This window comes from Helianthus annuus, chromosome 9 (assembly GCF_002127325.2).
Source record: "Helianthus annuus cultivar XRQ/B chromosome 9, HanXRQr2.0-SUNRISE, whole genome shotgun sequence".
In the NCBI taxonomy this organism is placed as follows: Eukaryota; Viridiplantae; Streptophyta; class Magnoliopsida; order Asterales; family Asteraceae; genus Helianthus; species Helianthus annuus.
The window spans coordinates 182541510-182612161 of record NC_035441.2 but is presented as its reverse complement, the minus strand read 5'-3'; the positions used below and the strand labels follow the sequence as shown (position 1 = coordinate 182612161).

The 70652-nt window shown below is 35.6% G+C and overlaps 7 protein-coding genes and 1 long non-coding RNA gene across 18 annotated transcripts; 2 read left to right on the top strand and 6 right to left on the bottom strand.

The window, feature by feature from the left end:
* Window positions 1–19830: 19830 nt before the first annotated feature.
* Window positions 19831–20573, bottom strand: LOC110875093. The gene is made up of 2 exons (XM_022123326.2): window positions 20429–20573; window positions 19831–20265 (listed from the first exon to the last, which is right to left on the bottom strand). The coding sequence occupies exons 1-2, from the start codon at window positions 20479–20481 to the stop codon at window positions 20031–20033; spliced, it is 288 nt and encodes a 95-aa protein (XP_021979018.1). The 5' UTR covers window positions 20482–20573; the 3' UTR covers window positions 19831–20030.
* A 1765-nt stretch (window positions 20574–22338) lies between these two features.
* LOC110880017 (ACT domain-containing protein ACR11) lies at window positions 22339–25769 on the bottom strand. Of its 2 annotated transcripts, none has more exons than XM_022128565.2 (10): window positions 25547–25769; window positions 25211–25265; window positions 24982–25110; window positions 24278–24372; window positions 24091–24175; window positions 23935–23994; window positions 23755–23810; window positions 23556–23661; window positions 22742–22810; window positions 22339–22636 (listed from the first exon to the last, which is right to left on the bottom strand). In XM_022128565.2, exons 1-10 carry the CDS (start codon window positions 25663–25665, stop codon window positions 22574–22576), a joined length of 837 nt encoding a protein of 278 aa, XP_021984257.1. In that variant the 5' UTR covers window positions 25666–25769; the 3' UTR covers window positions 22339–22573. The 2 variants fall into 2 exon arrangements, with proteins under 2 accessions (XP_021984257.1, XP_021984258.1); XM_022128566.2 differs by having other exon boundaries at window positions 24982–25107; window positions 25547–25768.
* A 1215-nt stretch (window positions 25770–26984) lies between these two features.
* On the bottom strand, window positions 26985–32622 carry LOC110880018 (chaperone protein ClpD, chloroplastic-like). Its single transcript, XM_022128567.2, has 12 exons — window positions 31707–32622; window positions 31463–31611; window positions 31156–31385; window positions 30960–31068; window positions 30633–30763; window positions 30215–30316; window positions 29859–30140; window positions 29099–29184; window positions 28725–29019; window positions 28395–28628; window positions 28077–28313; window positions 26985–27512 (listed from the first exon to the last, which is right to left on the bottom strand). The coding sequence occupies exons 1-12, from the start codon at window positions 32390–32392 to the stop codon at window positions 27201–27203; spliced, it is 2853 nt and encodes a 950-aa protein (XP_021984259.2). The 5' UTR covers window positions 32393–32622; the 3' UTR covers window positions 26985–27200.
* A 2087-nt stretch (window positions 32623–34709) lies between these two features.
* LOC110880019 (protein LTO1 homolog) lies at window positions 34710–37550 on the bottom strand. 3 transcript variants are annotated; one of them, XM_022128569.2, is made up of 2 exons: window positions 37225–37550; window positions 34710–35206 (listed from the first exon to the last, which is right to left on the bottom strand). In XM_022128569.2, the coding sequence occupies exon 2, from the start codon at window positions 35196–35198 to the stop codon at window positions 34776–34778; it is 423 nt and encodes a 140-aa protein (XP_021984261.1). In that variant the 5' UTR covers window positions 35199–35206; window positions 37225–37550; the 3' UTR covers window positions 34710–34775. The 3 variants fall into 3 exon arrangements, with proteins under 3 accessions (XP_021984261.1, XP_035833854.1, XP_021984260.1); XM_035977961.1 differs by having other exon boundaries at window positions 34710–35202; window positions 37287–37550; XM_022128568.2 differs by having other exon boundaries at window positions 37287–37547.
* A 1945-nt stretch (window positions 37551–39495) lies between these two features.
* On the bottom strand, window positions 39496–41803 carry LOC110880020 (inositol polyphosphate multikinase alpha). 2 transcript variants are annotated; one of them, XM_022128571.2, is made up of 2 exons: window positions 41652–41803; window positions 39496–40540 (listed from the first exon to the last, which is right to left on the bottom strand). In XM_022128571.2, exon 2 carries the CDS (start codon window positions 40536–40538, stop codon window positions 39645–39647), a length of 894 nt encoding a protein of 297 aa, XP_021984263.1. In that variant the 5' UTR covers window positions 40539–40540; window positions 41652–41803; the 3' UTR covers window positions 39496–39644. The 2 variants fall into 2 exon arrangements, with proteins under 2 accessions (XP_021984263.1, XP_021984264.1); XM_022128572.2 differs by having other exon boundaries at window positions 41463–41721.
* Window positions 41804–46302: 4499 nt separating this feature from the next.
* Window positions 46303–54371, top strand: LOC110880022 (ribonuclease TUDOR 1). The gene is made up of 17 exons (XM_022128573.2): window positions 46303–46500; window positions 47605–47764; window positions 47852–47926; window positions 48015–48128; window positions 48210–48305; window positions 48398–48604; window positions 48684–48896; window positions 49103–49210; window positions 49919–50086; window positions 50176–50373; window positions 51053–51415; window positions 51516–51746; window positions 51826–52014; window positions 52095–52172; window positions 52263–52457; window positions 52560–52937; window positions 53830–54371. Exons 2-17 carry the CDS (start codon window positions 47615–47617, stop codon window positions 54022–54024), a joined length of 2958 nt encoding a protein of 985 aa, XP_021984265.1. The 5' UTR covers window positions 46303–46500; window positions 47605–47614; the 3' UTR covers window positions 54025–54371.
* A 3813-nt stretch (window positions 54372–58184) lies between these two features.
* Window positions 58185–62248, top strand: LOC110880024. 7 transcript variants are annotated; one of them, XR_002559161.2, is made up of 6 exons: window positions 58187–58613; window positions 59632–60722; window positions 61007–61176; window positions 61353–61487; window positions 61911–62001; window positions 62126–62248. It is a non-coding gene; the product is annotated as an uncharacterized LOC110880024 (long non-coding RNA). The 7 variants fall into 7 exon arrangements; XR_002559159.2 differs by having other exon boundaries at window positions 58185–58613; window positions 61353–62001; XR_002559160.2 differs by having other exon boundaries at window positions 58185–58613; window positions 61325–62001.
* Window positions 62249–66874: 4626 nt separating this feature from the next.
* On the bottom strand, window positions 66875–69426 carry LOC110880023. The gene is made up of 4 exons (XM_022128574.2): window positions 69261–69426; window positions 69087–69160; window positions 68307–68591; window positions 66875–68220 (listed from the first exon to the last, which is right to left on the bottom strand). The coding sequence occupies exons 1-4, from the start codon at window positions 69417–69419 to the stop codon at window positions 68130–68132; spliced, it is 609 nt and encodes a 202-aa protein (XP_021984266.1). The 5' UTR covers window positions 69420–69426; the 3' UTR covers window positions 66875–68129.
* Between the last annotated feature and the right edge of the window lie 1226 nt (window positions 69427–70652).

Genomic DNA, 70652 nt, shown 5'->3' with positions numbered 1-70652 from the left:
ATTTAAAAGGAATGGTTTTGATTTATTTCATACATATTAAAACAAAACTCATAACATACATTTCATAATCTCAAATACAATCACATATTGCCCTAAACGGGTCTTTCAAATAGTACATACCTCCATAGAGGTTTAAAATAAGTGACAAGTCCACGCAGGGACTGATATAAGATAGGTGTCCATGCAAGGACTAAAAGATAAGTCCACGTAGGGACTGAAATACGATAAATGTCCACGCAGGGACTTATTTCAAAGTAGAAATTACATTAGTACAACTATTAAGGGCTAGTGGTCACGTTTCTTCTTTTTGCCCTTTAATAGGTTCGCTAAGCCCTTGAGAAATCCTCGGTGGCTCTTTTTCTCTTCCTCGAACTCTCTCTCCACACGATCTAGTCGATGGAGTATCTCTTCCTGTTCAGGAGGAGAGAAACGTGGTTGTGACGCTTGTTGCGGAACTGGAGGTCTGGGAGGTATTGGATACCCATGAGCTGAGTAGTCCGGAGCTCCCATGTTTCCATGTGCTCCGTCAGGATAGCGTGCATTATATCTAGCCGACACCACATATGGGTCGCGCTCATAATTGTAGTTGTATTGTGCTTGTGACGGTTCGAACGGGTTGTAAGCCGTTGGACCCGTGTAAGCAGGTATGGGTTGGTCATACCCAAATGGTGGCGAATTTGGTGCAGCTGGTGCGGAGTTCGCCTCCTGTATAGGACTTGAAGGTCCTTCTTCTTGTAGCGGCGGATAGTGGCTACTACTAGAGTGTCGAGGGGTGCTGAAGTGGATACCCCCTCCTCCTCGTGTGGACATACGAGCATTCGTCCTCCTACGCCTCGGCGGATCAGGCATTACTGGTTGCGCCGGTGGCGGAGGTGGTGGCGTAACTGCCTCAAAGCGTGAATCCTCAGAGGGATCCTGTGGATGTCGCGGTTGTTGTGATGTCTGGTGAGGTGGTGTGTAGTACCACTCATGTCGGTGAAACAACGCTTGAAAGCTATCTGGTCCCTGATATGGTGTGCGATGGAAGGATGACCCATCAGAGACTTCTATCGGATGCGTGGGCGTACCACGAGCAGGTTCAGTTGGATCAGTATCTTCATCCATATGATCTTCGGAGAAGTGATCTTGTGGCCCTAATGGAACAAAGCCTAAAGGTTCCTGTATGTAGTCAGCTGGATTAAACTGACCTATGAAGTATGGGGTAGGGTCGTCGTAATTTCGGTGCGATACCGAACGTTGTAGAGGTATGAAGGAAGGTTGTGGGTTGTTGGGATTATTCTCTGAGTTTGGCCCAAAGGAGTGCCGGTATGATGGCGTCGAGCTGTGCGAGGTGGAATGCCTCGCGGGTTCGTAAAGGTCTCTTCGTCGTTGTGGTTCTTCGCTCCTTGTCATTGAAGAAGGTCTTGTACCTGACGGTCCAGCTTCGTGATCGTGATGCGTCACGATATCTCCTCTGCCTCTTCTTCCCCTTCCTCTTCCTCGGAATATAACAGGTGGCATTTTCCCTGCTTTATAAAACTTTAAATACCATTAATAAAAGAAAAAGACAAAATTAGAATAACAATTCGAATTTGTCCTAAGTTCTTGTCTAGACTCAAGTATGTGCAATTGTGTCATTGAGATTAAACACATTAGGATAGTGTTTAATTCGCTCAACGTTGGCTCTGATACCAACCTGTCACTCCCCTATTTCCACGTGTATCACCGGTGGGCCCGGTGGGGGATTACCGTGACGTAGTTGGCAACAATATAGTCAAACCACACAATTATATAAATGCACAGCGGAAGCTTAAAGATAAATATATACTTCAACCTCTGGTTGTAATATCAAATGTATTACAGAAGTCGAATGTATCCACAGCGGATCAAAATAATAAAATATTGTTCATTCAGATTCGACATCGAGTTTGCGAGACTATTCGTGATGCTTAGGAAGCTAATTACCAGCCAATTCCGTATAGTACCTGCACTTAATCTTTTGGGGAAAAATACGTCAGTTTACACTGGTAAATACGTTCAACTGACACATTTGAAAATGTTTATTAAAATTGATTTGAATGCACAAGGCACAAACTCTTTTATAACTTGGGAAAATTATTAAAATCTTGTGAACGTATTACATGTTCTTTTATGCGTTCAGTAGCCCGGGTCGTGCCGGGTTAAAGATTAATAGACACACCACATTGCGTAAAACCGTAGTATAGAAACCAACGGCTACGTCTTTTAATTAAATGTCGACAATATATACCGGGTGTACGCCTACACCGGGATGTCGATGGTCGTGGCCATTTCGTAAAATGATGCCAAGGATATCTGGGACAACGGTCATTAACCCCCCAAAGGCTTTTAAGAAACAAAACTGTTTAAATGAGCCGATCATAATATTTAATTAACCACCTAAGCGATGGAAGGTATGATGCTCAATCAAGCGGTAAATATTATACCGTATCCCAAGCCCGTATAGGGGAAATAAGTTAAAAGTATTTACCTTTGCAAGTATATTTCCTTAATTTGATTAAATCACCGATAGCTTTTACTGGGCTCCTAATCTGGAACGAAGGTTTTAATTAACCTCTTAGAATCCTAACGAGTCTTTATAATGGCCGTAGCCTAGACCGGTTGGTTCCGACATGTGAATACGGTTTAATCGCGCGAAAAGGCGAAAACCGAGAATGGAGTGTGATTCTGACCCAACAAGTTCAGAGACTTGTTTTATATAGGTCTAAGGTTCACACTCTGGATTTTGGGGTCCAAATAATATAATTTGACCCGTATCGGCTAATTTATGAAAACTAGTTTCATAAGCCGAACCGTGCGCGCAATAGGCGAAACGGTTAACCATGAGAGTCCTACGCTTATTTCCTAGGTCAATATGCCTTAAAGAGGTTGTGGTATCAGTAGGATACCTTCCGTGATGCCCGTAACGAGTTTAAGTTAATACTACGCCCCGTAGGGGCTTTTCGGTCATTTTAAAGACTTTAAAAGGGCTTTTCGAGTTCTACAGGAAATCTGAGTTTCCCGAACAGTTTATAAAGTCTAAAATACTTTATTTATTATTTAAAATCAGTAGCAACTGGAATCGGGTCAAAAGACCATGTAGAACTCAAGTTTTAGCCGAAAAGGGCATATTCGGTATTTACCGAACCGTAGCCATAACCGCAGGTTATGAGCAAGGTAAAAATTACTAAAAATCTTTAAAATTCCCAAAATATTATTTTACAACAGTGGGTAAAAGTTTTGGTGACGAAATCTTGGTTTAGATATGCGTTATGCTAATTGCGCCGTTTATTACAAAAGTTTCTTATAAGTGCGCTATTTAGCATAACTCTCATTCTAGACCTCGGATTGACGTGAAACTTTAAGGACATGCTTATAATTTAGTAAGCAAGGTTCTGGTCCATTACGTGTCCGAAATACTCGTTTTATTTTCAAAAGGCCGTTACGGTCAACTTTTAGGCGATTAACGGAAATGCGTAAAAGACTCGGACAATTCATGAACCGATCACAGAGGTCTATACCATCATGTAACCTGGTCCTAAGAGAGTCCTAAGGCATATCTATACCTCACTAAAACGGGTCAGAACTGAAGTCAAAGCAAAAGTCAAACTTTTGCGACATTCGGCTCCGAACCGGGTCAATATAGCAAATGGTCGATTCAAACGAGCGTAAACAAGTTTATATACTTAATATCATGTTTTATGAGTGCCAAAACAGGTTTCATAGCATATACATTACAGATTATGTATAAACGGCAAAATAGCTTTCTATTGACTTTTTAAGTGCACGTTTGACTCGACATTTGACATAGTTAGAGTGATGATCAGAGGGAACCCTTTTAGGGGTTTATTACCCACATAAACACCAACTCAAAACTACTTTTGATCCGACAATTCACTGGACCATTTGTGAATTATCGTTAAGACAACCATTAGTTACGACGGTTGAGTTTTTAAGCTAAATCTATGGAAATATAAGACCAAAATGGATTTGAACGACTTACAGAAGTTGTATCTTGCTTAGAGAGCAGAGAAGAAATGCTTGAGAGCTTTAGATGACCAGTAGTTGAGTTGTTTGAGTTGTGATGAAGTTATGAGCATAATGTGGCTATTTATAGTGCAACAAAGCCTTCAAGATCATCACACAACACCCTACACTGATCATGGATGATGGGCAGGTGTCCCATAGAGCTATGGGTCGAGTAGGGGGCGCCCATGCCTCTCTTATTGCATGTTTGATCGTTCATGAGCTCAAAAGGCAAGAAAATACAAACTTTCTGCATCTGGGCGTCCCACGCGGCCCGCATGGAGAATCCATGCTGCTTTTACGCGGGTCGCCTGAGATTCAAATTTCAGGCGAGTAAAAGAGGTGGCTCGCGGCCCGCCTCAACTTAAGCCTAATCCTTACGCGGGTCGCGAGAGGTTAAAATTTCAGGTTTTTAAAATCTTTTGTAATGATTACGAAATCCTGATAATTAATAACGAAATCTTTCGTAATGATTTACCTGACCTTTCGGGTTTGAAGGGGTAACTTTGCGGTTTGGCCCTCGATTAATTACAACTAAGGACCTCGTGTTATTTACCCGCGTTATTAAATCCCCGGTTTGTTTATTAATTATTCAGAAAGCCTTAACTTTCATTATTGACGCTTTTAACCCTTCTCCTACGAATTCGATCGTAACTTTCTTGTTTCATAACGAAACTTCGCGAAATTTAGATATTACATTCTAGTGAGTGTATAATACCGTTACAAAGCCTTGGGAACGTTAAAGGGCCACTCAGAGGTATAATTAAACATGTTGACACAGTTAACCCCTGCAGCTTGTAATCTCTCACTTTCTTCCGCGTTTCGCTTCCGTACGATCCATGATTTATTCGTTTGAAGGCATAAGCACCATTTAGGGTTACTGTACGGTATATTTACCCTTTGTTGACATTTATAACCCTCGAATTTACATATTTTCAAGGTTTGTCAAAATTAGTCCTTTATTTAATATCAATGCCATGTGTAAATGAATGACACGTGTTAACACATTATTGGACACAAAAATTCGAGGTGTTACATTATGGTTTGATGTGTATGCATACTTAGTCTTGTTCATTGGTTGATTATTTACTACACATGTTTCCTTCTTGAATGTCTTTCAGTTATAGGTTCATGTTAGATCAACTATTGTGTGTTTTTTTATTATTATTATGGTTGATTGGCCAAAATACCATAAGAGTACAATTATGATTTGAATAGGATTAAGTGTTCTGCGAATCTTGATAGTTGGGAGATGAGAGGTTGTCAGTTTGTCTTTAGTGTTAGATACTTTGTGAGAAGATCCCATTAGTTTCCCTTTCCTTACTTGCTTGTCGAGTCTGATCAGGATTCCATAGTTACCTATGACTTTCGTGCTGTAAGGTAGATTGTGTAAAGGGTACTTTATGTGACAGATAGACATAAGTGTTCTTTTTTTTTGAAACATGCATGAATTTTAAAAACACGAATGACGTAGGCTAGGCCCAAGGACATGGGCAGAGGCCCAAGGACATGGGCTAGGCCTAATAACTCACACATTATACGTTAACTAGGGTATGGTTTAGCTAGGGAATGAACTGTTAGATCATGTGAGACAATGCTCTCTCTTAAGCACCATTAATCCTTTTAAGGACCATGGAACAAAAGGGGTAGATCTATCGGGTACGGGCGAGCCCCACTCTTGGGTCCTTGTGAGACCACTTAGAGTGCTTTTGTGTCCCTGTCGAAGTTAAGCGGCACTTAAAATCATCTACCGGGTTGAGTGCTTCCTATGTCGTCACATATATTAATGTCCTTGCAAAACATTAATGATCCGTTCATAGACGCTTACATACCAGTTTTTGACACTTGGATTTTCAAATGTTTTATTTTAGATTCATTTGATAAAAACTCACAAATACGTGATTTATGAACTTGGGTAACGTTTTTCAACTTATGTATAAGTAAGAGGACGGGTTGGTCCTACTTACAAAGGCTCTTTTGGGCTCGGCCCATTCTCTCTCGTGCAATGCACAAAGACTCTCGTGGGCTAGACTCACAGTTTTCATATATCATGCCGAGAAAATGATTTCACTATATTTTCTCAACAACTTTTAAACCGTTTATCAAAAAGATTTATTTTAAAACTTTTTCAAAACAAAATAAACTATGAACTCGCTCAACTTTATTTTGACTTTTTCGCATGTTCTTTCTTAGGTAAAATTTTTCAAACTACGGAACAGTGGGAATAGGAGAACCCATGGGATTTCGAGTACTTAGCGGGCGTTCATTTATAGAAGTCTTAGCAAACAAATAGTTCCATTGTGCAGTGAAGATACCAGTCCAGTCACGCTAGCTCTGATATTTCGGGGTGTGACAGATTAGTATCAGAGCTGTAGGTTTCAGCGAATTAGGTTTCTGTAGAAATACCTAGGCTCTAACCACACTTTCCTCTGGGGACTTAGATTATTAAAACTTGAACACATACAGAACGCCTAGTAATCGAATATGGGCTCCACCCGTTGCCGAAAACAATGAGTAAACATTTTGGTTTTAAAAATACACAAGTGTTGTGTTGGATACACGGTACATGAAACAATTACATACAGTAAATAAAACTTTGAGAGTTTTGATAACATGCATTTATGACCTTTGGAAAACTTATGTCGAAACTCATTAAAGGTCCTCACTTAGAAACCGTGACTAACAACTAGGGCAAACGTCATTATCTATATTGTCTATGCTATTTTAATTACCCGAGCAGGTAACCTACGTGGAATGAAACGCTATTGCGCAACTATACGTGAAACTTAAACTATACGTCAGCGGACGTCGAAGTACATCACACACGACATTCGAGGCAAGGCCTTGGGAAAACACGATTGGACATGACAACAACAATGTCAATCCCGTCCGTGGGAGAACTACGGATCGAAATGCGGCAATTTGTCTCACAATTATACAAGCGACACGAATCACGCTGAGGTACGCTTAAACAAGATTTTACAACAATCGATACTTAGTCTGGAGAGACTCACAATTGCTGGCGCTGCAACGGAAGTCACATGTCTTCACATTCCCCTACTTCATTATGGCGATTACGCTATGTTCGACATTCCATAGAAATGTCACCTAACAACCGATCATCACACGAAGTTCCAGGTAAAGTTCTTAAATTTCTTTTATTGAAATTCTGACTTTTGCATATAGTGAGTAGATTTTCCCACTTCTACTCCCCCTAATGGTCATTGCATCACGAAGATTTTCCTTCATAACAGCGAACACTCAATTGTTTCATTTCTTGTCGAATTCATACGTTACGCATGCCTTGTTTGTTGCGCATGTGGTTAGTTTGATTCGTAAAGACCATCAGGGGCTTCACTCTAAATTGTTGCTTTATCAACGTTCAGATATTGTTTCGCTATGTTTGAGTTTTACATTGTAATTTGGATCACTGCATTATTGCAAAGTGTTGACTACTTGGTATCGAGTCAACATATTTCATGGAAAACTCCCTTCCTTTTTGGAATTACATACATGGTTTTTTTGTGATAACAATGTCAAAACTTTCTTGTTAATACATGCATTCATTGTTGGAATGTGTCTAAACCAAGTTCAATTGTTTGAACTTGCTCGTAATATACATTCAATTCAAGGTCCCATGTGATGGATTGACGCCATCCTATTCGAAATAATCCCAACAAGCGCTTCATTTGTTTTGAACCATAACAGGCTTGTTTGGTCTTCGACTTCATTGAATCGTTTCTCTGATCACGATCACCTTGTGGTGGTGCTTTTCACAAATTCGAAGCTTGCGCTAACCTCATTTGTACACATCATGTACGGATTTAATTATTTATTTATTTGTTTATTTATATTAAATCCACTTTGTTGATTTATCATACCAAATCAGTCTTAATACAATCGTGTGTTAAGATAATAGTACACGAATTCATGTTATATTCTGGTGTACCTTTTAACGGTGATACCTGTTCGATCACCGCTAGTATTGAATTATTTCATTCATTACGATACCTCGTGGCGTCGGTATAAACTTGTAGCTTGTGCTAATCATGATCAATCATTTCATGCAAAACTACATACGCTCTTTGTTTGACTAATCATTTAAATAGTCTTAGTACAACTATGTATTAAGACAATGATACACGAGGTTCGGTTGTATTTCATTTCGGTGTATCCTTGCAACTCAATAATGTCAACACGTTGATTTTATTCACTTATTGGTTCGAAAGTTGACGATTCATTTTCATGTATCTATTTCAAATGAATTTGTTGATTCTGTATTTCATTTAAACAACAACCAACGCAAGTTTCCGTTGGTAGTGAATTCTATTGTTTCAAAAATTGATTTGCATATATGAATGTTCATTTGGAATTTGATTGGGCGAAATTTCTCTTTTGTTGAACCGTGTAAACTTAGTCACATTGGTGATAGTATCACTACACTTCATTCACTCGACATCGATTTCTAGAACAAACTTATTGAGCCGTTAGGTTCTTATTGATGCAAAATGTCCTTGCATTCACGTAATTTGAACAACTCTTGATTCAATCAAGTTGTCATTCACTTTGGAATTTTTTGGACTTACCTGCGACATGACACAACTTTGAGGATATAACATAGTCTAAATTTCGAGGACGAAATTTCTGTAACAGGGGGAAAATGTGACAACCGGTAATTTACGCCTCTTAGTTACGCGATTAACAAACGTTTAAGGCGATAATGGATAGTGTTTAAGGCACGAATTAACTTAATTAGGCTATTGGAATGCCTAGGAACGTTTATTTGACGTTACAGGGCGCGTATGACGATTTTCGGAAAAACTGTGTAACGATAAACGATAACGAACTGATGCCGTACAAAATACTGACAACGCCGACAAATACGAATTTTATATGCATGATTTAAACATGAATGAATTAAAGTAGTTTATTTGGACTAGAAACAATAATGTAACGTGAATGAATTAAAGTAGTTTATTTGGACCAGAAGATATAATTGGATTAAAAAAAAAAACTTGAAACGCGATGGTATCCACCCATTTGCAAAACAGCCTTTCAATGTCGTCCATCAATTATTGTTTTACAAGAGAACAACTCCAACTTCAATACCTATATCTCCTAAACTATTTGTCTCCTTATTTAGACAATTATAAATTTTGAATTATCTCCTTATTTAGACAATTATAACTTTTGAATTAAAGTTTTCAATGCTTATAGTGTGATGTCAAGGTGTATCCCTTCTATTTAAAAGGTGGGAGGTTAAACATGTGGGAGATTCAAATTTTACAAAGTTTATGTATAAGAGTATTACATGAATAGTTTGTTGTTAAAAAAATCTTTTTAGCTAATACTAATATAGAAAGGTTGAGTAGGAGTTGGGTAGAAAGTGTATTTTTCCTAGAAAGTCTAGGAAGCAATGAGAATTGGACATGTGGCATTGAGTTATTTTAATTAAAAGGGCAACTATGTAATTTCACATTTTAATTTTATTTTTGGAATTTATTTTTCATTAACTAACATTCCATGATTTTCGGAATTTTTGTTGTTTTCGAATTCAAATCTGGTAGTCAATGTGTTTATCTGGAAAACTATCAGCATGTTCTTGGTGATGTGTTTTACCAGTCAGAGAGGTTGAAGTCAGTGTGTTTTAACACTCTGAAGTCAACATATAATCAGGTTCTTGGTGATGTGTTTTAATGATTTACCAGTAAGAGAGGTTGAAGTCAGTGTGTTTTAACACTCTGAAGTCAGTGTGTTTTAACACTCTGAAGTCAACATGTTCTTGGTGATGTGTTTTACCAGTCAGAGAGGTTGAAGTCAGTGTGTTTTAACATTCTGAAGTCAGTGTGTTTTAACACTCTGAAGTCAGTGTGTTAACACCCGTAATCGCTTTGTAAAACACGTAGTACAATGACAGCTTGATCTTACGTATATAGAACAAGGAAATTCTCTTATCTTCATCTATGATTTTAGGTATATTTGGTATGATTTTGGGGGTTTCCAAATGTGGGTTTTAGAGAGAGAGGGGGAAATTCGCGTGAAAATAGGAGTTGTGATTGCCTGACAGTTTTTTTGATTGATTTAAAATCCGGTCATTGACAAAATTGCCCCTACTCATTTAAAACAATCAATTAATTAAACTCAAATATTACAAGATTGCCATTGATTTAATCTCAACCCTTAAACACACTCATTGGATGGACCAGATTGCTTCCTAGACTTTCTAGGAAAAACACACTTTCCGCAGGATCCCCACTCTAAAAAGGTTAATATGGAGATCACAATTGTTATATGTGCAAATAAAATAATAAAACAAAGCAAATTAAATTAAATTTAAATTGTTATAATTAATAAAGGATATGGTGTGGTAATAAGGTGAATCTTCACTGTCCAAAAGATGGAATATTTAAATTCTAAAAAGTTCATATACAAAAGTACCTAGGAGTAGTTAGTTTGCCTTAAACAAACAACTTAGTTAAAATAAATTTCACAGAAGGTGTATTATATAAGATTAGATGTGGAGTTTTTTTTTCTATAGTAGTGTTGAGGAAAAACTATTTATCATTTTCGTGTTCCTTAAAACTTTTTATCAAGTTTTTCATTGTCTCATTTATTTATTGGATTAAAAAAATAAAAAGGCACATTTGCTCCCACGTTTCAGTTGGCTCACTTATCTTTGTTCTTTTATTGTATACTGGCGGTAAGACCCGTGTGCAAACACGGGTTGTTTCTTAGAAAACCATGCATACCCTTTAATAAAAATAAAAGAATCTAACTACCCTTGAACGAAATTATTTTTGTTGAGCTACAAAAAGTTCCAAACGACCTACAATTCTGCTGATCAAAGCTTTATATAAAGCTTGCAAATAGCAAGCTGCACCCTCAAAAATAAACTTAAAAACCTAATAGTGTGTAATCTACCATATGTTCATGAAAATAGACATCTTAACCTAACTTTAGTTAGGCATTCATCTACATTCTGATAAAAGCAAAGCCCAAATTCAACCTTGTAAACGTTGGAAACAAAATAAGTCTTAACAAACCAAATGAAGAAAAGCTATATTCTTTTTTAACAACAAAAGGAAACCAACTTTATTCACCACCAGTCACCAAAAACAACAAAACAAAGTACAGAATGAAATTACAAAGGAGATAGTTCATGCTTCTCCTTTTTGAATTGCTACACCATGACTTGAAGGACTGCTGCAGCTAAATACCCAAAAATTACTATTTCAAGCAGGCCATTTCTGCGAATAGGATTCAACCGCAACTGTGATAAGCGTAACAGTCTCCCGGATAAAATTTACCTCCAATGACTTTGTTGTATCTTTAAAAACCAAACACTTTAGAATAAACTGATTAGACCTGTGCATACCATATTTAAGACGTGCTTCAGATTGTCTGGCAGACCCATACTTTCTTCTGTGAAGTCTGGTTTGTAGGTCTGCTTTTTCGATTTCAATTGCAGCCGTGTCTTCAAGATAGTGGCTTTAGGTATGTGCTCACAATGAGAGGAAAGTAGAAAAGAAGAAAAGTCAAAAGGTTAGACAAAAATAGAGATGAACTGAGTATCAAAGACTCAGATATTGAGTCTTTGATAATGAATTTGGCTGAACGCCTCTTCAATCTGTGTTATTACTGCATGAAACTTGCCTGCAGTTTTCTCAATTTGAAGCGCATGTAATAAAGAGTAACAGACTAACTTATAAACCAACGTTTTAAATGTAGCCCTCTAATTGCAAATACTATCTTCATTATTTAATTGCAAATACTTAACCTTGTCAATATGAATATGTTTTTATTATTCTTTATGAAGAAAAAGTGGATATAAGTGGATTGTACTACATTAAAATATTGGATTTGAAACCAACATCGCTTTCAACCACTGTTTTAACCCAACAGTGGTTTCAAACAACCGTTTTAACCCAACAGTGGTTTCAAACCTCTGTTCAGGCTTAAACCAACCGGAGGGATTTAAACCTCTGTTCAGGCTTAAACACTATGGATCCTTAGCAGCCCTTTGAACATCTGCTCAGGCTTAAACCAACAGAGGGATTTAAACCTCTGTTGACTTAACAAACATCTGTTCAGGGTTAAACAGATGTTTGGCCTTCTATATCAGTGCCGTGTCTCTAACAGGGCTTTGCCCTTTGAACAAACTTTTCTTCTTTTTAAACAGTGCTTTCATGTCTTTAATAGATCCTTGAAGTCTTCAAATAGATGCTATAATAGTCTTCACCAGATCTAATAGTGTTGAAGATTTCAAAGATCTGTTAAAGACATGAAAGCACTGTTGAAAAAGAAGAAAAGTCTGTTCAAAGGGCAAAGCCCTGTTAGAGACAAGGCACTTATATAGAAGGCCAAACATCTATTTAAGCCTGAACAGATGTTTGGTAAGTCAACAGAGGTTTAAATCCCTCTGTTGATTTAAGCCTGAACAGATGTTCAAAGGGCTGCTAAGGATCCATAGTGTTCAAACTTGAAAACGGAAAACTTATATATATATATTCATTTTTCAAATATCTAATTGTGTATTCATGAACTATCTTTAACATTTTAGCAGTTTTGATATATAAGAAATGGCATGCTTGATTAGCATCGGGCGGCTATACAATTAAGCACATAAGTAAATCAAAATCATTAGACATGAATACCTTGCACTCAGTCTATGCATGCCTCTCCACATTTTCTTCCTTTTGCTTCTTTGTCTCTTTGATAGGCCGTTAACATTCAATAATGTAATAGGCTGTTAAAAAAACTAATATCGCTGAGAAAAGCACAAGTTAGAAAGCAGAAGACATAATGTAATAGAAGTCCTACCGGTTGCTCTACATGGTGAAGCTACCGTACTGGTTGATTGCTCAGGACATTCAAATGTGAAAAGCGACCCACTGAAACAGACATTCAAATGGTTAAAATAGTAAGGTCCTACCGGTTGCTCTACATGGTGAAGCTACCGTACTTGTCACCTTCGAGGCTTAACGACACCGCTGACATCATCAAGGATAGTTATATGCCTCTTCAAATTCGGAAGTAAATGAAATAAACTTGGTATCTCCTATAAGACATGAACATAGATCAGGAACATCTGGATATCATAACATTTAAGAATAATGAAACATGTCTAATGAAATATATCTACAAAACTACATAAGTTATAATCAGACTAAACAGTGATATCAATCAATCGTTATGAGTGATTTCATTAAGTAGTGGTTAAATACATCTCCATTTCTCTAACCTAAACACTGAACCTAACTATTATTGTTCAATATAATAATAATGTCAGGTGAAATTGATGACGAATTAAGATGCGAATACCTGTTGAGATGGAGATCTGGATGACGAAGAATCGACGTAGGTTTCGATGTGTTTAACCCAGTTGATTGTGGTTGAATCGAGCATTGATGAGTCATTTCGATGTGATTTATCACTTTAACATGTACCCGTCCGAGAAGTATTTCATTAAGTTCTCTCATAGATGGAGTTCTTTCAACAGCATTAGCTTGCAATCACAAGTCAGCTCAAGAAATACAAACGCTTCAGATTCCTTAGTTTGAACTTGTAAACAATATATGAGGTTTAATTCAACTGTATCTACACAACATATCACCTAATTTCATACTAAATATACATCAACTCAATCTATATCCAAAACATAATCAACAACAAAACCAGTCACTAACATAAATCAAATCCATCAACAAAAACAACATAATGAAAGTATTGTTTACCTGTTGTCATATGTATTTGATTCGATTGAAGTCCTCATCAGCTTCACAGTTGTGATAATCGTATCGTTTGGATTCTGATTAGTCGGCTCCATATTCAAACTGGAATGACACGGCGTTCATTTGTAAATACGACATCAGTGGTTTGCTGATACATTCATCCGTTTGAGGTTTATCTGCTAGTATAAAGCTGCAGACCAGTTTCAAAGATTCATCCTACGCACAGGTTATGTCCATTCACTGATTTAGTGTACATTCGCTAAAACAGATCTTCATTAAACAGAACTGCAGGTTCATTCGCTGCTGTATTGAAAATAAATCAAATCCATCAACAAAAACAACATAATGAACGTATTGTTTACCTGTTGTCATATGTATTTGATTCGATTGAAGTCCTCGTTAGCTTCACAGTTGTGATAATCGTATCGTTTGGATTCTGATTAGTTGGCTCCATATTCAAACTGGAATGACATGGCGTTCATTAGTAAATACGACATCAGTGGTTTGCTGATACATTCATCCGTTTGAGGTTTATCTGCTAGTATAAAGCTGCAGATCAGTTTCAAAGATTCATCCGATGCACAGTTTATGTCCATTCGCTGATTTAGTGTGCATTTGCTAAAACAGATCTTCATTAAACAGAACTACAAGTTCATTCGCTGCTGTATTGAAAATAAATCAAATCCATAAATCAAATCCATCAACAAAAACAGCATAATGAACGTATTTTTACCTGTTGTCATATGTATTTGATTCGATTGAAGTCCTCGTCAGCTTCACAGTTGTGATAATCGTATCGTTTGGATTCTGATTAGTCGGCTCCATATTCAAACTGGAATGACACGGCGTTCATTCGTAAATACGACATCAGTGGTTTGCTAATACATTCATCCGTTTGAGGTTTAGCCATAAAACACAACACAATTTGAACTACTGGAACACAATTAGGGCTCAAATTAACTAACTAATCATATCTACCAATCAATATCAACAAACACAACACTCAAAACTAACAGTTGCATTCATAAAATAAAAAAGCAAAATTAAATTAACAGTATCTCTAACAAACACATAAAAATTAATCGAACAAACGGATTATTATACCTGGAATCCTGAAGGCAAAACTCTAAAACGATTCCAATTTCAACATAAAAACCTACAAAACTCAAAATCAGCACTCGCAATCATTAATCAGATCGGTTATCAACTGTCAAACGGCGCACAGTAGCAATTACACGAAGGCAAAACCTCGATCACTTAAAATTTGATTCTACAAACCCTAAAATTACTTCAACGTTCCAAAGAAAGCAAAATATGCACATCAGGGACTAAAACAATTAAAACCTAGAATGATCTTCTTGAGAGTCCATTCGAAGGCCGATTTGCTACTGATTGAAGCGTGTGGATATCCTTTTATGCTTGACTCGTTCACTCCCAGCATTATCCGAGTCAACAGTCGTTGTCGCCATTGTTATGTTCTGGTTCTGACCTGGACGTAGTAGTGAAGTTGAATTTGTGGTTTCTTGTAGAAGAAATAACAATAAGATGTTTAAACAGTGATATTGAAAGGACAGTGATATTAAATGAGATACGATTAGGTTAAACTTATAGTGATATTGAAAGAATGAATTCAAGTGGAAGTATGAGAACCAGATCTGATTTGAAGACGGTATGAGGATTCCGGCATACATCCGTAGTGGAAGCAGAGATTGAGGATTGAGTTAGGTGATCTCGTTGCTTTTATTGCTGCTGGAACTGAACTGAGAGAGAGGTCTGGGTTTTAGAGAGAGAAAATGAGTTTTAGAGAGAGAAAGTTGAGAGAAGAAATAGATTAGAGAGAGTAATTGATTGAAGAAGATGGTATCTTATATATTTGGAGCCATAATTTTGAATTTTGAATTTGGAGCCACAATATTGAATCGTCAGAGGTTTTGAAGTTTGAATTTTGAATCATCAGTGGTCTGATTTTTGGAGTTGGCCAGTGGTTTGGATGAACATCAGTGGTTTGCCCTTTTGTATATGTGGGCAGACCTTTGAAAAGGTGAATGTGGGCCACCTTTGAAATTTTAAAGTGGGTCAGTGGTTTGAATTATGATGTCACTATGCTCTCTATTTGGCTTCCACCTCATCATTGATGACATAAGAAAAGTCTTGTTAGACATGCTCTCTAGCTGACACCTCAACTTTTCTTATGTCACTTGGGTTTCTTCTTTTATAGAAAGTATAGATTTATTTTATCTTTTTATTCAATTAATCATATATTTGTATTTGTATTTTAACTTTTTTTCATCAACGCATTGTACTCCTTTTTATTTTTATTTTATTTTCTTACCAACTCATTATATTTTCTTATTTTTCCGATCAACTGATATCAAATTGAGAAAATAAGAATAAGAATAATCTCAAATGAATTTAAACAATGAAATAACAAGCATAACAAAGCTAATTGAACATTCAAAATGTCAAACACAAACGAAAATAAAAATGTCAAACACAAACGAAAATAAAAATGTCAAAGAAAGTCGAGTGACTATCGATTTTAATTTCAAACAAATTAAAAGAAAACGTGTTAAAACAATCGACCCGCTTAATGATCATTATTGATTCTTCTAGGCTAAGATGAACATTTTGCCCGATTATGACAAGGTTGTCAACAAATTCCACAAAGTAATGTCTTTTTTCTCTCTTTAATATCCATTTCATTTCGTAGCCTTGTCGAACGAGGACGCCCCCTTTTATCCCGGGCAAGATGTTCATCTAAGCCTAGAAGAATGAATAATGATAACTAAACGGGTCGATTTTTTCTGACACATTTTCTTTTAATTTGTTTGACATTAAGATCAATAGTGACTTGGCTTTATTTGACATTTCTATTTTCATTTGTATTTGACATTCTAAATGTTCGATTAGCTTTGTTATGTTTATTATTTTATTGTTCAAATTTATTTGAGATGATTCTTATTTTCTCTATTTGACATCAGTTGATAAAAAAAGAAGAAGAAACGTAATGAGTTGGTAAGAAAATAAAATAAAGATAAAAAGCAGTACAATGCGCTAATGAGAAAAAAACAAATAAAATACAAATGTTAATTGAATAAAAAGATTAAAAAAAATTATAATAAAAGAACAAAGGTAACTGAACCAAGTGAAAAGTGGGAGTGAATGTGCCTTTCTTAATATTTTTAATCCAATAAATAAATAAATGAGACAATGAAAAACTTAACAAAAAGTGATGAAGACATCATTTAGATAAATAATTGTTAAGTAACATTTAAATGGTAAATAGTTTTTTTCTCCTACACCATTATAGGAAGGGAAAAAAAAGGCTTTTATTATTCTCGCATCCTAAAATCTTATTTTCACAAACTTTTTACTCTATCTCTCTCTATATCTATGTATGTATAGAAAAAAATAGAGGAGAGTGATGTGTGAATATTAAATCTCACAAAATCTCTTTTAGATGTGTATTGTATTCACTTTATTAATGTAGAATTTCTCTAATTACTTTATAGAAAATTTAAAAAATTACATTTCATTAAATATTGCTAAACATACACACAGGGCCGTTCCTACGTTTTGTAGACCCTAAGCGGATTACGAAGTGAAGGCCCTTTTCCAAAACATATAGAGGTTAATTGAAAAATTAGCTGCTAAAGTTAACCTATATTTAGTAATTAGCCCTAATTTTTCCCATAAATTTTCCTCCAATCCCGACAGACCCGACGCCATGAGTGATTACCGTTAGTGATAGCCGATAACCTAGAAAATCGAAAGAGCAGGTTGTGATAGGAGGTAGGAACGATGACTGCAGCTCAATATTAGGGATTTTTGGCGCTGATTCACGGAATTCAGATGAGGTCGAGTGGTAGATGGTTGCTACAGATTGCGGTTATGTCTGTGGTTTAATTTCAATACTTGGTCTTGAATGTGGGCCTTTTTTCCTAAACAATTTATCTGTGTAATTTTATTAAAAAATAACATGGTTTAGTTTTGCTTTTTATTTGAACTTGATACATATACAATATATAAAACTTTACTAAAAATTGGAGGCCCTTGATTTTTGGTGGCCCTAGGCCTGTGCCTAGATTGGTAAGCCTAACGGGCCGGCCCTGCATACACATAGGGGCGGACTTAGAATGTTAGTAGGGGTAGCATGGGCTACCCAGCAACCCTGTCTCCGTAATGTAAAAATACTCCTTAACTCCGTTTTCGTAGTGTAAAAATACCCGTCAACTTCGTCTCTGTTATACAAAGGATACCCCTAGTCTAAAAATAAAAATATTGAGATACTTCTAAAATTTTAGGCTAGTTCCGCCATTCATACACACGATGGGACCATTGACTTTGAACATGTTAAGAATTAAGATAAGATGCATTCAAACCATAAAGATCACATGCTTCTCAACTATAAATGGTTTTCTACGACACCTAGACGAAGTATGTATACGACCTCGGTTTTTTGTGGTGTAGCTAGGTTACCACTGAATAATTTAGCTATTTAAAGATAATTTCCATTATCTAAAATAATTTTAATTTTTTATCTCGTTTTTTTCAAAATCAAATAGGATGACATCGAAAATTATCAATTTATATATGATCTGACTCGGTTTGTTTGCCAATTGAACAAACTAGTGCTTGAACATTTGAAGTTAGTTTTCATGAATCAAAGGTGAGGAGTTGATCTAAGAGTTGATGGACTCTTAATTCGACCAACAAATAAGGAGAAAGTATATAGAAAAAGTCCAAACTTTAAATGGGCATAACTTGGGTTATCGACTTATCGTTGAAGTTATGAGGTCCTTGACCAGGGGATGAAATGGTCTGACAAGCCGGATCATGTCGCAAACCGGTGTACATCATATGAACTTAGTTGTCAGACCCAATTTACTTGATTTAAAGCTCCAAGTTCTTAATTCAAGATTTCTCCAATTTCGACAATCTTTAATATATACCTTTTATAGTCTAAAAGCGTGAATCTTTAAATTACTTTTTGAGTCCCTGTGTTTTAGTGGTTTTAACCACTTGAGTCCAAAATCAAAAAGTTTAACGCCCCGAGTCCCTAGCCATTTATTTTATAACGTTTTGAGTCCAATTTTGTTTATTTTATAACGATTTGAGTCCAAAAAATGGACTCAAAAGGTTAAAATTTGGACTTAAAAGGACTCAAATGGTTAAAGAAAATGCTTATAGGGACTCAGGTCGTTAAACTTTTTGCTTTTGGACTCAACTAGTTAAAATACTAAAACACAGGGTCTCAAAAAGTAATTTACCCTAAGTATTTAATTTTAATAATTTCTTTTTTTAGTTGTAATTTCGAAAATTTGGCAAATATGTCAAATTTAGAACATTTGTATATTATAATGCATTTGAGAAGGACGATATTGTCTTTTTACATTATTTTATGTGTTTAAGGAGAAAAGTTTATCTTTTAATTAGAAAACAATCAATTTCCTGTTTAGCTAAATTCTCAAAAAAAGTTTTTATTTTATATGATTTCGTACTTACTTTTATAACTTTGATAAATTTTATATTGTTCAAGTGTCTTATCTACGTCATCGCGTCGCGCGAGCACCCTCTAGTTATCGTAAACGTATTTATATCCCTATAGATTTGGATATTCAAATATTAGTATATGTAGTTGGTATGAGTTGATGAATGTATTGTATTAAAGTAAAAGCATTAAACTAAAATGAATATTCTCTTGTTCTCTCTCTCTCTTTTTTTTTTTTAATCATAGATACACTACATATACATTGATATTACATATTTTAATGGTTTATAAGTTATTTAACTCATTTAAAAATAAAATCTATGTTATGTAACTAAATTTTAGTTTAAGTATTTCATGTTTGAAGTTAATAAGTTTTATCAAATTTTGAAGAAACCAAAAGAGACGAGATGTTATTTTGTGAAATTTTACCAAGTGTTATCAAGGTAAAATAAATATGTATGAATATTGGTTGTGTGGAATAAGTGAAAAAAAAAAATCACAATGTATATGTCAGATGCCAAATATGATTTTGAGCTCATTATGTCACTAACATGTATATTCATAACACATAAAAAGATTCTGAAATTTGAGTGGAATAATTTGTTTTGTATTCTTTATTTAGAATTTTTTTAAAAACCTTTTTATCCAAACAGGACAATATAGGATTTCAACCAAAACAAAGTAGTTGCATTTCAAGTTATTGTAGCAAGAAAAGAACATGTCTTATGGTCACATTTAGCAAACTCCATCATACCGATTGATCAAGTACGAATCGTAAACATATTTTACGGCATAGAAAACCAATTAACCGTGCAATCCTTGGCAGCATGAGAAGGAACATCTTCGATTACTTTTTCTTGTCCCTTTGGATAATAGATTCCGGTACGACTGTCTGGGACCCAAACATGGGTATCTGAAGGAGACCCGCCGCACAAGTTCTTGTTCCTAGATTCATCATGGTTCAACCTTGTAGTATCCGAACCTCCACTCTTTCTATGATATGCCTTTCTTAATGCTGGTCTGAAAGTAATAGACACAGCACAAGGTTTTACATTTAGAATCTTAAGTTGATCATCAAAAGATCCCAACAATCTTAAATTTGAGACAAGTTTAGATTTAAATTTAAAGCGAATACTATTTTTCGTATAAATGTATAATAAGAAATTAAGAATGTAATAAATACTTGATATAGACTGTATGCATGTTTTGAGCTCCTCTTCCAATTGCTGCAGACATCTTATCTTGCAAGGAACAACTTTGATCTCATTCAGGATCAACATTCCACCCTCTTTTATACCCACCATTTTTGTTATTATTTTTTTTATATATAAATATATTTTTTATTTATAGTAAGTTGATCATGAGCCACAAGAGTTTAGTTTCCCAAGATACCTTTGTGCCCATATTACATCATCATCTCCATCATTTGTTATTTTGTTTTCCCCATTCCCACAAGTCATCTACACTTCATAAATCTCATTTAGTAAAAATAGTTTTTAATTTCAAAATCGATAAAAAGGCGGTTTACGTGGAAATAACTGATTTATAACGTTCAAGACAACTGTTTTACTCGATTTTCCATTTATTTATCGGTCAGTTTCGCTTAAAAACTAAAGTTTATGGTATTTCTGAATCGTCAGATTCGAATTTTCTAATATTAAAGAGTAAACTGCCATTTTGGTCTCTGTGGTTTGGTCAATTTTGCTACATTAGTCCAAAACTCAAACTTTTTGCATCTGGGTCCCTGTGGTTTCAGTTTTATTGCCATTTTGGTCCAAAAATGAAATCAAGTCATATTTGTCTTATAAAATCCTGTTATTTTGTCATTTTCCGCAAGGGCAAAATGATCATTTCTTTTCTATAAATAAATACCATATTTTATAAGACAAATATGACCTGATTTGCCCCTGAGGAAAATGATAAAATTGCAGGATTTTATAAGACAAGTATAACCTGATTTCATTTTTGGACCAAAATGGCAATAAAACTGAAACCACAGGGACCCAGATGCAAAAGGTTTAAGTTTTGAACTAAAGCGGCAAAAGTAACCAAACCTCAGGGACCAAAATGGCAGTTTACTCAATATTAAAATAGCGATAAAAAGTGGAAAAATAAGGATAAAGATGTGGTACCACTATCCATACTGGTATGGGCATATGATAGGATGATGCCTGAACCAGTTCTCATCACCCCCACAACAGGTCTCATCTGGATTAAAAGCTATGAGTCATGCCACTGTTATTTGCATCCATTTTCATGCCACATCCAATCACAAACTTCCTCATCTATTTTCTAGTTTTGTTGGGATTTCAAATAAGAGACAAAAGTTATGAATCATAGGCTCAAAGATGAGTTTTTTTTTTTTTTTTTTCTTTTAATATTTGATGTCAGAGAATCAAGATTTTGTGATCACAAATGTGTAATATATCAAGATAATGTTAGAATTTTCTTGAGTTTACTCATCTGGTTATTACAGAAACAAGATTGCAAGTGGTCAAATGAACAGGACAACAGATAAAAGTTCTGTTAGAAGTTAAAAACTTAAAACAATGTTGTTACATACAGGAAAGATCGTTGAGACGTTTGAATCTCAACCGTTGAATAAAACAATCAACTATCATATGGTTGAAACTGATCGACAAAGTCATATGCTTTGTAAAGAACGATAAAAACACATGTATATGTTGCTAAAACGTGTAAAGGAAAGGAAGCTCGCATTTGACAACTAACTACTTGTCAAAAGTCGGTCAACCGGGGAGTTGAGAGTACTCAGCCTAGGCAGAGAGTACTCGGAGAGTACTCGGACATGTTAAATTATAAAGAAATTAGTTTTCGAAAATTAAGTATATTTCAAATAACATAAATCTACTAATATTTATAACAAAATAATAGGCATAAAAATTATGTTTTATTATTTTTTAAGTCAAACAGGGCCCGAGTTAACCTAGTAGATCTGATTTTGGCTGAGGTTGATCGCATTTGATCGATTCCAAGTAATTAGGCGGAGTTGAAGAAAGTCGGATCGGCAGCTTACCTTGTAGCGACTACTCGGGGAGTACTCGGCCTTATAAGCCTTGTTTTACAACCATGGTAGTTAGTTAATAGATGTTTTTCGCATTGATCATCTTAATCAGACCCTTACATCGTGTTTTTGAGTTTGAAAAAGAAAACTAAAAATAAAAATAGATAATGATAATACTATTTTTTTCCTCTAGTTGTAGATAAAGGAGATAATGCTACTAATACTAGTACAAGAAAACATTATTGTCACATATGCTCCAGCAGGTTAAGTTGCACATTCAGCTTCTGATACAGAGTTCCGGAACATTTAAAAACTCAAATCCTCTGTTGTTGGCCGCCTTAGAAAGTATCGTAAACTATTAGCCAAAACCTGAAAAAAAAATAATAAGAACCGTAAAAATTTAATAAAACGCAAAACTTTATGAAGAACAATTCAAGCATGTGCATATAAATCTAGGATTTAATGATGTTTCACCTGTTGAAGTGGCTCGAGTAGGGATTTACCCCTGTAATTAACATGAAATTTCGCCTTGGCTAACAAGCCCTACATCACATAAATCGTAGTTAATAAATTAAAATTTTGTTCAAGATTCTAATGCTGATACTTTATAAGGTCAGGATTTAGGGAAAACGGTGAAAAATGTGAGAACAGTGAGAACGATTTTGGTGTTGACATGTGGCATTGATGCTAAATTACACTAAGGGTAATATTGTCAAAAAAACCCACTCACATGAATTGGGTGTTCAAATAAAACGCCATAAAACACCCAATTCAGAAAAAAAAACGCCATGAAAATACCCAGTTAAAAACGCCATAAAACACCCAGTTCAGAAAAACGCCATGAAAAACTCAGTTGAAAACGCCATAAAACACCCAGTTCAGAAAAACGCCATGAAAATACCTAGTTAAAACGCCATAAAAACACCTAGTTCAGAAAAACGCCATGAAAATACCAAGTCTAAAACGCCATAAAACACCCAATTCAGAAAAACGCCATAAAAACTCAGTTCTTTTTTTTTTGAAAAGTATATCAATAGTATACTCGTTGGAAAGATAAAAAAACGCTAAGTTTTATGGTGTAATTTTTTTAGAAAAATAATCACGTATAAAAAAGTTATTGGAAAATGACATGTGATTAGCATGTGCACCCTTGTTTACAAAATGTCACTGCATCATCTTAGCCACAAATCACAAAGATCTAATGGCTGAAAATCGTTCTCACCATTCTCACACTTCAAATCGTTTTCTCTTGATCCCATCTATATAACAGATATTATTAGTTCATTACCTCAGTGTCAAACTCTCCTGATTCTACTGCAACATTTATATCGGTAAATATCTTTACAAGATCCACCAGTAATCCAGGGCGATCCGCTGTTTCCACTGATAGTAAACTGCATAGTTTAAGTCGTGATTAACATCGGTTTTCATCTTTTCATATTGCCAAATTAATCTTAAGGAAGCTTATAGTCATGATAAAGATGTACCTTCGGTTAGGCCCGTCATCGTATACATGTATGCGGGTTGCAATGTCCACATCAAGCTGCATTTGTTCATATAGACTAATAAAAAACCAAATATTTATATAACATCTGAAGTCACAAAGCAACGGATTTGACTCTTTAAAGTCAAACAGACCCTGATTTAAAGACGGCAAGATTTACTACCTTATGTTTTGGTGCCTCGATACCGAAGGCTTCCCCCATTGCTAATTGAGCACTTGATTCCTGGATCATTAAATTCATAAATTCATAAATTCTAAATTAATAAATATTTAAAGGCACGGTAGTGATTAAGCACGAAAATAAAAATTGGTATAATACCGGGTGATATTCAAGAAGATTGCTAATAATTGTTAGGCGAATCGCCTCGAGCAACTCTGGGTCCTCAACTTTACGCCCAGTTGAACTGCAAAAAACCCACATATAAATAAGCCAGAATTTATAGAACAGAAATTGTAAAGAAATGTTGATGTAAATTAGTAAAAGAAAAATCCAGCTAAATTCTTACGCTTTAGTTATCGAAAACTTGGTGTGCTTCCCGGAAGAATCGAGATGAACATTTGCTTTGACAACATTCAGTCCAAGATTTGTAAGAGCTCCCATCTGTTCCATTATTCCCATAATTAGGGCTGCAAATGAACCGTTCGGCGGGAAGTTCGTTTGTGTTCGTTTATTAAACAAACCAACACGAACAAGAAATTTCTTCGTTTAGTTAAATGAACGAACATAAACAGAGGCCGAGTTCGTTCATTTACGTTTGTGAAGTTTGGTAACGTGTTCATTTGTGTTCGATAGTTTATTAGTGTTTTCAGTTTTTATATTTTATTAAAAGACTTCAAAATTCCGACAAACAAAATATTTAGTAAGTGTCGGTGTATTATATCTTCTGCTCATGAACGCTTGTATGTGTTCGTTTGTTTCCATTTGTGTTAATGATCATTAGTTTGTGCTCATTTGTGTTCATCAACATTCGTTGCCTAAAATTAACAAACAAACACGAACAAGTTCATTTCGTTAACAAAAACATAGGATTCCGTTCGGTAAGTGTTCATGAACAGTTCGTGAACACATATATTTCTTAACAAACAAACAAACACGAACAAGGTCGTTCGGTTCGTTTGCAGCCCTACCCATAATCACATAAAAAATGTAAATATAAGTTTTTGTTACAAAAAAAATGGATGGTCAGATTTCGAAGGATTTATATCATACAGTGTCAAGAAGAGCACCAAGGCGATCCCCGAAAGTAATTTCGACCACAGTGGCATCAAGATCTGAGTCCTGATCTATGATCACCTTTGGCACCGGGATTTCATCGGTTTCCTGATAAATTATAGCCTGCTAAGCACCCAAATGAAGATAACAATGACATTAGCTATATTCACAAAAAAAAAAAAAAAAAAAAAAAAACTGTATTTCTAATATATAAGTTTCATGATACCTCTAAAGCTGTGGATGAAGCTTTTGGAACGACAGTACTCAGTGAATATGACAATCTGGGTAAAACCCCATATCAGGAAAATATAATATAACAAGTAGCCTTACATTGCTAATTATCAAATAAATTGTTGATTATTTGGATCTTAAGTTCTTAACCAGTACTATTGTTCTATTATTCTGGATCAGCTTCAATTTCTTGAATCATAATTTTTAAAGTTCAACTTAAAAAAAAAAAAAAAAAAAAAAAAAAAAAAAAAAAAAAAACCACCCACACACGACACACACACTACTTAAAAAGAAGTATAGAAGTGGGATTTTAAAGTACATGTTGAGTTACCTTGATCTGGGTGAAACAGCAATGTGGTTAACAGGATTAGGAGCAATGAAAATGGGAGGTTTAGAAGTGGGTTGGTTTGAAAATGCAACCAAATGGTTGTAAATCCCACAAGAAGCCATGGATGCAGGCAGCTGCTGCTATTTGCAGATTCACAAGTAAAACTTTCTTTGTATATGAAAGCGCAGTTAGAAAAATGAGATATTTCAAGTGTTGAGTTGGTAGGTGTGAAATGTAAATGATGATACCAGATATTTTACCACTTATCTTCAACATAGCTAGCTGTACATTCCTTAATGGTATCCGAATATTCCTCTAGATTGTTTTTCTTTACCAGATATTTTTTACCACTTTTTTTTTTAAGTCAATATATAATAATTATTATTTTTACTAAGAATATTTACAAACATGGGGTGTATTTTAAAAAAAAAAAATTGTTTTTCCACTTTAAACCTAAAGGTTTTTAATCTTTTATGTTTAAACTCTTTTGATTTTTTCACTTTTAACCCAAAGCTTTTTATTCTTTTTAATTTAACCTTTACATTTTTCTATTTTCAACTTTGGTCCCCATACTTTTTACCTTTTGCAAGTTTTTCATTTTTACGTTTCGTTCTAAATTTTACGAATTAACACGCCGCAACGTGTGTGTGGGCTTCAACGTTTTTTCGTCTATTTTTTCCCGTTTGACAGACCCATTGCAACGCGACAATCCTAGATCGACTTCGTTATTCTTTTCTATGTTTTACGTTTCGGTTTAATTTCTTTGCATTAACACGTCGCAACAGACGTGAGTGATTCGCCAATTTTACTTCTGCTTTTCGTTCGGTGTTGTTTTTTCTTTTTTTATTTATTTTTTTACGAGATTTTCCGTTGTCGGTGGTCGCAGACGGTGGTGTGCCACCGGTGCTATTTGGCACGGTTTTACACCGCCGCCGCAACGCGGGGTCTTAATTCTAGTTAGGTTTTAATAACTAAAAGTATTACTTATATAGCAATGTGATTTTCACTTTGCCTATAACGTAATCTAACTTTTTCACCATCTTTCTAATGGTGTCCAAATAGTTTTTATTATTTCGTAGACATTAAAATTAAAAGAGAACAATATTATCTAAAATTGATTTATTACAGTACTAGTGCACAAAACTGGGTTTTTTTTTTTTTTTTTTTTTTTTTTCAAAATCGGTACCTGTTCCCATCAATGAGTCATTAACAGATATTGATGGAACCGAGTCAGGTATGAAACCAATTTTTGAAGAGGAAAGTGTCAAAGTGATCAATTCGGTACGGTTCCGGTTCCAAGTTTTATTAGGGTTTTGACCGGTTCGGATCAGTTATAACCCGGTTATAACCTTTTTCGAATCATATGGTATGGAACATATATATATAAGTATATAACTGGAGGGTAAAGTCAGGTATGGAACTGGTTCCTGAACACCGGGTATAATCAGTAAATTATCATCAGCTATAAAGTTCATTAAACATGAATTGAGATACAATATCCCTATTGAACAACACTGAAAAAAAAAATATAGAATTTGGCACCTCTAAACCTGTAATCACCTTCCTCTAATATATACACTTATACAACATCAATATGAATCACCATTTGTACATTAAAAAACTTGAAATTATAATCAGGTTTTCCACAAATATTTACCTATGACAATGTTGACGTGTCAGACAAGTAGACATTCCGGCGAGACTTATTAACAACCACCGGGTTTCCCGACCCATCAAGGTCAATAACAGCAGTGTCACCTTGGTCAAACTGTCCACTAAGAAGTGATTCGCTCAATGGGTCTTCCACTATTAGAGTGAGGGCCCGACGAAGAGGTCTTGCACCGTAACTTCTGTCGAAACCTTGTTCACATATAAGCTCCATTACGGGTTTAGTCACCTCTAAACTAATTCCAAACGAAACGAGCCTTTTCTTGACCTCTTCGAGCATCATGTTTAATATCTCGAGCATCTGCAAAGAAGGTTAAAAATGTGGCTTAATACGAGTTACTATAAACATCACTTTTTTCAGGGCTGGCAATTTCTACACGAACATGATATCATGACACGAACCTACACGAAGTTAACAGGTTTCGTGTTTAACCTTAACAGGTTTCGTGTCTATAACAGGTCGACACGTTAAGACCTGTTTAACATCATGTCTTAACAGGTTAAATACATGTTGACCTGTTAAGACCCGTTAATGACACATTTATGATTTTAGATAAAAAAATATATGTTGGGCTTATACTTTTAAATTAAAAAAATACTTGGAAGTAAAGTTTATATATTTAATAACAGGTCGTGTTCATGTCTTAACAGGTCATTGATACGCTGGTAATTTTTCGTGTCTTAACAGGTCATTCATGTAACATGTTTATTATCAGGTTCGTGTTTGGAAAATCTGACACGATAAGATTTTGTGTCATGTTCGTGTTTTACCTGTTTCAAGTTCGTATCTTAACAGGTCGGGTTGACAAAATAAATATTTATTTTTTTATTGTAACTAGATAAACAGCCATTAATGAGAACAAACCTGAGTCTTTTCGAGAGAACGGAACACAACAACTTCATCAATCCTGTTAAGTAACTCAGGCCGGAAGTAAGCCTTAAGTTCTTCCATCACAAGCGATTTCAATCCAGCATAAGAAGATGCTGACTCATCATCATCAAGCATAAAACCAATAGAATTATGTCTACCCTTGGCGATAGCAGTGGACCCCACATTAGATGTCATCACCACTAATGCATTCTTAAACGATACTCTACGACCCTGCACGACAACAATAGGTTATTAACTTATTAATTAAAATAAATTCTTAATTTTGTTTTTAGATTTTCAAGATGTACGAACCTGAGAATCGGTGAGGTGGCCATCTTCAAAGATCTGAAGAAGAATGTTGAAGATATCAGGATGGGCTTTTTCTATTTCGTCGAGAAGGACAACAGTGAAAGGGCGTTTACGGATCGCTTCAGTGAGGGTCCCACCTTCACCATACCCTACATAACCTGGTGGTGAACCTATTAGCTTGCTGACTGTATGTCTCTCCATGTATTCACTCATGTCTAATCTTAGCATCGCACTTTCCTGTAATTAAAACAACAAAACACCGTCACATAAAAGCAAAATTACATCTCTAGTGGGAAATTACGGTTTTGGCCACTGAGGTGTATATATAATTACCGAGCCAAAATAAGATGCAGCTAGAGCTTTGGTGAGTTCAGTTTTGCCAACTCCAGTGGGCCCACAGAAAAGCATGGCTGCAATAGGTCTGTCAGGATCTTTTAAACCTACACGCGATCTCTTAACAGCACGACAGATGGCATCCACAGCTTCATCTTGACCGCAAACTCGTTCTTTTAACCGTTCATCAAGTCCCACCAATAGCATTCTTTCATCAACAGTCAACTGCTGAATCGGAATTCCTGACCATAACGAAGCAACTTCTGCTATTTCACCAGCTCCCACTATCGTAGGCCTAACGTAAAACAACAATTATTTATTATTAAAAAAAAAATCCAAGACGAATTTGGTGTAAGAATTAAGTATAAGCATACTCTTGATCATCAGCTTTTGAAGTCAACGCAGTCTCATTGTCTGTCTCCTGTGGGTCAACAAGATTGCTGCGTCTGCTTGCTAAAACCTGAGTTCAGATTACATCTATGTTATTGGAAATCGTGATTACGACCCACTTGAAAATGGTTCAATTCAGGTTGGGTGTAACGGAATACGGGTCAAATTAACAAAATTTAGGCTAAAAGGGGAACAGGTTGAAAGTCGCCCAAAGTGTATTTTATATTTTTGAGTAAAATGCCATTTTCGTCCCTGAGGTTTGGCAAGTTTTGCGAGTTTCGTCCAAAGGTTTGTTTTTTCGCATCTGGATCCAAAAGGTTTGAAATCTTGCCATTTTCATCTGGCTCGTTAACTCCATCCATTTTTCTCCGTTAAGTCAGGGGTATTTCCATCTTTTTTGTTAACAAGTCAAGGGTATTTCCGTCTTTTCTGTTAGTTAACAAAAAATACAGAAATGCCCCTGACTTAACGGAAAAAATGGATGGAGTCAACGAGCCGGATGAAAATGGCAAGATTTCAAACTTTTTGGATCCAGATGCGAAAAAACAAACCTTTGGACGAAAGTTGCAAAACTGGCCAAACCTCAGGGACGAAAATGACATTTTACTCTATGTTTTAGTGCATACAAGTACAACCCGGCTGTTTTCACCATACCAAAAGAGACCGGTTTCAACACAAGCCCATTTAAACCCGTTACCCAACTTGTCCAGCCCGTTAGATCAAAGCAATGTGATGAATCTTTACCACATCATGCATGGCCTGGACAGCTTTAATTTCTTGCCAATAATCGTCAGGTGATTTCGAAAGTATGTCGGTTTGTTGTTCTTTTTTCTTTCTAAAAGCCGCCATTCTTGCTCTACTGCCGGCTTCATCTATTAGATCAATGGCTTTATCCGGAAGATATCGATCTGGAATGTATCTTGCTGACAGGTAGACAGCTGCATTTAAGGCGTCCAATGTGTATTTACATTTATGATGAGCCTCGTATTTTTCCTGTAATCCCATCAGAATCCGGATTGCATCTTCCTGTATTTTTTATACAATAATTTTAAAATTAATATCGTATTAATTATATTAACAAAAATATATCGTCAAGTTACCTGATTCGGTTCTTCGATTAATACAGGCTGGAATCTACGTGCCAATGCTTGATCTTTCTCAAAATGCAATCTGTACTCGTCCATAGTTGTAGATGCAATACACTATAATATAAAAGTTCTTGGTTATAAAAAAATAATAATTTAAAAAAAGATAGATTTTTTTTTTTAAATAGACAGTTTTCATTTTACCATATGAAAATCAATAATGCTGGCTGTTGCAACCGGTATGAAAATGATTATTCAACCAATAGATTCCATAATAATCATATGTGGAATATGTTTATCCAAACATTAAAAAATAATCATTGCAAATAATTATTGCAATTCAAGTCACCATAATCAGATCATTAGCTACAAAACGCACATTTGTACCCTAAGAAAATAGCAAAGAATTTTATCAAGGAAAACAAAAGGAAACCTGTAATTCACCCCTCCCAAGGGATGGCTTCAAAAGATTACCAATGTCAAGTCCAGATCCCTTGTTACCTCTTCCAACAGTTCCCGACCCAATTAGCGTATGAACTTCATCAATGAAAAGAATCACATTGCCTGCAATGTCATATTACAAAATTATATAAATTAATAAATTATATGATAATTGATTTAAGATATTTTAGGCGTTAGAAATAGACTTTTGGTAGCTATTGAATTGACCGGTTTCCTTTTAAGCTTTTTTTTTTTTTTACATTTTATACTTTCAATAGAACATGATCAGGCACTTAAAAATAACAAAATTTGAGCTTACCCGACTCTTTAACCTCCCTAATTAGGGAAGTTACACGTCCCTCTAATTCCCCCCTCTCTTTTGCACCAGAAATTAGTAAACCAATATCCAATGACATAACACGTTTCGTCTGCAGGCAAACAAATGAAGAAGTTAACCTAAACCTAAATTCAAGAACCTAAATATATAACAAATTCATAAACAAAACACTACCCACCAAGAGAAACACGGGTACATTTGCATCTGAAATACGACTAGCCAATCCTTCTGCAATTGCGGTTTTCCCAACCCCAGCTTGACCAAGAAGAATCGGATTATTTTTAGTTCTTCTACAAAGTATTTGAACAATCCTTTCTACCTCCGTGTCCCGCCCAATCACCGGATCAATGAGCCCATTACTAGCATTAGCCGTAAGATCCACACAAAACTGATCCAAGGCACTTTTACCTACAAAATTCCCAAATCCCAATTACTGTTCATTGATACAACATAAATAAGAAGTTCTGAGACCGAAAAGCAGTTACCTTTTGCGTTTTCTTGGCCGGATGTTTTACCAAAAGACGATTTCTTCAACGTTTGTCTAGATGCAGGAGGCTCTCTTCCATCTTTAGCAAGCTCTCCTTGTAATCTAGACACTGCCACATCAGCTAACTCGTTCAAATTTGCTCCTAACCTGCGAAAACCGAATTCGAACTATATTATCGAACATTTCAAATCAAACTCAAATGCATCATCTCATTCTCTATAATCTAAACATAATCAACTCACTTTTGCAGAACACGGCCAGCACTACCATCATCAACAGTCAACAAACCAATAGCAATATGTTCAGGAGCAATAAACTTATACCCCATAGTTCTCGAATACTCAACCGCAGCTTCAAACACCCGTTTCGTACTATTCGAAAACGCCACATCCGTAGCCGAACCCGAACTCGAACTATCAACAACAGCATCACCCCCCTTCTTATCACCCTCTTCATCCTCCCAAATACTCCGAACCGCTTCACGGGCAGCCTCGATACCAATCCCACTCTCAAGAAACCCATTAGGAGACCGATCTTCAGCGATCAAACCCAGCAACAGATGCTGCGTAAACACCATATCTTTCCCTAAAGCCTTAGCTTCTCTCTGGGAAAACATCACCGCTTTGATTGCTCTCTCAGTAAATCTCTCGAACACCCCAGCTACAATAGTAAACGACCCACGTCTTCTTCGAGAAACCGTCAAATTGTTTCTCGATTTCAACGGTTTATGAGCGATTGAAACCCCAAAATATGAAGATGAAGAAGATGAAGCGGTGCAGGTACTGGGTCGGGTCGGTCGGGTGGGTTGGATGGGTCGGGTGTAGGATTTAGAACAGAAACGAGAAACGGGTCGGGTAAGAAGGGGTGGGGCGGAATCGAGTCGGTAAATGGATAGCGGTGATGAATATGAAGATGATGAGACCTCCATTGAAAAGTTATATACAGAAATTGAAGTTGAATAGATATGAATTTGTTATACAGAATGAAGAACAGGTGTTGAAGTTTATTGTTATTATATCTGATGCAAATGATACAACATGTGTGGAGCAGAGTAATTGAGAAAACGAAGACGAAAAAGAAGAAGAAAAAGGGAAGATGAAGTTTACACGTTAAAGAGACTATTGATTTTGGGGGTTTGGTGGAAATGATGATTTCTTTGTATTGAGTATTTTATTAATTATATATATTATTGCGTGAGATGATGGGGTGCCGTTAAATTTAACGGCGTTGTAGTGGTCAAAGGGACGGTTCCTTGTATTGTTTTCACGGTAAGATGCCAAAATAGAGAAGGTTGGTTTGGGTAGGTTGCTTCTTTGAATCGGATGGACAATTTAACGGTCAACCAAAGGCGCACGCAATGCCATATTGCCGTTCTCCTGTTCAAATTTTGATACCTTAATCTCATAAGGCTGCTTGTTTAAAGGGTTTAGGTTTGGATTTTGAGAATCAAATAATTTTTTTAGAATGTTTAGTCTTGACAAAGGGTACTTGGGGCATATAGAGAATCGGGTAGTGGATACTGGATACCTGCACTTGTGTCTGGTTTGGAGATCGGATAGTGGAAACCGATTTGGGTATGTGGGGAAGCCGATTGTGAACGTGCTGGGTGGCATGAGGTGGTTGCTCCTTATGTAGTACGGAAACGGGTACGGGGATAATACGGGTACGGGGAATGACAAAACTCAAAAATCCAAGATATGGGTACAGCGAAAGTACGGCAAATAACTATATAAAAACTGTATATTTTTATGTATAAATTTATAAATTTAAGGACCAAATGTAAACTAATGAAAATAATGAGGGTTAATATGTACAAACTAATTTACACTTTTTATGTAAATTTTACAAGTTTTAAGAATAAATGAAAACTAGTGAAAGATAGATGAGCTAAATGTCAAAATACATAAAGTTATATAACCCTAAAGCCTAAAACTATCTTTATCTTCTTCTTCTATTATCTTCTTTTTCATGGTTTTCAGCAGAAAGCATCACCAGAGTCGGATTTTTCGCCGGATATAATAGGAAACGTCCCCGAAACGTCATACGGCCGTCCCCACTTTCCTGGAAACGTTTGGGGAACGTTCCCATGGCGTCCCCATGGTGTTTCCGTCCCTAAAACGTCCCCGGGACGGGTACTCGATGATACTTGGCGTCCCCGTGCTTCACAGGTTGCTCCACATTGGTTTTGACTTTTGATGCGTAAGGGTGTTTACAGTCTGGTCTGACCAATTTTGACAAAAATTCTAAGTTAGAACAAATAAAATTTGGTTTTGATAACCGCCAAGCCAAAACGAATAAGTTGGGTGGGTCAGATTTGACAGTTTAATAGTTTAGGTTTACGTATTAGAAACTTATTTTTCTTTTACTTGTGAATTAATAAAAAAAAGTCAATTAGTTTGTATTACGAGATACTTATAAAGTGTATTCTATGGGTATTTCAACTCTGTAATCGGAATATATTTTATGTATTCATTATAATCAAACCTTTTTATATTGTAATAAACTATTATTGAATGGGAAGTCAAAGACTATATTACTAGTTGAAATAAATATTATATTACGTAGAAAACAATTATTTATTGTGGTATTTAGAAGTCTTCTATAGTTGATAAAATGTTGCTTTTGAAACATATATGCTGAACTATTTTCCTGCATTTTGTTTTGTTTTGCATTAGTTGTAACATACAGATTGGCAGCAAGAAAATTCTACACGGAAAAGGTCAACAATAACAGGTTTAAAGCTGAATTTTTAATTTGAACACATTCTTCACATTTTCTTCAAAATGCATCCTCACTATAAGGCCATGTGTAGTCATAAAGCCCCTTGTGGGGCGTTATGCGACACGTGTCGTGCCACGTCACACGGGGGCTTTATGGGGCGTTATATCACTAGAGCCCGTAGTCATAAAGCCCCTACCCATCATTACCTATTTAACAATTTTCAATATTATTAATTAATTATAAAAACAATACCCTTTTTTTGATTGGTCCAAGTTTCAAACCCTCCCTCCACAACGCCGCTATGGATATCGCGCTGCCCAATTTTTTTTGCCTCATAACGCCGCCCGTAATGGTGTTTGGGGCGTTATGAGAGAAAATGGCGCCATATGGAGCCCCACTACGCATACTCTAAGACTGGAGGGTATGGGCTAACGCCCCTTCACCTCAGCCAATAACCATCAATAGCAACCCCCCCCCCCCCCCTCCCCAATCCCATTGTCTAGACGTCATTGAACCCTCAACAATTACAAACAGCTCAACTCATAATGGTATGCTATAACATAAAAATATCACAGTTGGTTTCGATGACCTCAAAACTGAATCTCATTAGGGTCCGAGGCTTTTGGGTATCCGTTATACTCCAACTTCACATTCAGTGTTGCACAAATAGCCCGAAACTTCAACCTTAACGACCCCATAATATCTGTTACAGACTCGTTTTCTGGCTCCAAAATCGGATACTTAGACAACAACTCATCCATCTCTTTGATTTTCTTTTGAACTCTAGCTGAGTAGCAACTTGGCTCGACTCGAATCACAGCGTTCCAGACATCAATGCAGCCTCTGTAAAAGCCTAACTCTTCACCGGTTGTGAACCCAGTTTTTAATCCAACTTCCCGTCCATCATCTTTTCCAGAGGCGAAACCAGTTTCATAGCCTTCTTGATAGCCTTCGTTTAAGTGGGTGTCTTCTAAATTTAGCGACTCGCCAAATATGTCATCGGGAATATCCATACGGCTAACTATGAGCAAGAGCAGATTGACATAAATCCAACTTCATCAATGATAAGTAGAGATGGACAAAACATGTAACTTTTTAAGTGCGGTTCAAATTTCAAAATAGGTTGGGCCGACACATTAACACATTTTTTTGTCGTAGACCCCAAGAAATAATGTATGTTATAAAAAAAAAACTATGTTATTACAGAAATGATGTAACTATTTTAATAGAGCGATTTTAGAGGTTTTATTTTTTATTTTTATGCAAATTGCAGCTTTTTTTATAGTTTAGGGTGTGCAGACAAAGGACCAATGGGAAAGTTAAATTGCTTTCACACAGCATACATGTAAAAATAGCATTATTTAAAAAAAAAAAAGTGTTCACAAAACACATGTTGCCGCAAAAAGAAATGATATTCTGGTTGGTAGAAAGTGTTCAATTCACTGTTCTGTGTGAAACTAAGTGGTTCCATGTTCGGTTTTGCAAGTAATACGTTGTTAAAACAAAATCACAATGATTCCAAACGTTTATCTCTGTTGTTAATTCTTAAAGTGCAAATCTCTACGGCTCTACCTATTATTTGACATGGCAAATTAGGGAAAGGGTCAAAACTCAAAACTGGCTATGTCCAAGTGGACGGCAGGTAAAGGGGCAATTGTTTTGAAAACAAGTTGTAGTGCAACGAGCATACCAGGCGTGTTCAATGGTTGACTTTAATTGGTTTTAATTTTAATTTAGCCGTAACCGATAATCAAACCGAATAAGATAAATGTTTAACCGAATAAGAATTCAGTAGAGTTCTCGTTAAAAACAAACAAACAAACAGATTTTAACCGAACAAGAAAGACAAACAATTGCACCAAATACTTGAAAAGGTCATTAACCAAAACAGATCATGGTATTTAGATAAACAATTAACTATAAACACAAACTACACAGCATAATCTACATTAGGCAGTTAATAATAGAGAGGCTGCTTACAGTGAGACCCCCGGCTCGATATATATCGTTTCTACTAAATCGATACCCGTTGACTCTAAACGAGAGAGAATATACTTCTTGTTTATCGAATACTCTGAATACCAATGGGTTCAATCCAGATTCAGTAGCGTCGATAGAGAAAACTCTGAACACCGATGGGTTTTTTGGTTGTGGAAGTTTTGACTCCATTTAGGTCAAAGTGGGGATGTTGTATTGTATTAGATTCATTGGAGGCTGGGCTTGGGCTAAGGCGTATAAACAAGTTGGACTTGGGCTCTTAATCAGCGTTTTGTTCGGTTATCTTAGAGGTGCACATATCAGGTTTATTTAATACCCGGGTAGAGCTGCACAAAAAAACCGGTTCCTACCCTACCTGACCCGTGGGTACATACCAGGTCCAGACCCGGGGTTGGAAAAAGAACCGAACCGGATCTGACCCAGTGGAACTGAAACCGGTTCCACCTCTACCCGGCCAAACTGATCAAAAGCCTGAACGTACCTGGAACCGGTTCCTACCCGACCCGGTTCTTGACTTTGTTGACCAAACCCGAAACCGGTTCCTAACCCGGTTCTTGAAAAAACCCCATTTTGTGCCTATGTTGTCAAAAGCGAGCTAGGGGGTATTTATATGGTGGGGTAGTTGGTAGGTGAATGGTCTTAAATGCCCTCACGTGCGAAGCACGTGATCAGAACTAACTTAATTTTCTAACTGGGTTTGGGGTAAAGGATGAAACGTGCAACATGTTTTTAAAATAAAGGATTGTGGCTGTAATTATTGAAGTTAAAAGGCTATCTACTGCAACCCGCTACAAACAACATAAAGGACGAAAAGTGTAGTTTACCCAAAGGAGAATCATATGCTAGATAAAATTTCCATAACAACTGGATAATGTTACTCCTCAAATAGTAAATACTTAGTTGCATGTTGTTTTTGCCTAAACCTCCAAACAGAGCCCTAAAAAGCATAATCATACAAGTAGCACCCAAACAGAGTGATGATTACTTGAAATAAAACACATAATAATAATGAGTAAACAGTAGCTAAACCAAAGCAATTACCCAAAATATTAGAAGAATTAGGGCGAAGAATTCTCAAATCCCTATCAAAAACCGCAAATTACCTGAGCAGATCGGTGTGTATCCTTGATGCGTAATGACGAAACAAAATCTATTTCAATGAACACGATCCTGACCCGTAATCAAAACAAAGGACCAATTTATGATTGAAAGAGAGAGCGGTTGATGATTGATAATTACAGAGCACCAGTTGTCGTGAGGCTAATTTAGGTCAGAAAACAACTCGTTCAGTGACCCATCCTGACCCGCTTTCATTTTATACCCAACCCATCCGGACCCACTCCCTATTTTTATTCGGCTCTTGAAACCCTGGTGCCTAATTTTGTTTGTTTGGCTCAAAACAACCCATCTTGATATTTTAAATACCCATATGAACCCAAAACAAAATGTGTGGGCTTATTTTGCCAAGACTAGCTACAACTATTTTTAGTGCAACTCTTTTTTTTTTTTTTTGCCTAACAAACATAAAAATAAATACGTAACATATAAACAATCTAATTTAATTTAATCTAATCTATCTAAATCTATTAATTAATTAATTAATTAATTATTAATTATTAATTAATATTAATAAAGGATTGAAATGAATAGTGATACTGAAAATCACAACCGTCCATTTTGATCCCACAGTTTAGATAAGTGAAGGCTCCACGTGTCTTCTCCAAAGCCCTTTCAGATTTCATTAGTGAATTAAATCTGAAAACAAAATGTTCAATTAAAAAACATGAGTGGTTAATTAGTGCCTAAAAAGAAGTGATAACGGATTTGATTTTTACAGGTCCTGGTTGTTCGTCAGTTGTAGAAAGGGCGTTTATGAACCGGTGTCTGTTTGGTGGAGAGTGATTATAGCTGGAAAACGGGTTAGATCCGACTGATTGGACGCGCTTGAAGGAGGCATGTGACTTTCATTTCTATAGCTATTGACACATGTCACAACTTATGCTGGTATTGTGTGGCTCTCTTTTTTTTTTTTTTTTTTTTTTTTTATCAATGATAGCCTGTAATTGTCAGGAAATCGTTTTAGTGTGATTCACGTGTATGACCCGTTACCATCCCGTCCATCAGTATGTCATATAGGATTACCAAAAATGTTTATCTTTTCATTTATAAACAAACGATTCTAGAGATCTTATGCCTTCAAAATTGACCTTTTGGGCGAATTTCAACCTGTTTTATTGATAACTAACTTTTGCTAGAATTTACCAGTAATCAAGATGAATAATTTAATTTAATTGTCTATTATATATAGTTTACATGTTTATTCCTTCTAAGTACGACTCCCATACAATTCTTCGTAGAGCTGGAGTAGCGTATATAAAGGGGTGATAGGAAGCAAACATAAACGATGCTTAAAATATCTGCAAGAAAAATATGCTTTCATAATCGAACATAATAGAAAAAATGTTGAGGCAACCTACTGTTTAAAACCATCATAGAAATGAATAATGGAATCAAGAGAACTGGAGGATATTAAAGGCGAAGCGTACAGGTGCTAGAGGAGATTAAAGGCGAAGCGTAAGAGAAGATGAAAGGTGAAGAGTACGGATGGGCAAATAGTAGAAGTCAAGTTTGGGGATTGAATCAAGAGAACTGGAGCAATTTCACAGCCTGGGCTTTGGCTAATGCACCTGGGTTTCTTTTTATTCTGCTATATGTTTTTTTTTAGGTTTGGTTTCATCCTTTCACCTTTTTGCAGCACTACAAAAGAAAATAAAAAGGCTTGAATCTTGTAACATGAGGATTGTCTTGCTCATTTTAGAACTTATTTCCTGTTTTTCATTGGGGAACTTCATAAGTTAGAGAATTTGATTAAAATCATGGTTAGTTTACTATGTGTTCCAAGCGTTTTGCACTTCCATATGAGGTTGTTATTTCTGGATCGAAGATCGCACGTAATGGTTCAAAGATATAATGTGAGTTTGTTTTTATATTTTATAATCTTTATACTTCTGGATCGAAGATTGCACGTTTGATTCGAAGATACACGATGAGTTTGTTTTTATATAGTATAAGCTTTATATAGATATAGCTACAACAATGGGTTGACATGTGACCATTTGATGTGTTTCTAGATGTGGCGGCAGCGCCGCAGCGGTCAAGTTATGAGATCTAAGAGGCAAAGGTCAAGTTATAAGATCCAAGATCCGTCTCTCTATTCACAGTTTTGAAGTTATCGGAGTTGAAAGTACAAGGCAAAGTTTATATGTTACTTTGGAATTTAGAACAAAATTTTGTAGAACAATTTCAACAAAATTTCAACAAATAGACTCATTTATAAGTAAATGGTAAACTAAAAGACGAATACACAATTTCAAGATGCGATTCAGTAAGCGAATAAATTTGAAATTATACACACTGTCATCATAAATTCTTAAAAAAAAAAAAGCAACAATAAGAGAGTTTCAAAGTTCAACCTGGCCGTTTGTACCAGTACAGTCTTTTATCTCTGTAAGTATGTCGGAAATGAACTTTGTCAAAGAACACAAGCCACCCAAGAAATTGTGATCAATAACACCATTACCATCTGTAACATGTGCAAAATCGATAAGTTTGACTTCTGCGTTTGACAAAGCACCTTTTAACCCCAACCTCTTTTCATATACGAAAAGAAAAGAACAAGCATAGAAGTGGTAAAATGTTTGATCTTCAAACCATGCCTTCAATTCCAACAGTTGAGCCAAAATCCCATTAGGCCCATCATAAACAGAAGATGCTAAAGAGCAATCTGGGCCTGGGCCCGAGCCCGTGCCCATTTCCATATCTGCGGATGGGTTAGAAGAAACAAATTTCCTAAGAAGTAGTCTAACATCATCCGGGCCGGTTTTACGTATATAATTTCTATCAGGTTTATAAAACCTTGATTCATCATCGATATAAACTTGCAGCCCGGATAACCTGAATCCCAACGGAATACTTGTGCTTTCTCTATCCTTTTTTAAACATTTTGCAATGTATGCTTCAGAAGCATCCGGGGCCCACGTTCTGGACCCGATTTTGATGTCCATCACAGACGGGTTGACACGAGCGGATGTAAGATCTTGCAACACCATGTGAGGGTGGTCAACGCCAGTAGACGCCTTCATGATTTTGGTGCCGTAATACATAGGGAAGAATTTGCGTATGTGTTCTGGAATATGAGAGTTGGAAGAAAATGATTCGTAAAAGGCTACCTCTTCAGACCCACGATTATCACCCTGCAGAGGTTTGTAAAACCGGCCCGAATCGTCAATGAGCGGGCCGAGCTTCCCGAGCCCAGCTTCGTGTCCGGCAACCTGATGATCGGGGACCTTAAGCATGTCTGTTATCACAAGAACCGAAGAGAAATTGAAAACCAAGTTTATATAATGGTCTGTTTTGAATGGTAGTTGAATGTCAATTTGCAATTGCGAATATTGAAACAATTTGCAAATTGCAAGTTGCAATACCACTTAGGACTGTCCACCACACAAGAGAATAGAAATATATGCTTTAATGATCCATTATATACATGCGTGTGATAAAGGTCTAGATAGAATAAAGCAGTATTAAGATACATAAATTGTATTGGTTGATTTTAAATGAGCATATTAATAAGCCTTTATCTGTCTAACTTTTACTTGATGTGCCCATAATATTCTTCTTTATGAATTCCAGATGCATCGAATATATATATTGCGCTTCGGATTTTTGTCATGTTCAAGATTTACAATTCGTGCAATTTCATCCAATCATTTTTGCAAATTGTTACCCCATTCGTGGTCAATGATCTAGTACGGTACTTCATAATTAAATCAAACGTTATAAGAACATGTTTCCGACACGCTATGAGCAAATTCTATGCCATTTAGACTAACAAAATGAGACGAAAACACACGTAAATTCATATCAAGTCATATGATTTAACCAGTTTAAGCAAAACCAAACCGCATTAGCATTTCCTAATCTAAACTAACCTCAGAGCATCTCTAGATCAGGACATTATATAACTAATAATTAACCTCAAATCACACTGATTTAATGAAATTTTCAACTTAAGACTTAGAAAGGTTGTAAGATAAGAGTATATAAACAAGAAAGCCCATTGGCGCATTTCATCGAACACTTCATAGGCATAAATAAAAGTCAATCATAAACAATAACATATATAGAAGTTTTATTCAATTCAAACCCACAACTCATCCAATCGGTAACAGATATATAAGATTTCCTCTAGATACTCGATCAAAAGAAAGAGAAATCACCGGTTTAAGATGGTCTCTGTTTAAGAACTGTGTTCATTCTTTAATGCATGAACTGAAACCCTTTCACAACTATTTTGAATTAAATCAACAACAATGGATGCGAAATCAAACGCAGAGTTCAATTGGGTACAACTAAAAAAATTCGAAAGATCTGATGCGGTAAATAGTGGAAAATCATGGATTAACTACCTGGATAATATACGATTTCTTTCTGGTTTGGTTTAGAGAGAGAATGTCAACTTGAATAGTTGATCCGGTTGTCACGGGTAAGTATGCGCACCAACTGATGTTAATGGGGGTACCAATTGAATTCATGCGCTTCTATACCGGTTTGAACCGCTATATCTGTATCGGTCTGGATTAGTTTTTGGGTTTTGATCGGTTGAATTAGTTTTTGGGTTTTGATTTTTACTTTTTATTGGCCGATCTTCATTCCAGTTTTAACCTAGCGAGTGGCTACTTTTAACATTCAATCTCCATCGATCAAATCTCAAACTTTTTTCATCACTCCATCGTTCTCCATCACTTCATCTTCATTCCAGACTTCCATCATCATCCACCAATTTCGTTCCAGACTTTCACTTTCATAGTTCGTTCATAGTTAATCACTCCAGTTTGTTCCAGACTGCAGGTCACGATTGGTAAGTCATTTTAATTTTTGTTATTGTTGATAGTAATACGATGTGTGTATATACCTTATAGTCTTAGTTAGTCAACATGTATACATGATGTATCATGCATATGTATGCTAGTAGTTTGTGTATATAAATCTCGATGTATGTGTGTAATTTGTGGAATTATAGAGTTAACTTGTCAACCCGGTTGAACCATTTTTTAGTGTAATTCGATATGATTTAAAAACTGGTTTTTAAAACATTGGGTAAACCCTTAATGAGAAGTTCATTTATTTGATAAACGGATAATACCAAACTTTTTTTTTTCATTTAACTAAACATCATCATCGTACTTAGTAAATCTCACTAATAGCAAAGTGAGACAATCTTACCTCTACCCTATAAGAATAGAGATGCTCCTCCAGCGAGACTCCAGCTCGATAGTAGTTTTTCATTTAACTAAACAAAGAAACCAAAAACACATATGTTGTTTGTTTGTTTACTTTTAGAGTTAATTACATCGTTGATTCCTATGATTTTATCAAAATAACATCATTAGGTACTAATATTTTTAAGTGTATTTTATTAAGGTTCATTTATGTTACTTATGTTTTTAAGGTTCGTTTAAGTGCATTTTCTATTTGTATAAATATCAATATACTACATTAATAACATAATATTGATATTAATATACTATTCATAACATAATATTCTTCTATATATTAAAAAGTGAATGATTTCAACAGATAAAAAGTGAATGATTTCAACAGTAATAATAATAATATAATATAAGTATATTAAAAAAGCAATATTTTGAATAGTAAGATCGTGGGATATGATTGGGCAGGGGTTTACGACATGGGTTGACACGTGGAGTTTGAGCCCCCACACTGGTGAGTGACGTTTCCGTGGGGTATGATGGGGCGTGGCTAGCCCGGCGTGGCTTGGCCAGGTGGTGCGGGGGTTTACGGCATGGGTTGACACGTGGAGTTCAAGCCCCCCCCCCCCACTGGTGAGTGACGTGTCCGTGGGGTATGGTGGGGCGTGGCTAGCCCGGCGTGGCTTGGTCAGGTGTATTAAAATAAAAAATGGCCCGTTATGCCCTAGCCAACAAGCCAATAAGAGCCGGCCACATAGGATCGCTAGCATGCCCCAAGGCCGGCCTTAAACTCCCGCCCAAGGGGCCACGCTCAAACCCAAGCCCACCCGGGGTGGTGATTTGGGCGTTTCTCTCTAATCCACGCCCCAACCTCCGCCCCATACCCTATAGTCTAAGTAGAAAAAGACAATGTTTTGAACCGTAACTAGAAAAGGTTATAATAATAAATATAGTTTTTTTAATTATTTTTATTATCTTCTTTACTTTTTAAGTTAGATAATTTTATGTTAACTGGTGGTACTGGTATCGTAAATACCAATACGGTTATCGGTACATGAAGGTAAAAACCGATACCAGTCTGGTATAGAAAACACCAAAAGTCGGTATCGAATTGATTTTGAAAATCTTTTAGTTCGGAAAATTCGGTACTGCTACCCGGTACCATTTGCTCATCCCTGATCCCGGGTGTCGTACGAACAACAACGGTATCGTGCAACTTTTTTTGTTGATTTTTTTCAACTTTTAATGATTTCTTTTTTTAGTTTCAGATGTAGTGATGAGCTCGGTGCCAACCAATACTGAATCGGTACTGGTATCGAAAATACCAGTTACGGTACCGATATATGAAGGTAAAAAACGGTAGTGAACCGGTAGCAGAAACGCCAAAAGTCGTACCGAATTGGTACTTAAGATCTCTCGGTTCAGAAAATTCGGTACCGGTACCCAGTATCATTTGCTCATCTCTGACCACAGGTTTCATACGAACAACATTATTACCATACAACTTTTTTTGTTGATTTTCTTTTGGTTATCTTTTAGTGTTTTTTCCTATATTTTCTTTTTATTCTTGTGAACGGTTTCGTGCGCAACGCGCTTGTAGTGATTTCAAAACACATGTAAACACAGACTAAATAACAAAAGACGTTCACCGCAACGTGGCGATAGTAAAAAACTAGTTAAATTAATAATTGACAAGTTAATTACTAACAAAAAAATGTATGAAATAGTTATTAACGGTTTTTGAAAAGATGAGAGAAGTGAAAGAGAAATAAAATATTATCTTGTATAAACCAATTACCCTTATTAAAAACTCAAGTGATTCTAAATCTGATGAATTTTACCCATTTAATCAAGACCCTTAATTACTCAATTAGATGATCTTGATGAATTTTACTCATTTAATCAAAACTCTTAATTACTCAATTAGAAGATCAAGATTATTTTATATGCTTCCTATAAAAACACAAATCTATACTATATAATAAAAGAAACCTGTTTTGGGACACTTGTCATTCTCTCATTTAATTGATTAAAATTATTAATAATACTAATAATAATAATATTTAATCTAAACTAATACAATTTTTTATTATTAATAATATTTGATCAAATCTAAAATCTAATCTAATACAATAAAAGATAACAAAATATTTTTTACTAAAAATTATAAAAGATTTACAAATTAAATTAAAAAAAAATTAATGTCAAGAAAAAGGGTCTATTAACGAACAAATTAGTATATTATATGGTTATTACTATTAGCAAAAATCGAATAAGCATATTTTTATCTTTATGTATCTAATCTAACTATAATAAAAGAAATCAACTTTTGGACACGTGTCATTTATTGAAGGTATCATCAAATCTATATTTATCTAAATAAATAAATAATAAATTAATATTAAATCTTATCATACTTTAATAAAATATTATCCGCAAATCTAAATTGTTAATTTAATATACTTTTAAAACAAATACATCTCTTATCTACTTATCTTATATTAAATATATAAATAATAAATTAATATTAAATGTTATCCTAATTTATTAAAAATATAACTTTTTTTATTATTTGGTATACAAAATTATGTTTATTCAACTCGTGTAAAACGCGGGGTTTTTAAGGATATAATTTTTTTTGTTATTTGGTAGATTTTTCAACCCGACTTATACACGGGTTTTTTAAAGATACGACGTTTTTAGTATTTAATATACAAAATTACATTTGTTTATGATATAATTTTTTTTATTATTTGGTAGATTTTTCAACCCGACTATAAACGAATTTTTTAAAGATACGACGTTTTTAGTATTTAATATACAAAATTACATTTATTTAATCTGTGTAATATATATGGTTTTTAAAGATATAACACTTTTTTAGATCTATTCAACACGTGTAATATATGAGGTTTTTAAGGATGTAATTTTTTATTATTTGGTAGATTTATTCAACCCGATTATACACGGGTTTTTTTAAAGATACGGCGTTTTTAGTATTTAGTATACAAAATTACATTTATTTAATCTTTGTAATACACATGGTTTTTAAAGATATAATTTTTTATTATTCGATATATAGGTTCATAAAGATATAACTTTTTTATTATTTAATATATAAAATTACATTTATTCATCCCGTGTAATACACGGGGTTCTAACCTAGTTTCTATTATATCATAACCCGTTAGATGATCAAAATTATTTTATATGCTTCCTATAAAAAAAAACTCTATTATATTGTAACCCTAAAAAAATTTTATATGCTACCTATAAAAAAACACAAATTTCTATTATATTGTAACCCTAAAAAATTATATGACGGATAATCCTTATATTCATCGGGTCTAATTACCTTTTTAGATATGTATAAATTTAAATTATAATAAATTTTTTATAATCCTTATACTCATCGGGTCCAATTACCAAAATTTAAATTATAATAAATATTTGAAATCTTATTATTCTTGGTGTATAAATTTAAATTATAATAAATATTTTGAAATCTTATTATTCTTGGTATTTTTTGTTCGTATAAATTTTATGACCTACCGACCAATTAATTTCATAATTTTCGTTTAAACATTAATTATTTGATTTTTGAGAGAGAGAGATACAGTTGTAACAGAAACACGTGACCCACACACGTGTCACATTCCAATTCGCCAACAAATCATACGTGGAACTAAAATCTCGTCATAGATACTGATCTGGTACTGGTAACCCAAACACGAATGCAGTCAGAATTAGTTGCCTCAAACCTCATGGTATTTTTGGTAATTTACCCTAAATAGAGGGGCATGTTCATCACCTTTTTTTTCATCCCTCCTGTATAAATACACCCCCTTTTTATGTAACAAAACTTTCTCCGCCGGCCTAACTACTTCCAGTGGTCTCAACCTCTAATCACCATCGTTTTCGATCTAAATTAGCCTTAATTATGTGCTAATTTTAATAATTATCCATCCAAAGTTGATTTTTGTTATCAGTTTGTTCGTTTTTGGTGCGTGTTTCGCTTGATCGATCCACTACAGGCAACGTTCAGGTATTGTTCTATTCGGATCTATAACATGTTATGAATCCGCCTGTTTACATGCAGGAGAATGGGAGATTACGTGTTATTTGATAGATCGGAGTGGTTGAATTGATTTTGTTTAGTGGATTGTTGATTTGTAATGATTGTTTGAGATTTATGATGTGATTGGAGTGTTAATGTGTTTGTTCGTGATAGTTTTATTGTTGAAAATTAATTTGTTTTATTCTGGCACGTGGATCTGTAGTTTGGTGCACTAATCACTATAGGTTTATACCTTGGATGTAGATTCATGTGATGTGATTTGATTAGTGTGTCATCTTTTAACCGTTGTTTAATTAGGTTGTGACAGATTTTTATGTGATGTGGATTGTATGTTAGAGCATTACATAATTTAACTAAAATACACCTTTTTCGCTGAACTCTGTTTATTTTTTAAAAACCTCTCGCATCCGATTCTGTATCTTACACACTTGTTTTATTGCTTTTTCTCGGTTTTATACACTCACAAAATTATATTTAGAGATGAGTAGTAGAGCATAAAATACACAAAACTATATATATTTCTGTATAATTTGTAGAAAATGCGGTTTTAGAGATTCCAATGGGAATGCTCTTTGTGGATTTATCTTGATGTTAAATTTCTTCTCAAGGTCTTGGACATTGGAAATTTGGTTTTTTGTACATTTAGATGTGTTTTGGAGTGTGCATGTTATACCTGAAAGGCTGAAAAGAATCTTCTTTATAGTCTTGTTGTGATAATAGCTTGATCTGTGGTTTAGATGCTTTGAATGAAGAAGGCGATGTGACTTTATTGAAACGTGTAATGGTGGTGGTTAATTATGTTGTAACGAGTAAAGGCTAAAGATATACTGTTACTCGTATAACATGAAGTTTGAGATGTTGTTATGTGGTTTTTTGTATGAAAGAAAGTATTAAGGATGTTTATCGCCTGCCAGATTTTTTAGTTTTAAAAATCAAACTATGTGCCATGTGTTTTCTGAGATGTTAGTTTATATTGACCGTTTAGCTTATGTGGGTGCGCCTTTCCTTTGGGAGCTTAGTTGCAACTGTGATGTAAGTTTTAATGCCGTGTATTTATTTTTTGTTTTGTAGATCTTTAGTGATGGCACAACCAGCTGGAAATTCACGATGGCTGAGAGGAAAAGTGAAGGCTGTTTTATCTGGGGACACGTTGGTGATTATGGGAATGACCAAAGCGGAAATCCCGCCTGAGAAGACTGTTGTGTTGGCTCATCTTTCGGCTCCAAGACTGGTATGTCTATTCCTTAAATACCAGAGTTCTTAATTGTTGTTGATGGACGTTACTAAACAACGCTTTAAATTTATTTATTATATATAGGCACGTCGAGGTGGCCAGGATGACCCGTTTGCATGGGATAGCAGAGAATTTCTACGAAAGCTGTGCATTGGAAAGGTTCTTATACATAGAACCTTCTGCTGCTTTTTCTAATATCATGTTGCATTCTGTCATTAACTGATACTTTATTCTTTTTTTTTACTAGGATGTTGTTTTTAGAACGGAATACACCATCCCAAATTTCTCTAGGGAATTCTGCAGTGTTTTCATCGGTACTACAAATGTCGGAAATGAGATTGTTACTCATGGCTGGGCGAAGGTAATTTTAATTCCTTTACTAGCGTATATAACTTTTAAATTTCGCCTTTGCATTAAGCATAGCTGCAATTACTGAATTCAGGTTAAGGAGGTTAAGGGAGAGGTGACTCCTGAGCATACTGAACTGTTACGCCTTGAAGAACAAGCCAGACAACAAGGCATAGGTTTATGGGACAGGGTTAGTTACTGTTACTTAACCCAAATAATTACTAATGTTATCGATAAGTTTATTGTTATATAATCGATTTTGTGTTGTCGTTTTCAATTTAGTCCCCCGGTTCTGTTGATGCTGCTATCAGAAACCTCCCTCCGTCTGCTGTCGGTGATCCCAGCAATTTAGACGCAATGGGCCTCTTAGCTGCAAACAAAGGCAAACCGTTGGAAGCTATTGTAGAACAAGTTCGTGATGGGAGCTCGCTTCGCGTTTATCTGCTTCCGGAATTTCAGTTTGTTCAAGTATTTGTTGCCGGAATCCAGGTAGGAAGTTCATTAACATATACATTTTTATTGATACTTTGCTGTTAATGTAACCTTATTATTATGTTTTGTTTATCAGGCACCATCAATGGGACGAAAACAAACACAAGAATCTACAATTGCGTCTGATATACCGTCTGATGAACCAAACGGGGACAGTAATGCGGAATCTCGTGGGCCCTTAACATCAGCTCAGAGAATTACAGCGTCACCAGCCTTTAATGAAGTTTCACCTGATGCTTTTGGAAGGGAGGCAAAACATTTTACCGAAATTCGTGTGCTAAACAGAGATGTACGTTATCTATTAGTTAAACGTGTATTATTATTATTACTATTATTATTATTATTATTATTATTATTATTATTATTATTATTATTATTATTATTATTATTATTATTATTATTATTATTCTATTGGCAATGATATGATCTGACACATTGCTTGATAGAACTGCTGAGTTGAAAGTTCATCTAGTTTGCTAATGATGTAACCTACAGGTCCGCATTGTTCTCGAGGGTGTTGACAAGTTTAGCAATTTGATTGGTTCTGTGTATTACGCTGACGGTGAATCACCAAAAGACCTCGCATTGGAGCTTATTGAAAATGTATGTTATGCTCTTTTAGTTCTACAGTATCTGATCAATGCATCACAATCTAATCGTTTTTGTGAGTTGACAAAATTCACCCCTCAACCCCCAAAATTGACAAAAATAACTAACTTGACAAAAATGACACCCCCTACTTTCCAACTTGACAAAAAGGCCCCAATACTTTCTAACTTTTCGTTAAATCTCAAACCTTTGACATAAATTCGAGTTCGTTTATGCTTTAACGTATTTTTTGTGTGAAAACGAGTCGGGTCAATTATAAAATGTTTTCTTTTTATGTGCATTTTGAGTTGGACTACGTTTTGACGTAAATTTTGTTTGGAAACAAATCGGGTCAAATGTAATACGTCTTGATTCGATGGTATAAATTTGAGTTAGCGTATGTTTCGACGTAAATTTAGCTCGGAAACGAGTCTGGTCGATTGTAGGCTATATGTTATCATGTCGCTTACGGCGCCGCCGCAACGCGCGGCGGGTAAAAAAACTAGTTAATCAATCAAAATGCATTAACACATTTTTAAGCTTTATTTTTTTCATGATGTTTCCATTCTCTTTTTTTAATGTCTTGTATATCAAACACTTCTTTTTCTAAAATGTGAGTAACTCTCTCTACCCCATGAACAATGATATGCTACTTGATATATATAACTACATAAGAAGATTTTTTTGACTTTTCTTTTATTTTGTTATTATGTTCTTGTGTAGGGATATGCAAAGTATGTCGAATGGAGTGCGAGTATGATGGAAGACGAAGCCAGAAGGAAGTTAAAGGCTGCAGAACTTCAAGCAAAGAAGACTAAGTTGAGGCTTTGGACAAACTATGTACCTCCATCTACAAACTCAAAGGCAATATCCGACAATTTCACCGGAAAGGTTGGTCAAACTACGCTTCATGTAAACTCTCTTCTTTCAAATCGTAAAGCTCACTTGAACCTTATTATTATTATTTTTTTATTTTACAGGTGGTTGAAGTTGTTAGTGGAGACTGCATCATCGTTGCCGATGATTCTCTACCGTTTGGCAGTCCAGCAGCTGAACGACGAGTCAATCTTTCAAGTATCAGGTGCCCTAAACTCGGAAATCCTAGAAGAGAGGAGAAACCCGCTCCTTATGCCCGTGAAGCAAGAGAATTTCTAAGAACAAGATTAATCGGCAATCAAGTATGACACTGTTTCTGCAATTTGTTTTTAACTAATTTCTAGAGGTGGTTTGATGGGCGGGTCAGATGAAGGAAAATAGCTTACATTGAAGCTAGCCATAAGTCCATAACAGTAAATTTGAAATGGGCCAGGTCTGATTTGGACCTTTGGTTGTTCTTAATCGCGAATAGCGGTAAATAGTGACAAGCTACCTATACGCTACGTAGCGATAGCGAGCACTATTTGATATTTAGCGATAACGTATTAGAATTCTTTTAAAATAAAAATTAGGGTTTTATTCACAAATTTAAGGTTTTTTTGATGCAATTAGTGAAGATTATAGTTGTTTGGTCGATTAAAAGGCCTAAAAATTTGGTTTTTAATATTAAAAAAAAAAAAGAAAAAAAACCCTAATTGTCGCTATTTCACACTATTGAGCGCTAAACATCGGATAGCGTGATCCAGCGCTAGGCTACGCTATTTGCTATAGCACTCGCTATCATCGCTATTAATAACTATGTGACCTGCAAACATTTTTCCGTCCATTTTTATTTTTATGTTGTAAACAAAAAACGCATTAATTATGATACATGAAAGGTAATCTAAATCTTTGGTTATATGCATTAAAAAACAAGATTCTTAAATTTATAATAAAAGTTGTCAAGTGATTTTAATATTTTGAGTTATCATTCAAACACAGGTTCAAGTTTCAATGGAATATTCTAGAAAGGTCCCGCTTGCGGATGGATCTGCTGCTCCAGCTGGGCCGACGGATTCACGGGTGATGGGGTTTGGGTCCGTCTTCTTGTTGTCTCAAGGAAAGGAAAGAGAAGATGTACCGTCAACAACCCCCGCAACAGCAGCGGGTCAACAGCCCGGTGTAAATGTTGCTGAGCTCATCATTGCCCGTGGGTTAGGCACCGTCATTAGACATAGAGACTTCGAGGAAAGATCAAATTACTATGATAATCTTCTCGCTGCTGAATCTCGTGCTACTGCTGGGCGAAAAGGGATTCATTCCGCCAAAGATCCACCTAGTATGCACGTCACAGATCTCTTGACGGTTAGAAACTCTCAACTAATCTAATTATGACCATTGACTAATGACCATTGACCAGCGTGCTTGTAATTGTATCGTTATAATTTGAGTTTTATTATTTTAGACCTCAGCCAAGAAAGCGAAAGATTTCCTCCCGTTTCTGCAACGTAATAGGAGGATGACAGCTGTCGTCGAATATGTCCTCAGTGGTCATAGGTTTAAACTATTCGTCCCAAAAGAAACTTGCAGCATTGCTTTCTCGTTATCCGGTGTTAGATGCCCAGGTCGTGACGAGCCTTACTCTAACGACGCTATTTCACTTATGAGACGCAAGATCATGCAGAGGGATGTAGAGGTAATATTCTTTTTTTTTTTTACCTTGATGCTTATAAGTTCGTGATTTAGGTTATTAAGATTTTTTTTGGTGGGGTCAGATTGAAGTGGAAACAGTTGATAGAACCGGGACCTTCTTGGGTACATTGTGGGAATCAAAAACGAACGTTGGGGTCATCCTTCTAGAAGCTGGCCTTGCAAGACTTCAAACAGGGTTTGGGGCTGATAGGATTCCCGATGCTCATCTTCTCGCTCAGGCTGAGCAGTCTGCCAAAAAGCAGAAATTAAAGGCAAGACTCGAGAGCTTTGTTTTTATAAGCATCTGTTAGATTAGATTGTGGAACGACTCTGATTGATCGTTTTGTTGCAGATATGGGAAAACTATGTAGAAGGAGAGGAAGTTTCTAACGGTGCAACTAACGATAAAAAACAGAAAGAAGAGCTTAAGGTTTGTAGAATATTATTATTACTTATATTAATTAAACGAAGTCTATTTTGTTTGATGTGCTAATATTATTAATGAAATGCTTAATTGTAGGTAGTGGTGACTGAAGTTCTCGGTGGAGGCAAGTTCTATGTTCAGGCTGTTGAAGATAAGAAAGTTGCGTCTATCCAACAGCAACTTGCTTCTTTAAACCTCAAAGAAGCACCCGTGATTGGTGCGTTTAATCCAAAGAAGGGCGATATCGTCCTTGCACAGTTTAGCGCAGATAACTCATGGAACCGGGCAATGGTGAGACGACGGATTTTTCTTCCTTTTAGGTTTACAATGTTGATAATATAATCTCTTTTTAATATAAATTTTAACAAAATGTTTGTTATATTGATGTGTAAGGTTGTAACTGGTCCACGTGGCCCCGTTCAATCCGCTAAAGACAAATTCGAGGTGTTTTACATCGATTACGGAAATCAAGAAACTGTTACTTACAGCCAGTTACGACCTCTGGATGCATCTGTATCCTCTGCACCTGGACTGGCTCAGCTTTGCCAGCTGGCATACTTAAAGGTGCCTACCTTGGAAGAGGATTACGGACAGGAAGCCGCTATGTATTTAAGTGAAAACACACTTAGTGAGCCGAAGGCATTCAAGGCGGTAATTGAGGAGAGAGATGCTTCCGGAGGAAAAGTCAAAGGTCAAGGAACTGGAAACATTCTCTTGGTAACTTTGATCGATGAGGAGTCTGATACCAGCATTAACTCCATCATGCTCAAGGTTCGTATGCCCGAAACTTTCTTTTCGCTTTTCGTACACAGGTCGGGTTGACCTGAAACTTTATTTGTTCCAAACTTTTGTAACCTCTTTTTAACAGATTTTTATCTTGTCAAGTATGATTACAAAATTACTTTTTCAGAAATAACATAAAGAGAAAACTTCCGTTTTGCTCCCTGTGGTTTGATCACTTTAACGGTTTTGCTCCAAACCTTTAAAAATAGCCATTTTGCTCCTTGATGGTTCGGTTTTTTTGCCAGTTTGCTCCCCGCCTCTAACTCCATCCAAATTGTTTGTGTTTCCAATTTGCTCCCCGCAGGGAGCAAACTGGCAACAAAACCAAAACATCAGGGAGTAAAATGGCTATTTTTAAAGGTTTGGGGCAAAACCGTTAAAGTGACCAAACCACAGGGAGCAAAACGGAAGTTTACTCTAACATAAATGTTTGAAGAAAGTGGTTTTGGAGAAATAAGCTTAGTTGCCACGAAACTGAAATCCAACAAAATTTTGGTTTATCTTATACTGAATCAGCCCTTAAAAGATATAATTTCAATATTTGACCCGTTTTCTGTTAAGTGACTGAGCTGTTAGAGATGAACATAAACCGAATGAACCCATTTATTATATTAATAAAAGAGGAAAGTACACGGATAGTCCATGTGGTTTTCCAAAATTTTGGATTTGGTCCCTAGCTTTCCAAAAGTACACGGATTTGGTCCTCTGGTTTGCACTGGGGACTAAATGCGTTACAAAGTGCAAACCACCGGGGCCATCCATGTACTTTTGGAAAGTTTGCGACCAAATCCAAAATTTTGGAAAACCACAAGGACTAATCGTGTACTTTACTCTTAATTAAAATGGATAAAAGTTGTCACAAAATCTGAAAATGGTACAGGGAGGAGTAGCAAGGTTGGAGAAAAGGAGGAGATGGGAGCCGAAAGACAGACAACAAATGCTGGATGAACTAGAAAAGTTCCAGGCAGAAGCGCGTACGAAAAGGTTGGGGATGTGGGAATACGGTGATATCGAGTCTGATGATGATGAGAACCCGCTGCCTAGTGCTAAGAAAACTGGTGCTGGAAAACGTTAAGAAAAAAACCGTTGCAGCTAGTAGAGATTATCACAAAGGCTCTACTAAAATCCTTTGTTTATGGGAGAGATGACATGCTGCAAAGAAAAACTAAAAAGTTGATGTTTATGTCCTTTGGAGATTTTGCCGTTTCTTCTTCTCTCTCTCTTTTTTTTTTTTTTTTTTTTTTTTTTGAGTAGAGGACAGTTTTGACAGTTTTCTTTGTTTTTTCTTTATCGTCGTCTCCGTAGTCTATATTTATACAGACTCTTAATAAGGCCAGCAGTGATGTTGTTAGGATAAGAGTTTAACTGAGACCATAAGCGGATGTTTGTTTGTTTGTGATATAAGTTTACATTCCGTGCTCTTTCGACTTTGTTTTAGATATCTTTATTTTTTCTCTTATCATTTTTTCTTGCAATGTTTAAAGCGTAGTGCTTACGGCGGAGGTGGTATGGTTGAGAGAAAAAATTGCAGGTTTGGTGTAAGGTCACGAACGTACCTTTTTTTCTTGGTTCTTCAATGGCGATGGCGGGTAAAGAGAGGCAATGGTGAGAAAATACATATTGTCCAAGAGCTTGTAGGATGGAGACTGGGGAAAATGGCACATGAAGTGCTAACCCACTTAGTAGAGTTCACGCCTCTTAGTGAGGTCACATGTTCAAATTTAGTTTATATTTTTATGTAAAATATAGTAGAAATAACATTTGTAGGTCACATGTTCAAATTTAGGGGGTGTTTGGGATTGCGTTTCAACCTGATTATTTGATTATTGTGTTTTGAAATCGTAAAAAATCTATTTTGAGTGTTTGGTAAAAAATTAATAAAAAGTGATTTTTTACGTTTTGTAGAGTTCAAAACGTGATAATCCATAAGTAGGTCACCCCTTGCTGCAGGAAAACGTGATAATCCAAAAACTGATTTTTTACGTTTTCACTTATTTATTTTTTTAAAATATATATACTTGCCAAACACCCAAATAGTTGATTATCTGATTATTGTGATATGAAACAACATAATCAAATCCAAACAATATTGATTATCTGATTATTGTGATATCAAACAACATAATCAAATCCAAACACTATCTTTCTGCAGCACGTTTTGTTACAGCTAATTATTTGATTCTGATTATTCAAAACGTATAATCTATTTTCAAAACTCAACCCCAAACACCCCCTTAGTTTAGATTTTTGTGTAAAATATAGTAGAAATAACATTTGTTAAAAAAATCTAACTTATAATAAACGAACCCAAATAATGCCATATGACATTTTCTCATTCAACCTCATAAATTTTAAAAGTGATGTGTTATGAAAGGGATTTTACCAAATTACACCTCAATGCATTAGAAAAGCATTTTTAATCCTTTGAAAGTTGAAACCATATATTTCTTTTTTCATCATTAGGTGTAACTTCCGGATTTTTTTAATAATAAATAAGTAATAACAAATTATTTTACTTTTAAATTTCAATAGTTTTATTATTTAAATAACCTTTTCAATAAGTTTTTATTATTTTGTTGAATGTTTATCACTTTTTTCAAATATAATGTTTTAAAATTTTATAATTCAATTAATAATACGAAGAAAGATATATCTACTTGTTGCACTAGCACTTTTAGTGCTTTTACTTGATACACTAAATAAATATTGTTACTTTAGTATTACTTTAGTTTAGTGTATTAGTTTTTGTTTTTATTTTCCAACTTTTAATATACTAGTATTTAGGACCCTAGTCGTTGTGGCTGGATTGTTAAACCGAACAAAAGATATACGTAAAAAAGTTGAACCATGTACACATATTGTGGCGTGTTAACACACCAATTTCAGACTGAAACGTAAACCATTGTCGTAGAAAAAAATAACTAAGTCGAAACTGTAACAACCACGTAAAAAAATAAAATAGAAAAAGTTTAATGATTTGTTCATCTGTGGTTAGATGACTCGTACATTATCACGCGTAATTTCATTTTAAACGAAACATACATCAAAACGTAAATAAAAATAAAACTGATAAGCCGAACCATCATTTTTATGCTTTGATTCCTCTTTATCACCACTTTTAGGCTTTGATTCCTCTTTAAACGTCATATAATATTTAAATTTACTAATTATTAAATATTGGCATACGACGATTTAATCAAATACAAAAACAAATTCAGTAAGTATGAAAAATTTAATCAAATTACCTTTCCCTAACAATGTCAATAGTGTTGCAATTGATTTTGGTTATCTAAATGACAGCAATGCCCAAGGCCCAAATGGAGTTATGTATGAAAACCTTTTATTTTCTAGTTATTTGAGATAAAAGGGCCCACATGTTAATGGAAGATTGGAAGTAAAGATCTCGCCTACTAGAACATTTATTTATTTACTAGAACAATTATCAAAATGTGTAATAAAATGTAATAAAGGTCTCTTAACCTAATTTTATTAATACACTAGTATTAAGCCCTTTTGTTGCATCGGTTGTCATAAAACTATATTATTGTCAGCGATCACCAACATCAGAAAAGCTCGTAAAAGCAAAATAAATAAAAACAGGGAAAAAATAACGGCGAGTGAAAAGCAGACGTAAAATCTTTAAATCACGCACGTTCGTTGCTGAGAATTAAACCGAAACGTAAAACATAGAAAAAAATAACTAAGTCCATCCAGGACCCGCATGTTGGATGAACTTGTCAAACGCAGAAAAATAGATGTGACGCGACGGGTCAGTCAAACGGGAAAAAAATATACGAAAAATGTTGAACCTCACACGCACGTTGCGATGCGTTAACTCACAAAATTTAGAACGAAACGAAAAAACTTGGGAAAGATGAAAAATATGATGGACCAAAATTTCAAATAAAAAAGAGTTGGGATTAAATTGCAAAAGATGAAAAATTTTGGATTAAAAGTAAAAAAAAAAACAGAGGGTCTAAAATGCAAAACTGAAGTTATTTATTAATGAGTGAATTGCAAGGATTGTCCTTTATCTTTATAACCATTTGCAGGCGTTGTCCTTTATGTTTAAAATTGACGAGTTTTGTACTTTATGTTTTCAAGTCATACACCTTTTGTCCGTTAGTCCTAACCCAGTTAGATTTTTCTATTAAATCTGATCATGTGCAATGCACATGAGAGTAAAATTGTCTTTTTACCCTATTCTTTAAAAATACATATAAAAAAAATATATTATATATCTATACAAAAAGCAACTAAGAGTCACTATCAATTAACTCCCACCCCTTCAAACAACTATCAATTAATTTTCACCATGGACACCTCCCTCAACTAACCGACACAACCGTAATTACCAACATTAGACACCTCCCCCAACTAACCGACATACGGTTAAAAAAGAAGGTTAAGCACCTTATGAAAAGGTGTGTATATTACACAACAAAATACTTGGAAAATTACATCACAACGGTTCATGACCGAACCGGCGTTCTTTTAAAAAGGAAAATTAAGCAACCACCTTTTATGAAGAGGTTTGTTGATCATCACAACGGTTCATGACATAACCACCTTAGGAAGAGGTTTGTTGATTACATCAGCACGGTTCATGACATATATATGTATGTGTACATCTGCAAATTACACAACTTTATCTCTTATCTTCAATCTATTCTTAAAGATTGTCTTCGCTGCACAACCTTTTTTTTATCTCAAATCCGATCTTCAATAGAATGGTTGCGATTTCAGAAGGTCAAAGGCTGCATGAATTTGAAAAACAAGCCTCTTCGTCTCCGACGAGTTGTTACCAGGGTTTCTTCGTCTCTGGTGATTGGTTACCCTGTCTACGTTTGGGAAAGCCAAAACCACTGTTCAATCCCTTCGACAATTCATAATCGTCACGGCACACCCATCAATGCCCTCTCCCCACCGCTATATATATAATTCCGCGTGTAGCCGTCAACCTTTTCAGTTGTCTTCATATTTTGCTATCGCCGATTCTCTCTCGCGGACATTTACCACCGGCACCAGATTGTCATATCACTTACGATCTTCCTTCTAACGTTTCAATTCGGGTAAACCCTCATCCCACCACCACTCATCCCTTTACCACCAGCAAGTCAGCAACCACCACCCTCTATCCGACTGTCCCCACCTGCCAAACCACCACCACCCACCCACTAACAGCACAACATTAGTCTATTTATTTATATAATATTAAAGACAAAGTTCGGTGGACCTTTGTCTTTATATATACTCACACCTTTATTTCTTCTTCTTCTTTCTGTCTACAAATCTCTCTGCCTACAAATCTCTCAACTCTCACAATCTCCTCACTTTCCCCCAAATCTAAACCCTAAACCTGGGGTTCCACCATGACCAGCGGCACCGAAGAACGCAAACACCGTCGCACCTTCGACGACGAATCGGAAGAACTGTCCAAACGCCACAAGCACCGCCACCGCCACCACCACCGTCGGCGCCACAACCGTCATCACAGCCGCAAGCACAACGATATACGCGAGGAAGATGATGAACAACTTATGGATATATGCGGTTTTTCTCTTCTGTGATCCGTGGGCTGTTAAAAGTCTCCTCTCTTCTACTCAATCAGGATATGTGAAGCCCTAATTATTCTCCATGTCTGCTCATTGCTTCCATTAACAGGTACCCATTATATAACAAACTTCTATTTTTTCTTTTTATTAATTCTCAAGAGTTAGGGTTTTTCTTTCTTCATCAAGTTCATTTAGATCGTTACAGCAACCAATTACCATTTTAATTCCACATTGATTATGATTAGATATTTGTTGCTTCAGTTATGATTAGAGATCGTTTGGTTGGCATTAGGTTAACATGTTTTAGATCAATTCAATGTGTAGTTAGTTTGTTCTGCAATTAGGTTCAGAAATTAAGAATCGATTGAGTTTATTTGCTAGATTAGTGCCTTAGTTTGGTGATTGAACTGAAATTGTAGAGTTTTGATTGAGAATTTTATTTCGATGTAAAAAACTGAAAAAAAAACAATAGTTATATAATAAGAAATAATAAAATAAAAAAACAAAAAACAAATTTACACCGCAATATGCAAGGCATCCAACTTTAGAGATTTAATACATTCAACATTCGTCCTTTGGTAAGTGACACGTGTAGATACTTCACTAAACTACAATGATAAAACGTGATAAAACGTGAATAACTAAGTATATTAAGATTGAAATTAGAGTCGTATAATTATTAACTATGCCGTTAATATCGGTGATGTATTGGTCATATATAATCGATATATCACTAAATTATTGGTGTTAAATTGCTATAAATATAAATTCTGCATTATATTACACTTACCGATATCCCACCGGTATCTCACCAAGATAACCTATATCTCAAATATCGGTCCTTGACTGAAATCCGATATTTTACTGCATTAACTGCGTAGATTATTAATAACAAAAACTTATAGATATATGATAATTTAAGTAATAATAAATATGTTAGATGATGAATAGACTTGACTAACATGATCTCTTACGCTAGACGTTTGAACTTTGAAGCGACATGTAGTTTGAAACGAAATGTAGCATATCAAACATATGAGAAACCATAGGCAGTAGCATTGTCATCTTTAGATTGTTTGAATTTTGTTTCAGTTTAAAAACTTGAGGCTGGTGCCTGATTCTTGCAGATCATTGCTGCATTTGTTGTTCCAGTTATTAAAGTTCAGGCCTTCAGGTTCATTGCCTGATTTGTAAAAAGAAAATGAATTCAAACAGAAAGATTTGAACTCATGAGCAATATGGCTTTGATAGCATGAAATATTTGAATCAAAGAACCAATTGATATTGATAAAATGGTATTTTGTGTGTGCTGAATAAAAAAAAAGTGAACACCATATCGCTTTAAGAGTTTACGATGAACTAATGATAATGATAAGAGTCCCTACTTTCATTCGATGGCCATGTAATTTTTTTAAGTAAAGAGTCGGGTCATATATACAATATAAATACGAGTTACTTTAAATTTCGACGCCGTCGCAACGCGCGGCGGGTCAAAATACTAGTATAACATTAAAATGAAAGGTCGGTGGCTATGCCAATTGACCATTCTACCCTTTGACAGTGTACAGTTCTTTTGTGTTGGTCTGCTCCTTTCATTTTCTTCACTACATCTCAAACAAACCCTACCTGATCTCCTCCCAACACAGCCCCCACTCCCTCACTCCCACATCTCCGGCGACCGGAGTAACTCCGACGCTTGGATTCTCGACGACACCCACCAGCCAAACACCACCCCCCTGTCAGTTGCAGAGCCGACCACCACCATCGGGTGGTGGTGAGTGACGTTTGGACCAACAAGTGAGAGAGATCAGAGAGAGAGAGAGAGAGAGGAGAGCCAACGTTGTTCGAGCGGCGACAAGGCTGAGAAGAGAGAGAGACATATGGACGAGAGAGAAAGAAGGGCGGCGGCAGCACCGCCGTACACGTCGGTGGTCGGCGGCGGTTCGGAATGCTTTTCTGGCGACCCACCAGAGAAGATGGTTCAAAGAATTGTTGCAGCTTTTACAATTGCAAAGGTAAATTTTATATGCTTTTGTATTGTGTTATTGAACTTTGCAGACCGCAACCGCCACCGGCCGTTCCATCTGACGAGGATCCCTCCATCTCCTTTGTTCGGTTCACCGGCGAGATGTCCTGGTCTAAAGCCGATCCGCCACTTCTGATTCAAATCAGAGAAGACCAGTTATGTGGTGGCAACCAGCTTGCTCGCAGCAAAGAGGTTATGTCTTTATATATCATTGATCTTTTGATTGTTCTTGGTATGTATATTAAAATTGTACCTGGGTTCGATTTTGTTGCATGTGCTATCATGTTAGTTTCATAATGAATGTTCTTTTGTTCGATTGTTCATCTCTAGACACTATGATTCAAACTTGATTGAAGTTTACATTTACTTATGTATTAACTGAGTATAAACTAGGGCTAGAAATTTGGGGATTAAATTATAAGATTATTTTCATTAATATAAAAAGCGATAACTAACGGGAATGTCGGACCGTTTAGGTCGGGTCCAATACCATACCCCATCAACAACTTTATTAAAGTTATGTCTCAAGGCTCTTAATGATCGACATGGTTGTTGCTCTTAATGAGCTTGATCGCCAAGAAAAAGTGCATTTAGCTGTCAAGGTTTAACTCATCTCTTTTTACTTCAATGGATGGTGATTCAATTGGTGAGTCTGACTCTTTTGTCTTATTTGAACCCAAATACCCAGCTTCGCTTTTCAAACAACAATTACCAACATATGTTGAAAAAAATATAGGCTGACACGTGATAACTTAAAATGAGAAATATTTCCATTGTTTGGGTTGTGCATTCAGGTACTTACTATTATATGTGGCAAAATAGGCTATCCAGAGGGTGAATGAGCTTTTTTCTGGGACAAATGTGTCGAACTAGGGCTGAATCCAAACTTCTGCATTGAAGATGTTGGTAAGGAAGAAAGTGGCTCCGCTCAATTCCTTATGCACCGGATGAAAACTGGTAAATACTTTGACCCGGTAATTAACAAAATCCCAAAAACAAAAAGAAATTTTATGATTATTCTCTTCATTATTATTTTCTTTCGGGGGTTCGGTTTTGGCGTTAGTTCTGTGTTTTCTGTTTGGTTTGTTATGGGTTGCTTCTCATCTTTGGAATTAGTTTTCGGTTTTGTTAGTAAGTTGTTGGGAAACTTTAGCCAGGTTAACGGGGTGTGGTGTATTCATTGACCCAGGTCTAGGATTTTTTTAAGGAGTATAAGTGTTTTAAATTTGGGGATTAATGTGTCAAATAGAAGGTTGTATTTGATTCTTTATTAATTGCTGATTGTGGGTAAGGAGTATAAGTGTTTTAAATCTGGGGATTAATGTGTCAAATCGAAGGTTGTATTTGATTCTTTATTAATTGCTATTTGTGGGTAATAAGGCTAACATTGGGGCTTTAAATACTGCTCATGGATTGAACGTGTCAGCCCTCTTTAAGCCTTAATTTTGGCAGCCCATCATAGGCCCAAGAGGTATGGCTTCTTATTTGCTATTGAGTTTCATAGTTTTTTTTTTTTTAATTTTGGGCCGCTTGAGAGGCATGCCGAAAGCCAGATTGTGATGCAACTGATTGTTTTTATATTATAATTTTTGCAGTGGTATGAGAAGTCTATTGACATAGATGATATGTGAGTGCCAAGTATGGTCATGGAGTTATGATGTAAAGGATTAGATACTATCAAAACGTTCTTTTGGACTTGCATTATATACCAAGGCATGTTTGTAAACATCATCTTTTTATTATTTTGTTATTTTTTTGGTCAAGTTCATCTGTATTCTCTGATTAATTCGCCAAACTCATTTGGATTTTCTGAAATGAATACACATCCAATCGACTATTAGTATCGGTCTTCATTTTATTTTCTTTTAAGAAAATGCATCACGTTTGTGATATTTGGGTTTGATGTTTATTTTGGTTATAATGTGTTTAGTTTGTCTGACTTTGACCTTATACATATTTCAACTTCGACGACCCTAAACAGGGGAATATCTGAATCTGTTGTGATGATTACAGGCCTGCAGAAACTGGACCTGGATAGGGGACTGGTACGTTTTCTTTATCTTTTATTTGGTTCAACTTTCGATATAAATTTTGCTCAAGAACCACATATCTACGTTTCGAGTTAGTATAGTTTTTAACATAGAATTTTTTGGGCTAAAATAGAATATGTTTTCATTCGACGGTATAAATTCCAGTTACTCTATTTCGACGTAAATTTAGTTCGGAAAGAGTCAGGTATGCCGCCGCAACGCGCGGCGGGTACAAATACTAGTTTTATCTTGTTTTTAAATTATTTTAGGATATTGTAAAAACTCGATGATGCCACTGACGACTATTAAGCCATTAATTTGTTGACTCGATGACGCCATTGGCCATTTTTGAAACAAGAGTAAAGGTGGTCGAAGGTGAGCTCCATCAAGGTTTTCAATTTATGAGCTACTACGTTTCCCCAAAAAACTTTACGGTTAAAGTCAAACCCCCTTAAATCAAGTTGAAGTCTGGAACTTTGTTCAGAATCTGATTTTGATTCCGATTCAGATGACAATTGAGGTGGGTTTGAATTAGGATTTTGAAATTGAGGGTTTTTTTATTTGTAGGGTTTGAAATTGGGGAGATGGCGTGGGCTGTGTTGTGCTGGTCGGCTGGTGGAGGTGAACCAGTGGTGGCGGTGGTCAGGTGGTGGTAGCTGGTTGTTAGGGGTTTGAAGTATGGGGGGTTGAATACATGGTGGCTGGTTGTAAGGGGTTTGAAGTTTGGCTGGTGGAGGTGAACCAATTCGGTGGAGGTTTGAAGTTTGGGGGTTGAATACATGGTGAGTCTTACATACTTTTGATTAAATACTTGTATATGATTTAAATTTATTGTTTTATGGTTCATTGTGAACGGGACAATTGGGAGCTTGAAGTTTAATTATGGAGAATGAATAGTCTGCAGGTAGGGGAGGTAGGTGGTGGTGAGGGGTGGGAGCAGTGGCGGAGCCAGAAATTTTTTCTTATGGTGTCTTTTTTTATGGATACCCCGGTTTATAGTAACCCGGAGTCAAATTTTTTGGATTGGTTCGGATCTAGTCGGGTCAAATCACATAATAAAAGCAAATATCACAGTAAAAATACAATGTCATTGAATAAAAACATATAATAAAATTACAAAGTCATTTGAAATATATAAAAATGCATTTAATAGTTGCTTTGTACGCATTTTCATGTTTTAAAAATGATTCCTAATGTTTTCAATGGCAACTTGAAAAAAAAAAACTCTTTTTCAATATAACAAACAAGTGCACGCATCATTCAAATTATCATCAAACGTCGTGTTAGGTATTAGACTTCGTGCTATAATGCTTACTGGATTAGAAAAAATAAAAATTAAGCATTGACCTTTAATAATTTAAAGTATACTAATTAAATTCAAGTCACTGAGCTTAATTTTTGAAATATAAATTTGTTTATTATGTAATTCTTTTAGAAGAAAAGAAAACAATGGTGTCGTTTGTAAAAAGACAATGGTGTCGCTCGTAAAAAAACAATGGTGTCGCTCGAATTTTTCCTATTATACGTTGTATTTGCTACACAAAATTCAATGGTGTCGGACGACACTGATGTTCAAAGTGTGGCTCCGCCACTGGGTGGGAGTGGGTGGTGGCAGATGGTGGTGCTGGTAGCAGGAGGTGGTGGTGAGGCTGTTTTAATTAATATTTTTTATGTGTTTTTAAAGAATAGGGTGAAAAGACAAATTTACCCTCATGTGCATTGCACATGACCAGATTTGACAGAAAAATCTAACTGGGTTAGGGCTAAAGGACAAAACGTGTATGATTTGAAAACATAAAGTATAAAACTCGTCAATTTTAAACATAAAGGACAACGCCTGCAAATGGGTATAAAGATAAAGGACAATCCTTGCAATTCACTCTTTATTAATTTTAGATAAGAGAAAAGTGCAATTTGCGTCCCTGTGGTATGTGCCAAACATCAACCTGAGCCCCTAAATTCATTTTTTTGTTTTTTGAGCCCCTGACCTTATGAATTACAACACTTTGAGTCCCTGCCGTCAGTTTGACTGTTTGTGCCACGGGTATGACCGTCTTTTGGCATATATTAATAACACTTTGCGTCCCTATGGTATGAGTGAAATATCAACATGACTCCCTAAATTCATTTCTTGGTTTTTTTGTTAAGAAATCATTGATTTAATAATTAAAATTAACTCTTTTAATCAATTATTAACTCTTTTTAAATAAATGCAATCTAATAATTAAATGTATACTATATATAACAAATTATTAAAAGTCTAAATTGTATATTAAATGTAAACTTTTAATACATACAATACAGAGACAAAACGTCATACCAACTTCGTAGATTTGACGGAACTTACAACTCGATAACAAAAGATCGTAACATACAATACAGAGACAAAACGTCATACCACCACAAGCAATTGTGGATCTTTACTGACGGGTGCACTTCGGAATGTTGCAGATATGAATAAATATAACCCCAGTGGTAGATATATAATTAGCGAGCTCTGGAATTTCAAGGAAAATCGAAGAGCTACACTGGGGTTATATTCATTCATATCAATCACCCTTATGTGCACCACACCATCTTATAGGAGGTTGTCAAGTGTTCTGGCCTTCGTAGTTGGTGTTTTGCGTATCTTTACATCCGTAGCCATTCTGTACATCGAATCAAACCAAAACCAAATAACTGTTATCATCAAATCAAACCCAAAATACCCAAATAAGTGTTATCATCGAATCAAACCAAAACCAAAAATCAAAATGAGGAACACATTCAAATCATTGAATCAAACCAAAAATACCCAAATAACACATTCAAATCATTGAATCAAACCCAAAAATACCCAAATAACTGATTATCATCGAATCAAACCAAAACCAAAAATCAAAATGAGGAACACATTGAAATCATCAAATCAAACCCAAAATACCCAAATAACTGTTATCATTGAATCAAACCAAAACCAAAAATCAAAATGAGGAACACATTCAAATCATTATTGAATCAAACCAAAAATACCCAAATAACACATTCAAATCATTGAATCAAACCCAAAAATACCCAAATAACTGATTATCATCGAATCAAACCAAAACCAAAAATCAAAATGAGGAACACATTCAAATCATCGAATCAAACCAAAAATACCCAAATAACACATTCAAATCATTGAATCAAACCCAAAAATACCCAAATAACTGATTATCATCGAATCAAACCAAAACCAAAAATCAAAATGAGGAACACATTCAAATCATCGAATCAAACCAAAAATACCCAAATAACACATTCAAATCATCGAATCAAACCAAAAATCAATATTGATGTGTTCAAATAACTACATAAGAATCAACAACAAAACACATTCAAAAACCTTTGTTTTGAATTTAGTACCGTATTCATAACCAAAACACATTCAAATAACTACACAAGAATCAAACCCACAAGAATCAAACCGTATAATGACTTTAGTACCGTATTCATTCCGTATATGAGTTATCTAACCTGTATGAAGATAACCCTCTGTTTTGATACCCGAGACAAAAACCCACAAGAATCAAACAAAACCAAACCTCTGTTTTGATATCCGAGACAAAAACCCACAAGAATCATGTTATCGATGCGATTTAGGTATGTGATTTTACCTTGGATTGTTATCGATGAAGATAAAGATGATGAAGCTGATGAAGATGAAGATGATGAAGATGATCTGTTCTGAAGATGAAGATGAAGATGATGATAATCGATGTTGGGAGTTGGAAAGATCTTGTTGAGAAGTGTGATGATTGATGAAACTGATCTTTACATTCATATCTGCTATTAAGTGCAGATGTTAAGGGTCAAGGGCATAAAGGACTTTTCACACTTGTCAAACGGTCAAACTGACGGAACACTGACGGCAGGGACGCAAATTGTTATGAATTCATAAGGTCAGGGGCTCAAAAAACCAAAAAATGAATTTAGGGGCTCAGGTTGGTATTTGGCACATACCACAGGGACGCTAATCGTATTTTTCTCTTTAGGTAAAGATAAGGATAAAAATAAGTGATATCTATATATTGGTTATTAATTTATATTAATATTAAAATAATTTATTAAACAAATATAAATAAACTTTATGAGGTTGAAGGAGAGATTTTATTATAAGGGGCGGTGCGTTATAGCACCGTGATACACAAATTCAACGCGTGATACAAGAACAATTCCCACCGCCACCTGCTTTTTCCTGAGTGATTATTTCAAAACCATGACAAAATTAACGCGTTATGGCTTGAGCGTGATAAATGAATGTGAGGGGATGCGGGGGTTTATTGTTGGGTGTTGTTAGTGATGACCATTGCCACCAAAAAAGGTTGTGAGTGATGGAAAAATGGTTGATGACATGACAGAACTTGATTGGGTGCTTATGAGTGATGAAATTCTATCACTAGTTACCACCCCCACTCCCCTAAGTCAGATTAGATTAGATAATAAGACTGGACGGTATGGGGGCCGGCTTAGGCCCGGCGAGCCCCGGCGCCGGTCCCCCACACCGCCCCCTCCCTTCCGTCCCGGCCTCACCAGCAGCCCACAGCCGAAGTTGCCGGGCCTCCTTCTCCTTTCTTCTCTCACATATACCTACCTATACATACATACATATACACAAAGGGGTTCATCCTCCACCCCCTAGGTCCATCCCCTCCAAGTCACTCCTACGTGACGATGACGTTGCGGCCCATCCTTGGAGGGATTGCCTTCTCCATACCTTCGAGTCTAATTTAAAGAAATAAAATATGGAATAACGAATACTAAACGAATAAGAAGGTACAATTTTTTTATGAAGTTTTACACAGAAACTAAAAATTAAAAATCCTGCCAAGAAAAAATAGAAACAAAAGCTAAAAATTGAAAATCAGTTCGACCACACACCCGATCCGGTTCGTTGGTTCTAGTTCCATGCAAGGTACCCAGCCCAACCTACCTGGTTTTGTACACTGATTTGAAAAAAGAAAGGTAGAATACCTTTTGAAAAAAATTTGAAACACCTGATTCAATACCAAATATATTTGTCCAACTCAATAACCAATAATGAAATCAAGAATTCAAGAAAATTTTGAATAAATTAATTTCAAATTCATTTTATCTGTCGAAACAAATACACAAAATGAAATTCAGCTTACAGTTCCGTATGCTATGTGAACCAAACAAGAAACACAATCTCATTTAGTATCGCCTTGTGCTAGAGTGAGTTCACGGGATTCATGTTCGCTCGACATACAGTGGATGGGTGGGCGCACCCCTTGAAAACACATATTTTCGTAGGTAAGCATCCTATGATCTCACCCCTTAAAATATGGTAACCCCTAATCCGCACCCCTAGAAAATATTTCTTGGGTCCGCCACTGGCTCGCCAGTTAATGGAATGCCACGGACTCGAAAGACGCCTAACCTTATCCTCATTTCTGTCACAACTAAAAACTACAATCTAGAAGCAAAGCATATTTTTCGTATCTACAGGCTTGTGATCTTAAACACAGTCTAACAAAAACTGAAAAGATATATGATTACTAAATTAAGTAAATTATAACATGCAGCTTCACTGCTTCGGTGGCGGTGGCTGAACAAATGGCTTCTTCTCCACCTCCACTCCGACCGACTTCAGCGGCTCGATGTAAGGCTTCGGGTGCCTACAATTCCCCAAACAAGATCAAATATCAATTATCCGGTTACACCCGCTAAACTTGTCGAATTTACTAAATTTTTCGGTTCCTACTTTGCGTAGGAATCCCCACGGATGGGATCGGGCATGACTTCCTGGCGGTCCGCCTCTTGCACATTTGCAATCTTCCTGAAAAACGACTTCTTAATGAAGTTGTCCGACTCCTCCGCCACCTTCTCCGGCTCTACGAGCTCGGGTAAAGTCTCCCTCTTCGATTTCTTTACGGAAACATTCGGCGATCGCTTCAGCTGATGTGTGGCCGTGAACGCTCCAATGCTAACCGACAGTAAGATCAACCCGAGGGAGATGTACACGGGTGCGTACGCACCTTTTAACGACCTATTTTCACATATTTATCAACATCAAATTGAAAACACATACCACAATTCGAATCAATGTTTTAAATACTGGTATGAACCGCCCGGTACGATAAAGGTCGGTAAAACCCTTTTAGCCGAAATGTCGTCTGTACCGACGGTAAAGCCGGTTCTACCGGTTACCCATCTCGTCCAATATAATATTGTTTATGAGTAATAGAAATGATCTTAAAATGTTTAATATTTTAACTTGTTTTTTTTAGATAAAACCATGATCAGTTACACAAATCCTAACCATGATCAGTTACACAAATCCTAATTGAGATAAGATTGTTTGTTGAGATAAAATTTTTATTTTATGAAATTATAGGGTTAATTGATAACTCGGTTGATCCGCTCGATACAACCTGGTTAAACCAATTAAACCATTTCAGAGCTCAAACCTGGTACGATTTAATACCGGTTTGTAAAACATGGATTCTAATTTTATCATTGAGTAAGTGAAGTGCAATATTACTTCGTATTGGAAGAGGTTGATGTGGCAAATGTCTGGCTTCCTTGTGACCGAATCACCATTGATTTCACCAAATTCTACAATACGGAACCAACACAACTTTAATCATACATTCATACATACATATATCACATGAAAAATGGTTTGAAATTGAATAAATCTAAGCATTTTACTCACAGTTGCTCTGAATGCCATTGTATTGTATTGTAATCTGTGTAAAGAACAAATTGTTAATGGATCGCGCAGGAGAGAGGCGTGCGTGCGTATATATATGAGGGAAAATAGACACGTATTATGGGAGGCAGACATGTGGCGGGGAGTAAATGAGTATAACATTTGCGGTGGATATCTCTAGAGGGGACACGTAATCTTTTTCCTGACTGTACGTGGATTGTTGAACCATCTCGATTATCAATGAAGATGAGTGATATATTTTCCTGGAAAATTACAACGGGATTTTTGGTTATTTTAAATTATTCTCCTCTCGAAATATGTATAACTCATCTCGATTATCAATGGAGATGAGAGATGAGTGTTTAACCATATATTATATAGGCCATATGTCGGTCACTTGCAAGTTTTGAATAGCGGTAGAGAGGGCTTGAGTTCTAGGGATGAGATTTTTTACCGAAATACCGGTACCGTACTGGTACCGTACTGATCATAAACGGTACCGGTATCGGTTATAGTTTTTTCAAAATTCGATATCGGTAAAAACGGTATCGGTATAGGTATTTTCCGGTAAATACCGGTATTAATACCGAATTTAATAGTGAATTCCAATGGGTTTTTAGGTTGGATTATGAAGAGTCCAAGTCCATTAAAATATACTGAACTAATATATGACAAACCCTAAACTTAAAATCCTTTATCATTCTATAGAACACTTTGTGTGAGCAATCAACATTCGAGAATCCAAAATCCAAGTCTAACTTTTTCTTCAAGGTATTCAAACAAATTCAAAACCATATTTCATGTATGCTTTTTTTTTTTTTTTTTTCTGTGTTATGATTACAAAACAAAAATGTTTTTATTTTAATCCTTCATGTTCTTTTGCTTTAATACCTCAGACATCATCAAGAAAATACCATGACCGTCAGACATCAATGATTATTAACTCGATATTAGGTCATCTATTTGCTAGTTTTCCTACGTTGACCATCTAGAAGAAAACATATAAATCAAAACACGTAAACTGCTATTTTTTTTTATCAAAAGCCAAAAACTCTTATCAAAAGCCATAAATTCCCTAAAAAAAGATGTTGACTAATGCAAAATACGTCATATCAAAAGCCAAAAAACAATTGAATCAAAATTATGATAACTAAATAAAAAGTTAATATTAGATGTAGACAAACATCTACGTGAGTGGTCGGTCCCCTTGGATTTGGACTTTTATGTAATGGCGGGCTCAATGCGCGAGAAATATGATAAGTATTGGGGAAAATATGATAGGCTTAATGACTTTATGTATTTTGCTATTATCTTAGATCCCACTATGAAGTTATATTTTCTTGAACATTGTTTTACAAAGTTGATTAGGTATGACGTAACAAAAGAAAATCCTAT

Excerpts from the sequence above, each read along its gene's own strand:
- LOC110875093 (XM_022123326.2), bottom strand. The coding sequence starts at position 20,481 with ATGTCTGCAGCAATTGGAAGAGGAGCTCAAAACATGCATACAGTCTAT. Across the intron at positions 20,266-20,428 it reads ATGCATACAGTCTATATCAA|ACCAGCATTAAGAAAGGCAT; the intron begins GTATTTATTACA and ends TATTACTTTCAG.
- LOC110880017 (XM_022128565.2), bottom strand. The coding sequence starts at position 25,665 with ATGGCTTCTTGTGGGATTTACAACCATTTGGTTGCATTTTCAAACCAA. Across the intron at positions 23,811-23,934 it reads TCGAGGCACCAAAACATAAG|CTTGATGTGGACATTGCAAC; the intron begins GTAGTAAATCTT and ends GAACAAATGCAG. Across the intron at positions 22,637-22,741 it reads TACTCGAGCCACTTCAACAG|GTTTTGGCTAATAGTTTACG; the intron begins GTGAAACATCAT and ends TTTTTTTTTCAG.
- LOC110880018 (XM_022128567.2), bottom strand. The coding sequence starts at position 32,392 with ATGGAGGTCTCATCATCTTCATATTCATCACCGCTATCCATTTACCGA. Across the intron at positions 31,386-31,462 it reads CGGCCAAGAAAACGCAAAAG|GTAAAAGTGCCTTGGATCAG; the intron begins GTAACTGCTTTT and ends GGAATTTTGTAG. Across the intron at positions 31,069-31,155 it reads ATGTACCCGTGTTTCTCTTG|ACGAAACGTGTTATGTCATT; the intron begins GTGGGTAGTGTT and ends GTTTGCCTGCAG.
- LOC110880019 (XM_022128569.2), bottom strand. The coding sequence starts at position 35,198 with ATGGATATTCCCGATGACATATTTGGCGAGTCGCTAAATTTAGAAGAC.
- LOC110880020 (XM_022128571.2), bottom strand. The coding sequence starts at position 40,538 with ATGCTTAAGGTCCCCGATCATCAGGTTGCCGGACACGAAGCTGGGCTC.
- LOC110880022 (XM_022128573.2), top strand. The coding sequence starts at position 47,615 with ATGGCACAACCAGCTGGAAATTCACGATGGCTGAGAGGAAAAGTGAAG. Across the intron at positions 48,129-48,209 it reads TTACTCATGGCTGGGCGAAG|GTTAAGGAGGTTAAGGGAGA; the intron begins GTAATTTTAATT and ends TACTGAATTCAG. Across the intron at positions 52,015-52,094 it reads CCAAAAAGCAGAAATTAAAG|ATATGGGAAAACTATGTAGA; the intron begins GCAAGACTCGAG and ends GTTTTGTTGCAG.
- LOC110880023 (XM_022128574.2), bottom strand. The coding sequence starts at position 69,419 with ATGTTATACTCATTTACTCCCCGCCACATGTCTGCCTCCCATAATACG. Across the intron at positions 69,161-69,260 it reads CAATGGCATTCAGAGCAACT|AATTTGGTGAAATCAATGGT; the intron begins GTGAGTAAAATG and ends TCCGTATTGTAG. Across the intron at positions 68,592-69,086 it reads TCAACCTCTTCCAATACGAA|GTCGTTAAAAGGTGCGTACG; the intron begins GTAATATTGCAC and ends ATGTGAAAATAG.